Below are 72,089 nucleotides of genomic sequence, written 5' to 3'. Positions count from 1 at the left end.
ACTGAGCCATGGCTAAAAGAAACTGTTTGATCCTGATAACAGGAAATGAAAAAAAAATCACAGGGAACTACTCATACATTCAAGGTATAATCGATCACTCGGATTGGGGTCTTTTTATGTTCCCACTGGCGGATTGTAAGAAGAAAAAGCTTGTCCATTCGTTCCAGAGATTTGGCCAGGGCTTCTGTGGAGAACAGAGCACTGAGGTGTTGTCTCAGATTGTCATGGCTTTGTTGTTTAACGCAGAGCAGACTTTGATCCCCTACCGCATCGTGCATAGATTTAATATAACTCTTAGCAAACTGTGAGAATTCTCCCCGGAAAATGGCCTTGGCCACCTCTGTGCCTGGTATAAATACATGAGTTTTTCCAAAAATTCTTGTCTTAAACACCTCTCCAAACCTGCAACCGAGACCCACATGAAATTTTTCATTAATCCACAGATACCCATATATTTTGGTAGCAAAAGAAGGTTACATACTGACCTTTGATGGCGTTCCGTTACGAATTCATAGACCCCTTTCGAGCTTTTATTCGCAGCAATGAAGGCCAGAGTCTCCCCAATTAAGGGCCAACCATAGCTTCCTGGAGGCTCAGGATGGCGTGGGTTGCAGCAGAGTGGGTGAGAGAAGACGAAGTGAGCGACAAGGAGTGCCAGGAAAATCCCTCCAATGATATAATAGTGAGGCTGGCTAAGCATCTGCCAAAAACACAACCATCCTCCTGCCATTCTGCAAAGAGGATTTAGCAGAACCAAAGTTGTTTTCTCCATGACTGTCCCTTCATTGCAACCATGGTCTCAATGACTCTGGATTTTATGATTGATGAGTTTCTTTGGAGCCAAATTGATTTATAGAGGTGTAGTCATGTTTTTCTTAATTTGATTTTATGATTGATGAGTTTCTTGGGAGCCAAATTGATTTGTAGAAGTGTAGTTAATTTTTATTTTATTTTTTTGGAATTTGATGATATAATTTTTTTGTTTAAATTGTTCAAAATGCATTTTTGAGTATATAAATGAATTCTGCCCTCTGAAAATTTCTAAGATATTTTATTTCAACAGTAAAACTTAAGATTTCAAAAATTCTTTATTAAATTTTAGCTAAAATTGCTCTGAACAATTGTCTAGGAAAAAAAAAATTGTAATTTTTAAACTACATATATTTATATAAAAGATGTATGTGTTATATATATATATATATATATATAAGGTTGATATTGTGTTTATTTTGAAATAATGATTATGAAATTTTAATTTAATTATCAATAATTATTAGGTGGATAAATAGGGATTTAATTTTCATACAATATTTCTAATAATAATTAGAATACAAGGTTGAGATTTATATTAAAAATAGTTATACCCTTTTACTTTTCACTTTTCACTTTAATTTTAAAAATGTTATATCTACAAGTGTCATTGAACTTTTATTGCTTATTGTTACTTTGTTATGTTTTTCATATATATGTGTGTGTGTGTGTGTGTGTGAATTTGAGCGTGCATATTTTCAAAGTTAAAATTTGAGTGTGCAGATTTTCAAAATTAGAATTTATAGTGTTTATGTGTTTTTTCTTAGGGAGAAAATAATGATATTTTAGGTAGACGCTCCACTCATATATATCTTTTTAACTAATATTTTAAATTTTTTCAAATAATAATAATAATAGTAATAATAATTAAAAATTAAAAATTAAAAATATAATTTAGTTAATTTTTATGAAAATTTTAAATTTTAATAATATAAGATGTATCATAAAATAAATATTTTGATACTTATTATAACTATATAATTTAATAAATTAAATGATAATTAAGAAAATATTTAATTTTATACCTGTAATTTTAAGATTACAAATTAAATACTATTATAAAAATAACGATTTTAAATTATTTTTATAAATATTATTTAAACTCAAATATTTTTAAATTTTAATCAAATTTAAATTTTTTATTTTTTATTCAAAATCAAATTTAAAAATATTACTAAAATCACAAATTTGAATGGTTAAAATAAACCATCTTAATTCAACAAAAGATTTTGAAAACATTGATATTATATAACTCTAACAAGTTCATTTTTTGTATTCCATAAATAATGATGTAGTAAAGCTTTCAATAGGTGTCTTGTGCCGATGATACTTTTGCATTTATGGGGTTAGTTTTGACTCCTTTTATCCGTTTATGTCCCTTGTTTCAATTTGAATTTATTTTCCAAATGTGTTAGGATAGTGGATATTTTTCATAATATTATCATATAAATAATAATAATAAATTTAATTTATAAATTAATTACTTTATTAATTAATTACTTTATTAATTAAATTAATAAAAGAATTAATCATAGTTTTTATTTTTTATTTTGATAAAAATTAGAATAAAATTTACAATAAAATTACATAAAAATAGTACAATATAAACTTTCTCATATGAAAGTGATGAAAGAGAAGATTTCATCTTTGATAAATTGTTTTTATAAGATAATGGATAATGTAAAAATATATTTTTCCTAAAGTTTTTTCTTATTAGATATAGTGAAATCTAGAGTTCACTAGTTAATCAATTAAGTTTCCTTGTTAGAGGGGCAGAGGGATGCAAGTCTTTCTTCAAAACTTCTATGAAGGAGAGGGAACATAAGACTTCATATTCACCCATTTATTCATCCTTTTTCTTTGTTTCTTCTTCCAACTCCTCTTCATTAAATTCTAAATCCTTATATTGGGGGATTACCAATCTTTACCTAAATGGGATCCTATTGATATTATTTGGTGTTATGTTCTTTTTTTCCTCTTAAACTTTAACTATTGATCTAGTTTTAAGATCGAAGTGGGTCTTATGAATATCTCTCTCTACCCTTTCCTCTTCCACTTCCTCCTATTCAAGAACTTCAAATATGTTGTTGGATGGGATTGACGGGCCTAACCAAGGCCTTTTTGCAAGTTGTGATCCCTTGGATTGCTACTTTTTATGTCTTTTGGAAACTTGTTTGAATACTTCCTACTCATTATCGTTCTCGGAAGCTAAAGCCTACTTTGAAAGGGGTTGTGTTCCTTGAGTTCTTGGGCAACTTTTTACAAAGTGTCCATACTTGTGGCGGGAGTTACACTTAAAGTGAGTCTTCTTCTAATTAAGGGCTTGTAAATGAATCTAACCCTCCATGTTTAGTTTAATCACCTCTGTAAGGCCCTTCTATAACCCTATTTCCACACAAATTCTGGCACAAGAAAAGATATTCCCTTTTAGCTCACTCAATCAATATAGCAACACAAGTTCTCTCTAGTAAATTTATGAGAAGCTCCATCCCAAAATATGATGGGGATGTGCAACAACTTGATCCATATAAGGGCAACACAATTTCCATGTCTAATTCAAAATCTAAAGTCCCTTCCATAAGGAACATTCTTGGAACCCATGAAATAGGGACCCAATCTGAATATCTAGTCCCTCTCCTTTTTGTTGCTAAACAAAAAATAATAATAACCTCTTCCAAAATAAAAATGAGAGACATGGTATAGAACAAAATCTCAATGTTTTATGATTCATACTTAGACTACTTGAAGGTTGGGTCAAAGACTTGCGAACTTTCCAATTAAGGCATCCTCACAATAAAATGGCTTACTTTTTTTCCTTGGGAGACAAAATGTCCAACTTGGAAATGGCTTCAACCCTTTTAAAAAATCTTCTCTTCACCACCATTTCTCTCTAGAAATATTTGAAAATCAAATTATAGAAACAAAAGTTTCATCTTTGTGATTGATGATTGTATCCATGATAAAATAATGACAAAAACAATCTCTGGACCTCATCCAAGGTCATTCAATTTCAAATGTGACAGGCTTCAATAGATTTAATGCACTAAAATTTCACACCCTTGAATATAGGACTCTCAGCTTGCTTTGCTCTATATTGGTCAACTTCTATTTAACAACTCATTGCTCCCTTAAACGCACAACTTTTGCTAGTGGTTTTGATGGAAACGATCTATTTCACGACTTATTCTTCAAGCAATAGCAATCTAATTATTATATGTGGATGGAGATTTCATATATCAATGATAAGAATATTTTTATAGCAAATGTTATTTTGTGTTAAAGAACATTTTTCCTCGCATTTGGCTTCACAAGAAACAATATTTCAATTAATACTTATAGTTGGAGATTCCATGTTAATGATAAGAAGACCTATATAACAATATGTCATTTTCCCCCTATTGGTTCTACCTTTTGTAAGAAAAACAATATAGATAGAAATTGTCCTTACAATGGCTTAGAATGAGATATTTACATTCTAAGAAATGAAGGCATTGCCTCTTGCTAGGAGCCTTTACTGTTAGAATAGAAATTAATCAAGTTATTATTTTAAACAATGATTCCAACCCTAATCCTCTACAGCTAAATGATGACCTATTTTTAGCTAACATATACAAAAGAAAGCCTTGATTAAAAAAAAAAAAAATTGGTACCAAGCTAATCAAGGTCTACAATTTTCAAGATCTATAATTTGCAATGGTCTAATGAAGTGGCCAAACTCTGACTAGATGACCTGTATTCGTGGCCTTAGTAGTAGTGTTGTAGAATGACAATGAGCCCAACTTTGATTATAGACCTTTTGATCCAAATTGGATCACTATATTGTTTTTCATCCATCTTGATGCATTTGGGGTGGAAAAAGTGGAGGAATCATTTCACGGGACCATTTTTACTAGCAGGACCTAGTTTGGCAAAACGGGGTTTGAAACCTTTCAGGAGCGTTTTGAGGCATCAAATGATGTTTTTTGGGGGTAAAACTTTTTCGCAAAAGAGAAACACTTTTTCATGTTATTCTACACATAGAGAGCTTTCCTACGACGCAAGAATCGCATCAATCAGAGTCCGTATGTAAAAGTTATCCCATTCAGAAGTTGACCTTCCTGTTTTCACACCTATAGTTTGGGAGGATGTTGCGCCAACCCCCATCATTCATGGAAAATGGGCTAGCCATGTGTTTATGATGTAAAATACTCTACAAGATTCTATTTTGTAACTCTAGTTAAGAGTTGATGTAGTCAAACTTAACCCCTAGTAGGCTATCGGGTTGTGTTATGACCGGGCCACTAGGAGGAAGAGGCATTCTATTCTTTCGAGAGAATTTTGTTCCATAGTTGAGAAAATATATCTAGGAGAGATAGGAGGTAGAGCACACAGAGAGGATTTGTGCACTATAGCAGCCCACGGGCCACATGCATTACTTCTTTGTATCTGCAACCATATTTCCAGACAAAGAAAGAGAGCGAAGCAGCCTCACCTTCTAGCTGGGTTTTCTCCCGAAAGGGTTTCCCAGAGAGCATATCTTGTGTATTATGTCTATGTGAGTTTATTTTGTCATTCTCTACTTCTCTGCTTGATTTACTTTTACATGCATGCTCTAATTACAGTTAATTTTACAGATCTGGAAATTAAATAAAATTGTAATAGTGTAGAATCTCAGATTTTTAATATAATATTATCAGATATGTTGTGACGAACTATCCAGTGGAAAAATCCACAGCAGTTTACGGATCACCTTTAACTTAAATCTAAATTTTTCATGCACAAAATCCTCATTAAAGATATTCTAATAACCAAATGTACTTGATCTTTAAAAATAATAAAGTTGATATTTCTTAAAAGTTTTAAATACTATGTTAAATGTCTTATTAAATAAGAACAATATTAAAACCTTCTATCATAATTTTACTACAACCTTCATTACTTCCATTAAAAAGTTCTATATTGAGGTGTTCTATAAAAAGAAAAATAGAACAACCAACTCTTGGTATGATAAAGATTGTAAGATTGCTAGAAAAATCATTAGGGATGCTTCTAACGAGTCCTTAAAATCCAACGGGATAAATAGGTACAATTCCCTAATTAAAAGGAAAAAAAAATGCCATATAGATAGAAAGCATGAGAATCTTTTGCACCTATCTAAGTTAGATCCTAACTTTCAAGGTAATTTCTTAGCCATAAAACCAAAGAAAACAATATGATTCCCTTTAGGGACTAGAGTTCCCACCTTAAATGTCTTTATAAATCCCTTTATGTCATGGACAATATCTAAACCCTTTCTACAAAGGAAAAAATATTTTCTATAGAGGACATAGAATTTGTGGTAGGTAGCTTGCAAAAAGAGAAACTAAGGACATCAAAGGATACCAAGTAGAATCTTAAAATTTCAAGGGCCTATTGTTATCCCTCACATCCACAAGTTGTTTAGGCTCCCCTAAACATTAGACTCAAAGCCTCATTCTACCCAATTTTAAAAGTGGGTAAAATATTATCCCTCTAATTATATGACTATTATGATTAACCCCTTTTTAGCGAAGTTATATGCAATTATTTTTTAAAAGAAGCTTAGTGTATGGAAAAAAAGTTATGGAAACAGAGTGAAATGACCTAGGTTAGATTTAGGAGCCATCATTCAATTGTGGAACACTTTACTACACTTACATTGTATAGGAGTGTCACAATAATAAAACCAATCTCTTGTATTGTTTCATTGATTTTAGAAAAAAAATTGACATAGTACCTAAGACTAACCTTTGAAATAAATTAGAAGAACTAAAAGTTCATTTCTAGTTGAGAGTTATTGTGATAAGGTTGTATAAGAATGTTATTGTCAAGTTTAAGAATATTGAGGACTAGTCAGAAGGAAATAATTGTAATATAAGAGTTAAGTAAGGTTAACCCTTTCCCCCTACCATTTTTGGCATGTGCATTAACAAGTTAGAGCGTTTAAAAAAAAACCAGATTTTATCAACTTACTCTAGCTAGTAAAGTCATCATCCTTCTTCTTTATGTTGATGATATTGTTCTTATGGCAAGGATTCCCTACAATATCAATAAGAAAATAAAAATTCTCAATGGTTTTTCCTCTAATATGGATATGACTAATAACATTGACACAACAAATGTTATGATATAAAATCCAAAAAGGCCACTTACATTAATTTCCTGTATGACAACAACTTATAGGAAGTGACTTCATACAAGTATATTGAAATCAATCTTCATAATAAGCTTAAAAGTTAACTAGAACTATAGCGCTGAAAAAATTATAAATGGAGGGAAAAAAACTTATTTTGAACTTGAAAACGGTCGTAAATCACTGGACCATTGGTTACGCATTAAGAAAAAACTTCTCTTTGATACTCTCATCATTGTATGATTGTGAAGTTTGGGGTTGTGGCGTCTACAGATAATCATGGAGAAAGATAGACCAAATCCAAAAGCAATTTATAACTATAATCTCAAAATAAATGCAATACACATTATCTTATCATCCTTGTAGAAGTGATTCTTTGGGCCATTGAGAGCACAAATATGACTAGGTACCTAATGTACAAGAAAAAGATTAACAACATGGAAGATAAAAGGCTTTGAAAGGTTGCTTCAAACTCCAACCAAAACCACCTACAACCAAGTGGGGTTGGCATGAAGATGCCAAATCTGGGCTAAATTATTAGCTAATAAAGGAAGAGGTCACTCTATAGAATAACAATAATATTAAAAATATCATTAGATCTAAATTTAAAGAGAAAGTGTGGTGTGATAAAGAATTATATGATAAAAAAATTAAACTAATATAAAATCGTGATCTAGAAGATCAAAAATATATCTATATTTTGATCAACATAAAAAAGAAAATTAATATTATCAAAATAATAACAAACTCTCACAAACTCCATAGTAAACTAAAATGTTAAAAAAATCTTAAAATATCAGAAATTATCTTTATTACACTAAAAATCTTGAAAATTAAACACATTTTTTTTCATAAAATATTTTACATACACCAATATTAAATCACAATTTGAAAATATTAATTATTTTATTAATCTTCATTTTATTAATAATTTAAAAATGCTTATCTTAAAACTTTTTAGTGAATATTAAACTTACTTCCAAATTCCCACTATCATCATTATGATTTAAAAATATTAATTTAATATTAAAATATAATATAAAACTTTTTATTAAAAAGTAAAAAGAAAAAGAAATGAGCATACCAAAATTTTATATTTAGACCTTATATTATAATTTATAAAAGATCAAACCCACGTTACATTTTATATTATACAAACCAATCCGAAATCCGAAATGTTTTCTATAAATTCATCCACTTTAGGTTGGCACATTATCTTTTACATCGAATTATAATGTCCATATTTTATGTTATGATGAGAAGCATATATTTTTAAAAGGTAAAGTATATTAATATACGTGACATCTTATGGTTATCATAATATATTATTATATAGGAGTTTAAATACGTCACTGTTTTTAAGGTTTTTGAGTTTTATTTTTTTAATAGTTAAGAACATGGTTTTTTATTAAAATTATATATTAAATTTTTTAAAAATATAGTATATATATTTTTAGAAAGTGGTTAATTATGTTTATTTGGGTGATTTGGGGATTGAGTGAATTTTTTTTTATCTAAAATTAATTTATTCATGTGATACGATGAGTTTTAATGTAATGGCTTTAAGTCTCGTTGTTTAGAATGAATAGTCCTTTCACAACCAATGGGTTTATGTTCATCATACAATATTTCCAAGTCCTATCTATCATTCTTTCTAAGTGAATCTATCTCCTCATCCATGGCGAATTTCTAGGACTCGTTATCTTCCATCTCCAATGCCTCTTTCACAATTATAGGCTCGTTGGCATTCACGAATAAAGCAAATATACATTTGAAATAAAAAATAATATAATCATATATGTCTAGTTGCCTTCTTTGCTAAGCAAACCTCCTTAAGGTTTTAGGTGGATTTTCTTCCTCGACTCCCAAACTCTTTGAACCCTCCTCCTCACTAGGTCCATCGTCAACTTCTTGTTCATTTTCTAGTTCATCTTTCTTGATCTTGGGTGGTAATTGAACACCTAATTTCTTCTCATCCTCTTCTGGTTTCACCATTGTGGAAGAAGACAAATTCTTTGAAAATAACAATTTTGATATAGAAAAATTTCCCAACCACAAGATTCCAAAAATTGTACCCTTTCACAATAGTGCCATAGGTAGTGAAGATACATTTTCACTGCCTTGTTATCGAACTTTGACCATTTCTTCTTAGGCACATGAGCATACACTTCACAACCAAAAACATAAAGATGTTGAAGTGAGGGTTTCTTGCCCATCTAAACCTCTGTAAGGGTATTATCCACAAGAGTTGATGTGGGAAAATTGTCCATCACGTAACACACATCAACATCCACTTCTACCCAAAAATTCTTCTCAATGTCAACCCCATCAAGTGTACTCCTATCTCTTTCCATTTCTATCCATTTTTTCTGCAAATCCATTTTGTTGTGGGGTTTATGGAGTTTTTTAATGCCTTTTAATCATTCAATTCATCAACAAGAATTTTATTTTCCAATGCCCATAGGCCTTTGTCACCTATATGGCCCAATCTCTAGTGCCATATCATTCTCTTTTCTATAGGTAATTGGCTTTCTGAAACAAAATCTCATTTAGGTACCAAAAAAACATGAACATTAGAAGTAGATACAAGTTGTAATTGTGAAAGTCTATATTCTACATATCCCTTTGTTGTAGAATTTGATAAATATTATACTAAATAGTGGATGCATCAAGTTGTAAAAAAGTTCCCATGTGAACACCCTAAGTGTGCATGATAGCTCCTTAGACCATGTTACACCCTTTGTTAGAGGAAACAAATTACATATCCACATCATAAAGTTTTCTTACCCATAGTCGTTGTTGGCGACAAAATAATGGAAGAGTTGAGACCCCAAGTTCGAGCATAGGGGCCAACAAAGGCTCTATTGTAGTCTAGCACAATGTTGACATTTTCACCTTATTCAGGATGAATAAGGCGTCTAACCTGAGACGTGTTGTGACCTTAGTTAGTTAACGGGTTGGAATTCGGAGTCGAAATGAACTACATGAAGGCTATCGATACCCAATAAACCCCAAACTATAGTATTTAGAGACCCAATCATAATAGATCAAGCACACATAGAGAAGTAATATCACACAGGTACAAGCATATTAAAATTTTGAAAAAGCCACATAAGACCATACACAAAGGTACTCATGCATCCCTGTAATATCTTCTTCTATTAACTCTTGCAACATTACAACATTTCATCTAGCTCGAAGGCCTCATAGACATAATAGGAAAACTAACATGATAGAGCAATACATAAACAAGATAATAAGGAACAAAGCAGGCTCGAACGGCTCCACAACAACATTTCAATATACTCCCCATCTCCCTCCTCCTTGGATTTCCCCCTTGACCTTCTTGAACTTAGAACTCGCTTAGACTGCTACTTCTCCCTTAGATGCTCCACCTTTTTCCTCTTCTGGCTGCCTTTATTGCTTGGTTTCGTCTACTTCCTTAGCTATCAGTGTTCCTCTCATCTCATCTGTGACTGCCTATGTCTAGGTTTCTCTATCCTTCCTTCCGCAACTACTGGCCATTGGCGTGTTCCTTCTTCTTCTCCAGTTGTCTCCTCCACGACTTCCCAATGGTTACCTCTGGTCAAAATGTGGTTAACCTACAAAATGTGTCACAACACAAAACAAAGGATCCAACAGGCCCCGACCACAGTCCATTGACTCATCCCCCGAGTCAATCATTTTTCAGTGCTGGTGGTTTAGTCGGTGTTGCTAGTGCTTCTTCCTATGATGTTAATTCTTGAATGGTTCCTTCCAACGAAGGACCTATTATCACTCCAAGAAACTCTCCTAGGTTTTAGATCGGAGATGCCTGGTAACATATAATCTTCAATATTGTTCTATGAACTATTGGAATAAATGATGGTTGGATCAAGTTAGATAACCATTTCAGCTCTGTTTTCACTCAAGTCATGCATGAATGCTCTCACCAATACAAGGCTTTAGACCACTAATGCTCAATAATTTATCAATTCAATGGATAGATGGAGAATACTGACTATACCAGTAGATTGCATACATAAACATAAATGAATGGCTAGCTACAGGCAGCAAAAAAGAATACTGACTGTACTGGAAGATGCATATATAACCACATATAGAGGGCTGGCTATAGGCAACAAAGAAGCTTGCAAATCTAATTTATCAAAACAGAGATAAGATGACAATTATTTGGCCTTAGACACAAAGAAAACATGAACAAATTGTTCAAGTGCAAGCATAGAATAGCAAAGATAATGGACATTGAACATATAATGGAAAAATAAGCTTATATTGCTAGAGTGAAGATGAGAAGCTTGAAGGAACAGAGGAGGAATAATCTCCAGAAGTTGAACCTCTATTACATCTTACTTTCAGCTATTTATAACCTGTTTACAATGCTCCTGAGCTCTAAGAGGCTCGGAGCCTAATCTCTCTGATCTGAATTGTTAATTGATTTGATGCCCTCTAGGCAAGCATGGGATCAAAGTTTTCTGCTTCTGACAGCAGAGTAACCGTTTTCAAGGAGGGCCAACAAAAGAAAGAAAAAATAAATTGCAAAAAAAAAAACACAATACATGGATAGCAAGTGAAACTAACAACAAATTAAACCAACCTTATTAAATTATATTACCTACAAACTATTGCAAATGAACAAGAACTAGAATCCGGATTCCTGTAAGCAAAAATTTACATAATACACAACCCTCTCTGCCATGGCGGTAGGGAGGCTATGCTCCCTTCCAAGCTCTTCTCCCACACTCAAACTAACAACAAATAAAACCAGCACTATTAAATTATATTACATACAAACTGTTGCAAATGAACAAGAACTAGAATCCGGATTCCTGTAACCAAAAATTTACATAAGAGACAACCCTCCTTACCATGGGGGCAGGGAGGTTGTACACTCTAGAATCAAACCACAGACACACCCTCCAAAAAAAACCCTAACTCTAAATTTTGTTTTCATAAAAAGGGAATATTTTAAGGAAAATATCTTCAATTGTTTTTCCCTCCATTAGAAATTCACATCCCATGGAATTTACATTTCATTTCATTTATATCTCATTTTACATTTACATTTTGCATTTAATCTTCTAATTAAAACTCCCCTTATGTACCCTAAAGCACACTTGGGCTCCAATAATCATAGACAATGCAGGGTCAAGATCTCCATCAACTATAGAATGGGCTCTTCAAATAGCCTCTCATACCATGTTTGAAAAAGGGTATTCCACATAGAAACACCTTCAATAATCACTCACACAAATAGATGAGAGATCATAACACCAGTGTTTTTATGTGGTTAAAACCCTAGTCCATGACCCTAGCCAACTTAGTCACTTGCGGTAAATTTATCAATGCAAAACAAAAATATTTACATAAGAGGGCTCTCACAATCAATCTTCAATCATGACCCTCCATGCTCTTTAAATAGAGATAGATATCCATTGGATTGAGCTTCACATGAAACTACATTCACTGAGCCTCATTGAATTTAAAATAACGATGTGATGGGTCAATCAAAAAGACAAATTTCAAAATAACTCTACTCACAAAAACCTCTATTCAAAAACTTAAAACTTAAAATATTATAAAAATAACCTCATAAAACTATACTTAAAATATTATAAAAGGTAACCTCATAAAACTATAATATGTGTCATAATACTATAATATGTGTCATAATAGTGTCATTTAAATATTAATGGTAATGGCAGATTTTGCATTTGATCTTACATTTCATCAAATGGGATTCACTGTGATAGGGCAGCCACTTTTAAGCCTGGCAAAATGTGACCATGGTTCCAAACTGAGATCGTGGTCTTCAACTTTCCACCTGCAAGACATACCGAAATCAGCAGTCACATTTTCCTCCTTTATCTAACACTTCAATCCTATATGGTGATTCTGATGAGAGAATTTTTGGACATTTGGATTCTGGGATAACAATTTTCAATGGAAATAGAATCATACAGCAAATCCAAGTTCTGTATATTCTATCTTTAGAGTAAAAAATCGTAGAAGTGGCAACTTACCTGTAACTAGTAACAAGGTGATGCAGAAACAATATCATCATAAGTTTGGCAAAATTCATTCCCAGACATGTTCTTGCACCTGCTCCGAAAGCTAAGAAACTATAAGGCTTTGGGTTTTCCTGCAACCACGGATTCATAGAAATTGAATCGACTTTCATAGAAATTGAATCGACTAAGCGTGCTTTTACTGATAGTTAATGTATTAGTACAGTTAGAAGAATCCAAAAATTTTAGCTATGTTTTTTTTAGTGCAATTTATTGTAAGTTTATTGGGGCAATTTAAACTGCAATAGTCTTGTTATGAAGTGTCAGGTAAATTATATTATTTAAGATTGAAATCACCGTAATTGAAACCATAAAAATCTCGGGAAACCAAATATTTTTGGTATAAAAAAATTGAGAGAGGAATAACTTGTTTACTAAAACTCATTTTGCTTTTTAGCGAAACATTCTTGTGAACAATAACCATACCAGGTCCCTGTCCACTGTGAAATAGTAAAGACTATAGATTATGATTACGAGGTCCCTATTCACTGAAATTGTGAGCATTAGTGTTGATTATAAAAAATAGAAATCTATCTTTTATGGATCACAATTAAAAAAAAATTGTTTGTTGCTGAATAAATTTATATCATATGGTCTCAAAGTCTATAAATAGTTTTAGTCTTACATGAATTTATTTAATATTTGAGAGATAAATTTTTGGATATATGTAGATTACTTTAAACATATTCTCTATATCTAGATCTTTGAGATTTTGTTATTGTAAATAACAAATTTTATATTATATTTTTGTCTTTATGTAATACCAGCTTAGATCCATTTTAACCTGGATTTGTCAAGCTCAAAGAGATATCCAATCTCACAAGTTGAGCCCCCATAGGGATCGCTCCAAGACGGATCCAATCTCACAAGTTGAGCCCCCATAGGGATCCAATCTCACAAGGTGCAAACTTCTTTTTTGAGTGTAAAACTTAAGTAAAAGTTTGCACCTCGAGAGATTTGATCTCTCTCGGTGCTTGATAGATGGTTAAGATGGATCTAGGTTGGTTATATATTACTATATAATATCTATATTCGTATATATGTGTCTCTTTCTTATTCCCTCTCTTTATCTCACCACCCAAACATACACACTCTCTCCATATCTATCTCTCTCTCTCTCCCTCCCTCTTCCTCTCTACCTCTCTCTCTTCCCCTTCTCTCCCTCTCTCTCTCTTATCCAACCTCCCCCCTCACTCTCTCTCCATCACCCCCTTGTCACCCATTTTCTCTCTCTACCTTTTTCCCTCTATGCCTTTCTTCTTCCTTCCCTCTCCCGCCCCCTCCAACTCAATCTCTCTCTGCTTCTCTATCTTGAGTCCTATCTCTCCCTTCCTCTCTCACCTCCCTTTATCTCTCTCCCCATCACTCTCTCTCTCTCTCTCTTCCTTCCAACTCTATCACTATCCCCCTCCCTCTCCCCTTCTCTCTCTCCCCTCCATCTATGTGCCTCCCTCTCTCTCTCTCTCTCTCTTCCCTCCAACTCTATCACTATCTCCCTCCCTCTCCCCTTCTCTCTCTCCCCTCCATCTATGTGCCTCCCTCTCTCTCTCTTGCTCTTATCTCTCTCCCCTCCTCTTCTCTCTCTTCCCTCCTCTCCTCTCTCCCTCACTCTCTCTCCATATCTCAGTTGTCACTCCCTCTCTCTCCACCTCTACCTCTCTATGTTTTTGTTCTTTCCTCCCTCTCTCTCTCTACTTCTACCTCTCTATGTCTTTGTTCTTTCCTCCCTCTCTCTCCCCTCCAACTCCATCTCTCTCTCTCTCCCGTCCCATCCCTCTATCTCCCACCTCCCTCTCTCCATCTCCCTGATCACTCTCTCTCCCTCTCTTTCTCTCTCTCTCTCTGCGCCCTCCAGCTTTGTCACTATCTCCCTCCTTCTCTCCCCCTCCCCTTCTCTTCCCTTCACCTTGCTTGTTGTCATCGCTTGGATCATTGGTTAAGATGGATCTATGTTAGTTCTTATTAATACTATTTGTATTATATAAATTTCACATCTTTAAGTATAAAAGTAATCTCATTTTTTATTTTATTAAAACCTTAAATTAATTTCTATGGGAATATTTTTAGTAGCCATGAGGATAGAGGGTTTAGATGGGAATATTTTTAGCTTCAATTAGAAAAATGTTATAAAATTAAATTAAAATAATATATTTTTATTGTGAAATAATTTATGGTTTTTGGGCATGTGGTATGGATAAACCATGGTATTGGCCTATGGTATTGTAAAAAATCCTATTTACAAGTTAATAATATCCATGGTAAAGGGGGATGGATTCTCATGGTTAAGAATCTTGTCATATTATTATAAAATATTTTGATTGTGAAATAAGTTATGCTTTTTGGTATGTGTTATTGTTTAGCCATGGTATTAGCCCATGTTATTGTAATAAATCTTGTTCACATTGAGTTCATAATATCAATGACAAAGTGGGGTGAATATTTTGGTTGTCATGAAATAAGTTATAGTTTTTTTGGCATACGTTATTGATAAACCATGTTATTGGCCCATCTTATTGTAACAAAGTTTAGTCACAAGTTAATAACGAAATCAAAATATAACAAATTGCATTTTACTATTTTTATTACTTTAACTTTTTATTATTAGTTAATTCAACATTTAAAAATTTGCACGCATCCCTGATCACTTTTAACTTTTTTATTTATTTATTTATTAAATCGACATTTAGAGTTGTTTACATACTTACATTACACCTTCACATCTACTCTATACTAGATTATAGAGCCTCTCCCGACAATTAACAAATTTAATACATTTTATTTTTCAACATTGTTAGACCATTTTAAATTAAAAATGTCTATAGCATTTTAAGCCCTATAAATCAATATTGGAGAATTCATGTTGATGTGTTTTCTTTATTGATTCTTAAAGGGGCAATTTTTTTGATACCTAATCGAATCGTAATTCAAGCTTAGTAATTATGATTGAAACTACCAACAACAATAATAACAAACAAAAAATGCAACTTACTGTAAACCTAGCAGGATTGAATTCCCTGGGCTGGTTGTATAAAGAAGGATCCAAGTGCATGAAGCGATCGATATTCACTGTCCAGCCCTTCTTGACGTTGAAACCTAATTGACAAATTCATAAATTGAACGGTTCAACAATTGGGAATATTTTCTGTAATTTTCTATATAAAAAATTCATATGGGAGCTCTTTATTAATTTTGGGATTTTATTTTATTTTGTTTATTTTGGGATTTTAACCATAACCTTTTTACACTCTTACAAAGAATAAGCTTATTTAATGGTAAAATACTTTTCACTATTAAATTCAGTCTTTTTAAACCACCATTTGAATGTTACGCTCTATATATATATATATAACAACTCCCCTTATTCAATGTGCTTTTTAATATTAAAAATACTGTCTTTTTTGTGTTAAAGATCTAATATTTAGAATGAGAAATGATAACGATACCTCATGTGGAAAATTTTAGGGATGAACATTTATCTGAAAGTGCATAAATCTTAGTGAATTTTATTAGTTTTTAATGTGTAAAATGTAAAATATTTGGAAATATTTTTGTTAATATATTAAAATTGTTTTGCAATATTTTTAAAGATATTTTAAGTTTCCAATGATTTTATATCATTTTCATAATTTTTTTTGTAATTTTCAAGCTAAAATAATTTTATTTTAAAAATTAGGCAAATCATTTTCAGATAAAAACAAAATGCAGTAGTTTAACTAAATTGCTTTTTTTCCCTGAATATCATGGAAATTCAGGAATTTTTCTAAATCATAGTTATAATTCGAATTCAAACTTTTGTGATCCATATCATAATGTATAATGTATAAAGAGTTTTTTCGGAAGAAGTCACATTGAAGATTTCAGTCGACCGGATGAACCACACTTGTTGGTTCGAAACCGGTCGACCCAAATCTTCAATGTGACTTCTTCCGAAAAACTCTTTATACATAGTTATAATTGTTAATCTTCAATATTTTGGGTGCCCTAGTGGTTTTTGATGGTGCTGAATCCATTTCCACCATCAAAAACATGATTCAAACACTGCTACTGCATGATTTTTTGAAATTTTTTTCCCTGGATTCTGATCACTTTTAACCGTCCAAACAATTCCAAAAAAAATAATTAACAAATCAATTATTTTCTTAAAACATGGAAAATCAACCCATTTACAAAATTTAATAATTCAAAATTTCCTACCCTATATTAAATTTTAAAACCCTCATAATTTTCAATAAAATAACTTCTTAAATTTTTTAATAAAAAAAAATTAATGGAAAACAAATACATTTTAGTAATAAAAATATTTTGGCATAAATGAGATGAGCATTGAACAAAGTTTTGTAATCTTCATTTTGCAAAGTGGTTGTGAAGCTATTCTATTGTACTCTGAGGTTTCTTTCGATAATGAAATTATGTTTTTCCATAACTTACCTGTGAGACATATGTCATTTTTTTTCACATCTTCCAGTGTTAGTGAACTGCCTGCTGTTTTCCTCTGCATGATCCTCAGTTGCTCCAGCTGTCTCAAAAAAATAATGGAAAATTTCACTGCTGCTTTAAATTTCATCTGTTCAAATATACCACACTTTCAACTTACCCTCAGTTTCTCCTGAACATCTGGATTTTCGTCCAGATATTTGACCGCCCACATCATACCAGCTGCGGTGGTGGTCTGCCCTGCTAGAATGAGAGTGAGAAGATTATCCTTGAGTTGGGTGTCAGTCACTCTTTCATTCTCTGGGCACTCATCATCTCTCAACATGGACTGAAGAAAGTCATCATGCCATTCCTCTTTGTTCCTCCTTCTGGTTATTGCTTCGTCAAAAAACTGCATGACTTTTTCCCTGGCCTGCACGAAAAAAAAAATCTAATATAATAGATTTATCTAAATCTTGCATTTGGGATTCTTCTGGAGCAGAGGAATGGATTGGAATTCTTCTAAAGTAGAGGAATGAAAAAAAAAAAAAAAAATCATACAATATCAAGATAATGCATTTAGATACAAAGTTACAATTGGATGTGCATGTATCAAAATGAAAGTTCAGATACAAAGTTATAAATTATGATTATAAATTCATAAGTTTTTTACATGGTATGTATTAAAATAAAAATTTGGAAACAAATTTATTAGGATAATGTATTTTTGTGGGATTTAAAATTAGATGGAGGAAATAATATCCAATCATTAGAAAATATATTTTTTTGATGATGTTAAGAGTAGATGAATTTAAATTCAGAAGAGTAAAATAGGTATATCTCTATAAGCTTTAACAATGTTTCTTATTTTATAAACAAAACAATTTTACATACCAATTTGATGTTTGGCTTTACCAATGAAATTCGTGATCCTAAAAAAATATTTGTGCCACAAACAAAAAAATAAAAAAATCTTAGACACCAACTTGATATTTAACTTAATCATGATCTTAAAATTAGATTAATGTGAAATCAAATTATTAATTTATTATTATAACATGCCAATAATAACAAGCAGATTCAAACTACAATTACCAAGTTCCACCTATTCAGTTACAGAGATTAGAAAATTTGATTCGTCTGGCTCATTATTGAGTGGGCCTAATGGTTAAGAGCATGTGTTTCTTCCTAAAAGGTCACAGGTTCAAAACTAGAGGGGTAGAATATGTATGCCTTAGTAGACTTAGCAGTCAAATAGCTGCACGGAGGTGGGTTCTTTGTCCCACAAACAAGGGTGTCTCATACACCAATTTGGTCCCTTGTTCTTTGTCCCACAAACAAGGGTGTCTCATACACCAATTTGGTCCCTTGTGCCACAAACAGGGGGTCTCATACACCAATTTGGTGTCTTGCTTGGCTTTGGATACTAATAATAACAATTCTCCCTTGTCCCTCAAATAAGAAGATCTCATACACCAATTTGGTATCATAATAATTTTATTTAACTGATTTGAATTTGTAACTTCTTTACAATTAAACCTAGTCAATATGTTGATTGCAAATTTAGACCTCCACTAAAATAAAGATACTAGGAAAACTATTATTCCCAATAAGACACTTATTTTACAAGTCTTATTTAATAGCTCTAAAGTGCAACCATTTTATTAGTTAATTGATTTAAAATAGGTATTACTTTGATTGTCTATTTTTGAAATATTCTGAAATTTAGTAGACATACACCAAAAAAAAAAATTATTTCAAAATATTCCCAAAATCCACCATCTAAATAAAAATAATTAATTCATAATATTTCCTAAATCTTTAATTATCTATTTTGGAAATATTCTGAAATTTGATCAAATAGAAAAAACGAGATAAAATATTACTTCAAAATGTTCCCAAAATCCACCAACTAAATAGAAATAATTAATTTCATAATATTTCCGAAACTTAATCTGACAGCTGCGGAGTGTAATCATCTCAGATCTAAAGTTCAGATGGATATGTAACAGTTATACCTATACCTTCATGCCTCTGTAGAAGCGAGTGCCTGGAAGCTTGATTGGAAGGGACAGCATTGCATCTGAGACGCAGTCAACATTCTTCCTAAGATGATGGAGCCTCTCATCTCCCTGCACGCTCATAAGCATATCGCATATTATCTTGAAGGTAATCTGCAAATCATATAATACTATCACACTCAGCCATGGCTAAAAGAAATTGTTTGATCCTGATAACAGGAAATGAAAAAAATAAAAATCACAGAAAACTACTCATACATTCAAGGTATAATCGATCACTCGGATTGGGGTCTTTTTATGTTCCCACTGGCTGATTGTAAGAAGAAAAAGCTTGTCCATTCGTTCCAGAGATTTGGCCAGGGCTTCTGTGGAGAACAGAGCACTAAGGTGTTGTCTCAGACTGCCATGGCTTTGTTGTTTAACGCAGAGCAGACTTTGATCCCCTACCGCATCGTGCATGGATTTAATATAACTCTTAGCAAACTGTGAAAATTCTCCCCGGAAAATGACCTTGGCCACCTCTATGCCTGGTATAAATACATGAGTTTTTCCAAAAATTCTTGTCTTAAACACCTCTCCAAACCTGCAACCGAGACCCACATGAAATTTTTCATTAATCCACAGATACCCATATGTTTTAATAGCAAAGGAAGGTTACATACTGAACTTTGGTGGCGTTCCCTTACGAATTCATAGACCCCTTTCGAGCTTTTATTCGCAGCAATGAAGGCCAGAGTCTCCCCAATTAAAGGCCAACCATGGCTTCCTGGAGGCTCAGGATGGCGTGGGTTGCAGCAGAGTGGGTGAGAGAAGACGAAGTGAGCGACAAAAAGTGCCAGGAAAATCCCTCCAATGATATAATAGTGAGGCTGGCTAAGCATCTGCCAAAAACACAACCATCCTCCTGCCATTCTGCAAAGAGGATTTAGCAGAACCAAAGCTGTTTTCTCAATGACCATCCCTTCATTGCAACCATGGTCTCAATGACTGGATTTTATGATTGACGAGTTTCTTTGGAGCCAAATTGATCTATAGAGGTGTAGTCATGTTTTTATTTATTTGATTTTATGATTGATGAGTTTCTGTGGGAGCCAAATTGATTTATAGAAGTGTAGGTTTGTTTTTGGTTTTTTGGAATTCGATGATATAATTTTTTTTTGTTAAGTTGTTCAAAATGTATTTTTGAGTATATAAATGAATTTCGTGTTTTGAAAATTTCTAAGGTATTTTATTTCAATAGATTACAACAGTAAAATTTAAGATTTTAAAAATTCCCTATTAAATTTCATCCAAAATTACCTTGAACAATTGTCCAAAAAAAAAAACTTGTGACTTTTAAACTACATATATTTATATATAATGATGTATGTGTTATATATATATATATATATATATATATAATGTTGATACTGTGTTTATTTTGAAATAATGATTAAGAAATTTTAATTTAATTATCAATAATTATTAGGTGGATAAATAGGGATTTAACTTTCATGCAATATTTTTAATAATAATTAGAATACAAGATTAAGATTTATATTAAAATTAGTTATACCTTTTTACTTTTCACTTTAATTTTAAAAATGTTATATCTATGAGTGCCATTCATTGAACTTTTATTGCTTATTGTTACTTTATTATGTTTTTCATATATATATGAGTGTGCAGATTTTCAAATTTAAAATTTATGGGGTTAATGTGTTTTTTCTTAGAGAGAAAATAACTAATATTTCAGGTGGAAACTCCACTCATATATATCTCTTTAACTTATATTAATTTTTTTAATCTTAATAATAATTTAAAATTTAAAATATAATTTAGTTAATTTTTATGAAAATTTTAAATTTTAGTAATGTGAGATATATCATAAAATAATTTTTTGATGTTTATTATGATTATATAATTTAATAAATTAAATGATAATTAAAAGAATATTTAATTTTATATATGTAGTTTTAAGTTTACAAATTAAATACTATTAAAAAACAACTATTTAAAAAAAAAAAAAAAAATTGTAAATATTATTTAAGCTCAAATATTTTTAGATTTTAATAAAATTTAAAATTTTTAATTTTTTATTCAAAATCAAATTTAAAAATATTACTAAAATCACAAATTTGAAGGGTTAAAATAAACAATCTTAATGCAACAAAAGATTTTGAAAACATTGATATTATATAACTCTAACAAGTTCATTTTTTGTATTCCATAAATAATGATGGAGTAAAGCTTTCAATAGGCATCTTGTTCCGATGATACATTTGCATTTATGGTGTTAGTTTTGACTTTTTTTATCCGGTTATGTCCCTTGTTTCAATTTGAATTTCTTTTCAAAATGTGTTAGGATAGTGGATATTTTTCATAATATTATTATATAAATAATAATAATAAATTTAATTTATAAATTAATTATTTTATTAATTAAATTAATAAAAAAATTAATCATAGTTTTTAGTTTTTATTTTGATAAAAATTATAATAAAATTTACAACAACATTACATCAAAGAGTTTAAATATTACAATACAAACTTTTTCTTATGAAAGTGATGAAAGAGAAGATCTAATTTTTAATAAATTGTTTTTATAATATAATGTAAAAATATATATTTTTTGAAAGTTTTTTCTTATTAGATATAGTGAAGTTTAGAGTTCATTAGTTAACTAATTAATGTTTGATTGTGCTTTTTTTTTTTAAGCTTGATTTTCTTTTCCTTGTTAGAGGGGGAAAGGGATGCAAGTCTTCCTTCAAAACTTCTATAAAGGAGATGGAACATAAGACTTCATATTCACCCATTTATTCATCCTTTTTCTTTGTTTCTTCTTCCAACTCCTCCTTATTCAATTCTAAATCCTTATGTTGGGGGATACCAATCTTTACCTAAATGGGATCCTATTGATATTATTTGGTGTTATGTTCTTTTTTTCCTCTTAAACTTTAATTATTGATCTAGTTTTAAGATCGAAGTGGGTCTTATGAATATCTCTCTCTACCCTTTCCTCTTCCACTTCCTCCTATTCAAGAACTTCAAATATGTTGTTGGATGGGATTGACAGGCCTAACCAAGGCCTTTTTTCAAGTTGTGATCTCTTGGATTACTACTTTTTATGTCTTTTGGAAACTTGTTTGAATAGTTCCTACTCATTATCGTTCTCGGAAGCTAAAAACTACTTTGAAAGGGGTTGTGTTCCTTGAGTTCTTGGGCAACTTTTTACGAAGTGTCCATACTTGTGGCAGGAGTTACACTTAAAGTGGATATACTTCTAATTAAGGGCTTGTAAATGAATCTAACCCTCCATGTTTAGTTGAATCACCTTTGGAAGGCCCTTCTATAACTCTATTTCCTCACAAATTTTGGCACAAGAAAATATATTCCCTTTCAGCTCACTCAGTCAATATAGCAGCAAAAGTTATCTCTAGTAAATTTATGAGAAGCTCCATCCCAAAATATGATGGGGATGTGCAACAACTTGATCCATATAAGGGCAACACAATTTCCATGTCTAAATCAAAATCTAAAGTCCCTTCCATAAGGAACATTCTTGGAACCCATGAAATAGGGACCCAATTTGAAGATCTAGTCCCTCTCCTTTTTGTTGCTAAACAAAAACAAATAATAACCTCTTCCAAAATAAAAATGAGAGACATGGTATGGAACAAAATCTCAATGTTTTATGTTTCATACTTAGTCTACTTGAGGGTTGGGTCAAAGACTTGCGAACTTTCCAATTAAGGCATCCTCACAATAAAATGGCTTACTTTTTTTCCTTGGGAGACAAAATGTCCAACTTGGAAATGGCTTCAGCCCTTTTAAAAAATCTTCTCTTCACTACCATTTCTCTCTAGAAATATTTGAAAATCAAATTATAGAAACTAAAGTTTCATCTTTATGATTGATCATTGTATCCATGATAAAATAATGACAAAAACAATCTCAGGACCTCATCCAAGGTCATTCAATTTCAAATGTGACAGGCTTCAATAGATCTAATGCACTAAAATTTCACACCCTTGAATATAGGACTCTCAGCTTGCTTTGCTCTATATTGGTCAGCTTCTATTCAACAACTCATTGCTCCCTTAAACGCACAACTTTTGCTAGTGTTTTTGATGGAAACGATCTACTTCACAACTTATTCTTCAAGCAATAGCAATCTAATTATTATGTGGATAGAGATTTCATATATCAATGATAAGAATGTTTTTATAGCAAATGTTATTTTGTGTTAAAGAACATTTTTCCTCGCATTTGGCTTCACAAGAAACAGTCTTTCAACTAATACTTATAATTGGAGATTCCATGTTAATGATAAGAAGACTTATATAACAATATGTCATTTTCCCCCTATTGGTTCTACCTTTTGTAAGAAAAACAATGTAGATAGAAATTGTCCTTACACTATCTTAGAATGAGATATTTACATTCTAAGAAATGAAGGCATTGCCTCTTGCTAGGAGCCTTTACTTTAGAACAGGAATTAATCAAGTTATCATTTTAAACAATGATTCGAACCATAATCCTCGACAACTAAATGATGACCTATTTTTAGCTAACATATACAAAAGAAAACCTTGATTAAAAAAAATTTGGTACCAAGCTAATCAAGGTCTACAATTTTCAAGATCTATAATTTGCAATGGTCTAATGAAGTGGCCAAAATCTGACTAGATGACTTGTATTCGTGGCCTTAGTAGTAGTGTTGTAGAATGACAATGAGCCCAACTTTGATTATAGACCTTTTGACCCGAATTGTATCATTATATTATTTTACATCCATATTGATGCATTTGGAGTGGAAAAAGTGGAGGAATAAGCTCACGGGACCGTTTGTACTAGCAGGACCTAGTTTGGCAAAATGGGGTTTGAAACCTTCTGACAGCGTTTTGAGGCATCAAACTATGTTTTGTGGGTGTAAAAATTTTCCGCAAAAGTGCAAAACCTTTTCATGTTATTATACACATAAAGAGCTTTCCTACGATGCAAGAATCGCATCAAACGGAGTTCGTATGCTAAAGTTATCCCACTCAGAAATTGACCTTCCTGTTTTCACACCTATAGTTTGGGAGGATATCATGCTAGCCCCCATTATTCATGGAAAAGGGGCTATCCATGTGTTTATGATGTAAAAGACTCTAGGAGAGTCTATTTTGTAACTCTAGTTAAGAGTTGATGTAATCAAACTTAACCCCTAGTAGGCTATGGCATTCCATTATTTCAAGAGCATTTTGTTCCATAGTTGAGAAAAGATAGCCAGGAGTGATAGGAGGTAGAGCACACAGAGAAGATTTGTGCACTATAGTAGCCCATGGGCCACAGACATTACTTCTTTGTATCTGCAACCATATTTCCAAACAAAGAAAGAGAGCGAAGTGGCTTCACCTTCTAGTTGGGTTTTCTCCCGAAAGGGTTTCCCAGAGAGCATATCTTGTGTATTATGTGTGTGTGAGCTTATTTTGTCATTCTCTACTTTTCTGCTTGATTTACTTTTACATGCATGCACTAATTACAGTTAATTTTACAGATCTAGAAATTAAATAAAATTGTAATAGTGTAGAATCTCAGATTTTTAATATAATATTATCATATCTGTTGTGACGAACTGTCCAGTGGAATATCCATGGCTGTTTACAGATCACCTTTAACTTAAATCTAAATTTTTCATGCACAAAATCCTCATTAAAGATATTCTAATAACCAAAAGTACTTGATCTTTAATAATAATAAAGTCGATATTTCTTTAAAAATTTTAAATACTATGTTAAATCTCTTATTAAATAAGAACAATATTAAAACCCTCTATCATAATTTTACTACAACCTTCACTACTTCCATTAAAAGGTTCTCTATTGAGGTGTTCTGTAAAAAGAAAAATAGAACAACCAACTCTAGCTATGATAAAGATTGTAAGATTGCTAGAAAAATCATTAGGGATGCTTCTAATGAGTCCTTCAAATCCAACAGGATAAATAGGTACAATTCCCTAATTAAAAGGGAAAAAAATGTCATATAGATAGAAAACATGAGAAGCTTTTGCACCTATCTAAGTTAGATACTAATTCTCAAGGTAATTTCTTAGTCATAAAACCAAAGAAAACAATATGATTCCCTTTAGGGACTATAGTTCCCACCTTAAATGTCTTTATAAATCCCTTTATGTCATGGACAATATCTAAACCCTTTCTACAAAGGAAAAAATATTTTCTATATAGGACATAGAGTTTGTGGTAAGTAGCTTGCAAAAAGAGAAACTAAGGACATCAAAGGCTACCAAGTAGAATCTTAAAATTTCAAGGGCCTATTGTTATCCCTCACATCCACAAGTTGTTTAGGCTCCCCTAAACATTAGACTCAAAGCCCCATTCTACCCAATTTTAAAAGTGGGTAAAATATGATCTCTAATTATATGACTATTATGATTAGTCCCTTTTTAGCGAAGTTATATGCAATTATTTTTTAAAAGAAGCTTAGTGTATGGAAAAAAAGTTATGGAAAAAGAGTGAAATGACCTAGGTTAGATTTAAGAGCCATCATTCAATTGTGGAACACTTTACTACACTTAGGATCATTGTATAGGAGTGTCACAATAATAAAACCAATCTCTTGTATTGTTTCATTGATTTTAGAAAAAAAAAAAATTGACATGGTACCTAAGACTAACCTTTGAAATAAATTAGAAGAACTAAAAGTTCATTTCTAGTTGAGAGTTATTGTGATAAGGTTGTATAAGAATGTTATTGTCAAGTTTAAGAATATTGAAGACTGGTCAAAAGAAAATAATTGTAATATAAGAGTTAAGTAAGGTTAACCCTTTCCCCCTACCATTTTTGGCATGTGCATTAACAAGTTAGAGTGTTTAAAAAAAAAACAAATTTTATCAACTTTACTCTAGCTAGTAAAGTCATCATCCTTCTTCTTTATGTTGAAGATATTGTTCTTATGGCAAGGAGTCCCTACAATATCAATAAGAAAATAAAAATTCTCAATGGTTTTTCCTCTAATATGGATATGACTAATAACATTGACACAACAAATGTTATGATATTAAATTCAAAAAGGTCACTTACATTAGTTTCATGTATGACAACAACAACTTATAAGAAGTGACTTCATACAAGTATATTGAAATCAATCTTCATAATAAGCTTAAAATTTAACCAGAACTATAGCACTGAAAAAATTATAAATGGAGGGAAAAAACTTATTTTGAACTTGAAAACAGTTGTAAATCACTGGACCATTGGTTACACATTAAGAAAAAACTTCTCTTTGATACTCTCATCATTGTATAATTGTGAAGTTTGGGGTTGTGGCATCTACAGATAATCATGGAGAAAGATAGATCAAATCCAAAAGCAATTTATAACTATAATCTCAAAATAAATGCAATACACATTATCCTATCATCTTTGTAGAAGTGATTCTTTGGGCCATTGAGAGCACAACTATGACTAGGTACCTAATGTACAAGAAAAAGATTAACAACATGGAAGATAAAAGGCTTTTAAAGGTTGCTTCAAACTCCAACCAAAACCACCTACAACCAAGTGGGGTCAGCATGAAGATGCCAAATCTTGGCTAAATGATTAGGTAATAAAGGAAGAGGTCACTCTATAGAATAACAATAATATTAAAAATATTATTAGATCTAAAAATAAAGAGAAAGTGTGGTCTGATAAAGAATTATATGATAAAAAAATTAAACTAATATAAAATCGTGATCTAGAAGATCAAAAATATATCTATATTTTAATCAACATAAAGAAGAAAATCAACATTACCAAAATAATAGCAAACTCTCACAAACTCCATAATGAACTAAGATGTTAAAAAAATCTTAAGACATCACGAATTATCTTTGTGACACTAAAAACCTTGAAAATTAAACACATTTTGTTCATAAAATGTTTTACATACTCCAATATTAAATCACAATTTCAAAATATTAATTATTTTATTAAACTTCATTTTATTAATAATTTAAAAATGCTTATCTTAAAACTTTTTAGTGAATATTAAACTTACTTCCAAATTCCCACTATCATCATTATGATTTAATCATATTAATTTAATATTAAAATATAATATAAAACTTTTTATTAAAAAGTAAAAAGAAAAAGAAATGAGCATACCAAAATTTTATATCTAAACCTTATATTATAATTTATAAAAGATAAAACCCACGTTACATTTTACATTATAGAAACCAATCCTAAATCCGAAATGCTTTCTATAAATTCATCCACTTTAGGTTGGCACATTATCTTTTACATCGAATAATAATGTCCATATTTTATGTTATGATGAGAAGCATATATTTTTAAAAGGTAAAGTATATCTATATACATGACATCTTGTGGTTATCATAACATATTATCATATAGGAGTTTAAATACGTCACTGTTGTTAAGGTTTTTGAGTTTTATTTTTTTAATAATTAAGAATATGGTTTTTTATTAAAATTATATATTAAATTTTTAAAAAATATAGTATATATATTTTTAAAAAGTTGTTAATTGTGTTTATTTGGGTGATTTGTGGAAGAAGTGAAATCTTTCCTATTCAAAATTAATTTACTCACATGATATGATGAGTTTTAATGTAATGGCTTTAAGTCTAGTTGTTTAGAATGAATAGTCCCTTTATAACCAATGGGTTTATGTTCATCATACAATGTTTCCAAGTCCTATCTATCATTCTTTCTAAGTGAATCTATCTCATCATCCATGGCCAATCTCTAGGACTCCTTATCTTCCATCTTCAATGCCTCTTTCACAATTATAGGCTCGTTGGCATTCACAAATAAAGCAAATATACATTTGAAATTAAAAAAAAAAATAAAAAAAAAAAAAAAAAAAAAAATATATATATATATATATATATAATCATATATGTCTAGTTGTCTTCTTTGCCAAGCAAACCTTCTTAAAGTTTGAGGTGGATTTTCTTCCTCGACTCCCAAACTCTTTGAACCCTCCTCCTCACTAGGTCCATCGTCAACTTCTTGTTCATTTTCTAGTTCATCTTTCTTGATCTTCGGTGGTAGTTGAACAACTAATTTCTTCTCGTCCTCTTATGGTTTCACCATTGTGGAAGAAGACAAATTCTTTGAAAATAACAATTTTGCTATAGAAAAATTTCCCATCCACAAGATTCCAAAAATTCTACCCTTTCACATTAGTGCCATAGCTAGTGAAGATACATTTTCACTGCCTTGTTATCCAACTTTGACCATTTCTTCTTAGGCGCATGAGCATACGCTTCACAATCAAAAATATAAAGATGTTGAAGTGAGAGTTTCTTGCCCATCTAAAGCTCTGTAAGGGTATTATCCATAAGAGTTGATGTGGGAAAATTGTCCATCAAGTAACACACATCAACATCCACTTCTACCCAAAAATTCTTCTCAATGTCAACCCCATTAAGTATACTCCTATCTCTTTCCATTTCTATCCATTTTTTCTGCAAATCCATTTTGTTGTGGGGTTTATGGAGTTTTCTAATGTCTTTTAATCATTCAATTCATCAACAAGAATTTTATTTTCCAATGCCCATAGGCCTTTGTCACCTATATGGCCCAATCTCTAGTGCCATATCATTCTCTTTTATGTAGGTAATTGGTTTTCTAAAACAAAAGCTCATATAGGTACCAAAAAAACATGAACATTAGAAGTAGATACAAGTTGTAATTGTGAAAGTCTATATTCTACATATCTCTTTGTTGTAGAATTTGATAAACTATTATACTAAATAGTGGATGCATCAAGCTGTAAAAAAGTTCCCACATGAACACCCTAAGTGTGCATGATAGCTCCTTAGACCATGTTACACCCTTTGTTAGAGGAAACAAATTACATACCCACATCATAAAGTTTTCTTACCCATAGTCGTTGTTATCGACAAAATAATGAAAGGGTTGAGACCCCAAGTTCGAGCATAGGGGCCAACAAAGGCTCTATCATAGTCTATCACAACGTTGACATTTTCACCTTATTCAGGATGAATAAGGCATCTCACCCGAGACGTGTCGTGACCTTAGTTAGTTAATGGGTTGGAATTCGGAGTCGAAATGAACCACATGAAGGCTGTCAATACCCAGTAAACCCCAAACTATAGTAGTTAGAGACCCGATCATAATAGATCAAGTGCACATAGAGAAGTAATATCACACAGGTACAAGCATATTAAATTTTGAAAAAGCCACATAAGACCATACACAAAGGTACTCATGCATCCCTGTAATATCTTCTTCTATTAAATCTTGCAACATTACAACATTTCATCTAGCTCGAAGGCCTCATAGACATAATAGGAAAACTAACATGATAGAGAAATACATAAACAAGATAATAAGGAACAAAGCAGGCTCGAACAGCTCCGCAACAACATTTCAGTATACTCCCCATCTCCCTCCTCCTCAGATTTCCCCCCTGACCTTCTTAAACTTTGCACTCACTTGGACTGCTACTTCTCCCTCAGATGCTCCACCTTTTTCCTCTTTCGGCTGCCTTTATTGCTTGGTTTCGTCTACTTCCTTAGCTATCATCATTCCTCTCATCTCATTTGTGACTGCCTAAGTCTAGGTTTCTCTATCCTTCCTTCCGCAACTACTGGCCTTTGGTGTGTTCCTTCTTCTTCTCCATTTGTATCCTCCACGACTTCCCAATGGTTACCTTTGGTCAAAATGTGGTCAACCTACAAAATGTGTCACAACCCAAAACAAAGGATCCAATAGGCCTCGACCACAGTCCATTGACTCGTCCCCCGAGTCAATCATTTTTCATTGTTGGTGGTTCAGTCGATGCTGCTGGTGCTTCTTCCTATGATGTTACTTCTTGAATGGTTCCTTCCAACGAAGGACCCAAATTTGGGACGAACTCAATGGTTGCATTTTTGAACTGCATGTATGCATCGAGGGTTGTCTTCCATGAGCCTGTAAGGGTATGTGCTTGGTCGAGGAATTGCGTCGTGAGTTCAACAGTAGGATTAGCAGGGCGTGTCCTCAGGAGAGTATTCCACTATGTTTTTGTTTCCTTGTTGATCTGTTGCAGTGTCTCCAAGTGAGCTTGTGTTGACGACTTAAGGTCATGAAGGATATGCTCAACCTTTCTCGACTCATCTTTGATTTGCTAGATCTAGGCCTCGAGGGTACCCACCTATGCTAGAATCTCCTTATGCCGCGTCTTATCTTTGGTACCCATAACTTGGTTAAATAAATGATTAGCATGGTGGTGTAAAGGGTAAACAGGTTGATTTTTCCTGGCTAGGAAGATGACCAATCATGCACTTTCTCCAAGAGTCCTTGAGCTTCCTCCGTAGCCTATATGATAGAGGCTTTCAGACCAACCACTTCTATTATTTTCTACTCAATCTCACTAGCATACTGGGTCACAGGATTCGGTAGTGCCTTCTGAGTGGTAGTAATACTTCTCTTAAGCTCTCAGTTGGTCGAAACAAGGTCAACGCAAACTGATTTTATGTGTTCACAACATTTAAGAAGAGTGTAGGTGGAGGAATATTCCGGATCATCTGTGACTATATCTGCGACTGAGGGCCATAGATCCTAGAATTTTTCAGTAATTTGGTTGAGTTGACCCTAGAGAGTCTGCTTCTCCTAGAGGAGATGCTCTTTTTTCGTTGTAAGGGAAAGAATCTATTATTGTTTTTGCTCATGTTCAGTAGTCAGAACGTTGTGCAACGCCTCTGCTTGGTGTGCATCCAGTTGAATGAAAATAAACAATTAGGCTGAGGACTAGCCCTAGAGTTTATCAGGGTTCATTGTGGAACATCCAAGGAACTGACTCTACAACAGTTGTCCACTGGCAACTGATCTCTCAAATTGCGCTTGGGGAAATGTCTCACTCTATATGTTGGGTTGTGTTATATTCTTTCCACGACTAACCTACGTAGTGAATCGAGGGGTTAGAGGGGGGGCGAAGCCCCCCCTTCGTTGCACCGATTGTGTAGCAGCGGGGTCACAGGGAGGTTTGAGGGGGGTGGGTAGCCCCCATCTATGGGGTCTGGGGCAACGCCCCAGGAAAATTTTTTTTGGACCCTATATTAGGTTGGGCGAACCTACCTATGGTTTTCAGTCCATGGTTTTGGACACGATGGTTTTCGGTCCATGATATTGGATGCTTCAGCATGTACATATATGTGTATTGTAACATTGAAAGGAATATAATGAAAAATCAAGCTGGTAGTCTCGATTTTGGGATCCAAGGGAAAATCTTTGTGTATATGTGTTTTATGTGTTATGCTCTCTCATTGTTTATTTTATGTGTTCTAGAATTCATATGCAGGTAATTTCTGTACGGGGTTAAAACCTACATTTGGTATCAGAGATATTTTGGCTTCAAGGGGACGCCTTTGTTGCTGAGGGGTTTCGCTCGGGCCTGTGGTAGACCCTGTTCAGTGGGAGATCTGCGAAATCGATTCTGGTGGTGAAAGAAGATGGCGAGTAGTGGAAAGATAGAGATTGAGAAATTTATTGGTCAAAGTTTTGAGTTTTGGAAACTCAAGATGGAGTATCTATTGGTCGATAAAGATCAGTGGATTGTGGTAGATCCGGGTACTAAACCAATGGGAGTGTCAGATGAAGAATAGAAGAAGTTGGATCAGAAGGCAAAGAGCACACTACGATTGTGTGTCTCAGATTCAGTAATGTTGAATGTATCAGGGGAAGCTACAGCGAAGGCTTTGTGGGACAAGTTAGGGACCTTGTACCAATCTAAGTCTCTGGTGAATAAACTGTTCCTACGGAAAAAGTTGTATAACCTGAGGATGAAAGATGGAGACTCAGTGACAGAGCATCTGAACGTATTTAATACTGTGGTAAGTCAGTTAGCATCTGTTGATACTAAAATTTCAGATGAAGATAAGTGCATCAGTTTGTTGTGTTCTCTACCAGATTTGTGGGATAGTCTGGTTATTGCAATAGGTAGCAACGCAACTGCCTTGCAGTTTGATGAAATAGTCTCATCCTCGTTGATGGAGGAGATGAGACGGAAAAATATGGAGAGCCAAAATGGTGATGTCTTGTCTGTATGAGGACGGTCCCAGAACATAAACAAAAATAAGTCATCGAGTGGGAGATCTAAATCTAGAGGGAGATCTAAATCTCTAGGAAAACCTGTAAAGGTTGTGTGTTGGAAATGCGAAAAAGAAGGGCACTACAAAAGGGACTATAAATATAAACCTCCTGATAAAGGAAAGGGATATGATGATGCTCCTTTTGCAGAGGCAAAAACCACCTCAGATGAAGGTGGGGATGTGTACTTGGCTTCTTCAAGTACACATGTAGATCATGAGGCATGGTTGATTGACTCAGGTGCATCCTTTCACTTCACTCCCCATAGAGAGTGGTTCTGTGAGTATGATAAATAAAATGGTGGTGATGTCTTCTTAGGGGATGATAGGAAGGCTAGAATCATTAGTCGTGGGAAAGTAAAGTTGAAGTTGCAAGGTGGAAGGGTTAGAACACTTCCGGGCGTTCTACATATTCCTGCATTAGCCAGAAATCTGATTTTTGTAAGCAAGCTAGATGATGCAGGTGTAAAAACAGTGTTCGAGAAGGATACCTGCAAGATGGTTCAAGGAGCACTAGTATTGATGCGAGGAGTTTGGACTGGAACTCTGTACAAGCTGCAAGGTAGCACTGTTGTTGATGGGTGCAACAGTTCTGTGGTTCCTGAAAGTGGAGTAGAAAATCTAATGGTCTCTAGAGAGAAGACCATGCTATGGCATCAAAGGCTTGGACATATTGGAGAGAAGGACCTTCGAATACTTCATGGTAAAGGTATAGTAGAAGGTATGAATAATAGCTCTCTGGATTTTGATTTCTGTGAAAATTGTGTATATGGGAAGCAGAATCGGGTGAGTTTCCCCTCTAGTGGTAAGAGGTTGAAACAGATATTAGAGCTTATGCACAATGATGTGTTTGGACCTGTGAAGGTTCCATCACTAGGTAAGTCTGTGTACTATGTATCATTTATAGATGACTTCTCAAGGAATACATGGATATATTTCCTTAAGAAGAAATCTAAAGTCTTTGATAGGTTTAAAAAATTTAAGGCTCTGGTGGAAAACCAAATAGAGAAGAAGATAAAGGTGCTAAGGACAGATAACGGTGTAGAGTTTTGTAGCAATGAATTTGAAGAATTCTGTAAGAAGTGTGGTATAGCACGGCAGAATACTACTCCATATACACCTCAGCAAAATGGAGTTGTAGAAAGAATGAACAAGACGTTGATGGAAAGGGCAAGAAGCATGCTCAGTGGTGCCGGGTTAGGACAGGAATTCTGGGCAGAGGCAGTGGAGACAGCATGTTACCTAGTCAACAGATCACCTTCATCAGTGTTGGAGGATAAGACTCCACAAGAGGTATGGACTGGTAAGAAACCCTCTCTTTCACATCTGAGGGTATTTGGATGTGATGCATATGTACATATTCCAAATGAGAAACGAACCAAGTTGGATAATAAATCTGAAAAGTGCATCTTTATTGGGTATAAAGATGGTTTAAAGGGTTATAAGCTTTGGAACCTAGTAACAAGGAAGGTTGTGTACAGTTGAGATGTGGTGTTCAGAGAGGTGAAAGATGTTATTAAACATGAAGTCCAACCAAAGGAACCTGAGAAGATAGAGTTTGAGCTAAAGGAGGAAGAATCGGACTCTACAGAAAAGGAGGAATCAAAAGATGAAGAGCCAGAAACTCTGGGTGTGAGAAGATCAGTTCGAGAAAGAAGGCAGCCAGAAAGGTATAGTCCATCTGCTTTCTGTTCAAATTTTGCTTTATCTATTACTAATGATGATCCCAGAACTGTGAAGGAAGCAGTAGATTCAGAGGATGGAAAACTCTAGAAAGAGGCCATGGTTGATGAAATGGCATCTTTGCACAAAAATGAGGCTTGGGATCTAGTGGAGTTGCCGGCTGGAAGGAAACCCATTGGTAGCAAATGGGTGTTCAAGGAGAAGACAAATGCAGAAGGAAAGGTGGAGAAATACAAAGCTCGATTGGTAGCAAAAGGTTATTCCCAAGTGTCGGGAATTGATTTTGGTGATATTTTTTCTCCTGTTACCAAGGTAATTTCTATTAGATTACTTTTATTTGTTGCTACTGCTTTTGATTTTGAGGTAGAACAGATGGAAGTGAAGACAAAATTTCTTCATGGGGATCTGGAAGAGGAGATCCACATGAAGTAACCTGAAGGCTTTGCAGTGAAGGGTAAGAAAGAACTGGTATGCAAGTTAAAGAAGTCTTTGTATGAGTTAAAATAGTCAGCAAGGATGTGGTATCAGAAATTTGATACATTTATACAGGGACTTGGCTTCACCAGAAGCAAAGCAGATCACTGTGTGTATATTAAATTAATTGGTGATCGTGTTATTTATTTGGTCTTGTATGTGGATGATATGTTGCTGGTTGGAAATGACAAAGAAATTATCCACGATTTGAAGACCCAATTGTCCTCCAAATTCGACATGAAAGATCTTGGTGCTGCAAACTATATTTTGGGCATGGAAATTAAAAGAGATCGGGCAAAGAGGAAGCTCTGGTTAAACCAGAGGAAGTATGTCGAGACAATACTGCAGAGGTTTAATATGCAGGATAGTAAACCGGTGAAGGTTCCTATTCCTATAGGTGTAAAGTTATCTGCTGAACAGTGCCCCAAGACACAAGAAGAGGAAGAGGATATGTCCCGTGTTCCATATGCAAGTGTAGTCAGTAGCCTGATGTATGCAATGTTCTGTACTAGACCAAACATTGCACATGTAGTGGGAGTATTGAGCAGGTTTATGTCAAAACTAGGGAAGGAGCACTGGACAGTAGTGAAGCGGGTTTTTAGGTATTTTCATGGAACTAGTGATTATGGTTTGTGCTACCAAGTAAGACCAGGATTGGACAGAGTGTTGGATATTCGTGGCTTTGTTGATGCAGACTGGGCTGGAGATCTAGATCAGAGAAGATCTACAAGTGGGTATGTGTTTAACCTATTTGGAGGTGCAGTCAGTCGGATGAGTAAGAAACAATATGTAGTGGCACTATCAACTACAGAGGCATAATACATGGCAGCCACTCATGCAAGCAAGGAAGCAGTTTGGTTGCAGAGATTGTGTTCAAGTATGGGGTTAGTATAGGTAGCTATAAGGATAGACTGTGACAGCCAAAGTGCAATTTTCTTGGCAAAGAACCCTGCTTACCATTCAAAGACAAAGCACATTGATGTTCAGTATCACTTTGTGAGGGATATGATAGAAGACAAAAAGGTGTTGCTGGTAAAGGTGGACACTTTGAAGAATACTGTAGATGCATTAACAAAATATGTGAGCTCTGAGAAGTTCTCTTGGTGTAGAGAAACAATGGGCGTTTCAGGGCTAGAAAAAATGACTAAGCTTTCCTGTGGCCCCCTATGGAAAGAAAACAACAAGTGGGAGAATGTTGGGTTGTGTTATATTCTTTCCACGACTAACCTACGTAGTGAACCAGGGGTTAGAGGGGGGGCGGAGTCCCCCTTCGTTGTACCGATTGCGTAGCGGGGGGGTCACAGGGGGGTTTGAGGGGGGCAGGTATCCCCCCTCTACGGGGTCTGGGGCAGCGCCTCGAGAAATTTCTTTTTTGGACCCTATATTAGGTTGGGCGAACCTACCTATGGTTTTCGGTCCATGGTTTTGGACGCGATGGTTTTCGGTCCATGGTATTGGATGCTTCGGCATGTATATATATGTGTATTGTAACATTGAAAGTAATATAATGAAAAATCAAGCTGGTAGTCCCGGTTTTGGGATCCAGGGGAAAATTTTTGTGTATATATGTTTTATGTGTTATGCTCTCGCATTGTTTATTTTACGTGTTCTAGAATTCATATGCAAGTAATTTTTGTATGGGGTTAAAACCTACACTACAAGGGTTCGATTGTATGTGGATCAGTGCAAATCAAGGTGGGGTGTGGTGGTGATGACAAGATGGGATCAAAGGGCAAGGGAAATGCATGGAATGTGGTTGGAAGGGGAGGGGCAGTAATCTGCCCAGTGACCGTGAGCAGACCTGATTCAAGTAACAAAGACAACATAGATGTTTGAATGGTCTTCGTTCTTGTAATGTGGGTTGTAAGTGTCCCATTCGTATTTGCAGTAATTGATTAGATAACAGAGTCAACCTCCATTTCCATTACTATACCAGGAAAAGTTCTAGATGACAGGATCTCTGAAACAGTGGTGGATGTGGAGGAGTTTGAGGTGATGAATTGCACGACTATGGTGATGCAGTGGAAGTGGAAGGGAGATTTTCCTCGATGATGGGTGTGGTGGTGTGCAAATGGGGTTCCTCATCTATGAGATAAACAACTGGGGTGGAGGTGGTATTGGTTTTTTTTCTTGGGCCCAGATGGTGGCTTGGTGGTAATAGGTTGAGGATTCATAATTGTAGGTTCTGACTGAGAGTGGGGGCCCACTATAGGAATCGAAGCAACAAGAGGGCTACAAGTCAAAGAAACAAGCAGCCTTGAACTATGAAATTTAGAAAAAGTGGGAAATGGACATACTACGTGATCTGAAATGGAGCAAATTAGTAATGATGTGCTAATTCCCCATTCAAAATTAAACCCAAGATGTTTGTCATTTTTTTTCAAGTACTCAAGGATTCAAAACTTTTGCTTAATTAACATATTTTCATGTTAGTTTCTTATGTAAATGTTATGAACAATTTAACATGAAAACATATGCTAAACAACAACAATATAGCAGCAATGAACATCAAAATACAACACACAACAAACACATGATAAAGGAGTTCACCCCTCCTGGGCTATGTCTCCTTGGTTCAGCTTCCAATGGCTTATGCCTCTCTATTATGCTCAAATTACATCAAAAATGTGCTTACAGTGCTCAAATGTCTCTACAACCTATCTCAATGAGTTCAGAATACACCAAAATGGCTAGCCTCTTTTTACATCCAATTTGGATAAGAACTGAAGAAGTTATGACTTCTCTGAGTTCCTCCACTAATTTCTCCACAAATTGTTCTAAAACCGACCAAAAACCATTTTTTCACTCCAAAATGCGCTAAGGAAGTGTGAAATTAATTGTTTGGTGGGCTATATTTTGTTGTCCTTATCGCAATTGACAATCGACAATGTTGTGGGCTCTTTAACATAACAAACATTACGATACGGTATTGCGGACCCGATGGGATAATGAACTATAACGCATAATATTCTCGCTTCTGGAACCTCCCGCTCATCGCAATCAGCAAGTTTGGGTGGGCGGAAGGTCTTGTTTACCTGGCAAAACATCACAATTGCGATTTTGCCGAACCGCCGGTATTTTGAACTGCAACATAAAAATTATCGTGTTCGGGTCTATCACGTTCGAAACTCAACAACGTCGAGGCTGATTCCCATTGTCGCTTCTTTTCTGCGATCGCATTGCATCGTGACTCAAAAACTTGCCGGGGTCGGGGCCAATAAGCGAGAATATTTTAATTTATGATTACGATTGCAATTTGTGTTTGCCTCATTGCATCGCAACCTTGAACCTGTCGGGGGATGATTTGTAACACCATAACACTTACCATTGTGATATGCGATATGCAAAGGCCAATGGCGGGCTACCACTTGGCGCCTCCTCATTCGCTGAAGACCTTGCCTCGGATTTGAGTGTCGTTCACACCATTGGATTCAGAATGGTGGCCTTGTCAATCTGAAGCTAAGTTTGACAAGATTCTAACACTTTGATTTTTGAGCATAATTCTAAGCACCTAATCACTCCCCACTGGAAGCCTTTTGGGCCCCAAAAGGATCACTTTTAGTTATTGAACAGATGAGGGTATTGTTCCCTCACCTTCCCCACTTCAATCCATTTGGCCTTTGATGGATGTGTGACCCACACGAAGATAATCAATACTTCCCCTTTTAGTTGTCCTTGTCCTTCTGTCAAGTATAGTGTCTTGCTGAAGTACATCAAGGAATTCTGGAGAAAAGTCTTCAATAGATGGAATTTGAACATTCTCTCCTTGATCTTCAACCAAAGGAGGTTCATACAATCTCAAATTTTCAACATGTACATTGGAATAGATTTGCATATATGAAGGCAAATCAAGCTTGAAAGCATTATTACCAATATTTTCCAAAATTTTAAATGGACCATAACGAATTGGTTTCAGCTTTTTACCTTCACCTTCTAGCCTTTCCTTGCTAATGTATAGCCAAAATTCATCACCTACTTGAAATTGATGATCCACACAATGCTTATCATGCCTTGCCTTATACTTTCCTTGACTCTTTTCTAATTGTTCTTGAACTATTTGATGAATCAACTGCATGTTCTCTATGAATTTCTTTGCTTTGTCTATGTTGCTATGTCCATCTACAGCTACATCTTTCTCAAAGATGAAATCCAAAGGAGATTTAGGCAAATAACCAAGACATGCTTCAAAAGGTGAAGCTATATTAGAAGAGTGTTTTGTTCGATCGTAAGCATGTTGAATATAATGCAACTGTTCATCCCACAACTTAGGATATGTTTTCTGCAATATCCTCTTAGAAAACGAATGACTAACCTGTTAACCACTTCAGTTTGACCATCTATTTGCGGATGGAAGGATGTACTTTTCTTCAATTTGGTGTCCATTAAGTTCCATAAACTTGACCAAAAATTCCCAACAAATCAAGAATCACGATCACTTACAATAGAAGTAGGCAATCCAAAATGAACCCATACATTTTGAAAGAAAAGTTGAGCTATTTGTTCAGCTGTAATTTGCTTTTCACGGGGCATTAATATGCACATCTTATTGAACCTATCCACAACTACATACAAATAATCATGACTTTTCCTTGATAAAGGAAGACCTCCTACAAAATCCATAGAAACACTTTCCCATGGTCGTGAAGGCACTGGAAGTGGTATGTACAATCCAAGTTTCTTGTTACTAGGCTTATTGTCTACAAACAATGAACAACCTCTGATAAAATGTGACACACTTTCAAGCATTCAAGGCCAATAAAAATACCTCTGAAATTTCCAGCAATAAGAGAAGTGTGTGCTTCCCTTGTGACATTTACTCTCTCTTCATGTGGAACACAAAGTTTTCCCAAATGATACAACAGATTATCATGAACATGGTAGTATAATTCCTCAACTTGGTGGCCTTGACTCAAGTTTAAATATACCTCTTGAAAATCAACATATTGTACGTATTGTTCAACATAACTTTCAAGCATAACAAAATTATTCTTCAGTAAAATGGCTACATTTACAATCGGTCTAGAAAGAATATCAACAACTCTATTATACATACCTTTCTTGTACCTGATTACAAAGTGGAATTGTTGTAAAAATCCCATCCAACAAAAGTGCCTTGACTGCTACAATTTAGTTTGAGATTGCAGATATTGCAGAGGTTGATGATCAGTGCAAATAATTGTTTCTTTTCCTATCAAATAATGCTTCCATTGCTTCACACTTTGTACCAATGTGTAAATCTCTTTATCATACGTGGGATAGTTTATAATAGCACCATTAAAAATCCCAGAATGAAATGAAATGCGCTTACCATGCTGTAAAAGAAATGCACCCATGGCATAGTCACTTACATCTGTCTGTATTTCAAAGGGTTGTTTCAAATCCAACAATGCTAAAATTGGGGTTGAACTGATCTTTTGTTTCAAAGCATCAAATGCTTTTCGTTGTTTACCTCCCCATTGGAAGACAACCTTCACACTGGTCAACCCATGTAGTGGAGTTTCTATGGAGGAGAAATTGGAGATGAACTTCCTCAAGTACTGCGCAGCTCCTAAAAAACTCCTTACTTTTGTGACTGATTTGGGTATTGGCCAATTCACAATGACTGAAAATTTAGAGGGATCAATCTTCAGCTCGCCTCCTTCAACTCTGTGGCCCAAATACACTAAGGAAGTTTTCCTGAATTCACATTTATACATCTTTAGAAATAACTATTCTTTTCTCAAGACATATAATACTTTCCTAACATGCTTGACATGATCTTCTCATGATTTGCTGAATATGAAAATATCATCTAAATAGACAATTACAAATTCATCAAGAAATTATCTTAAAACATCATTCATAACTCGTATGAATGTAGCTGGAGCATTGCAAAGACCGAAAGGCATAACTAGCCACTCAAACAATCCATGTTTGGTTTTAAAAGTAGTCTTCAAATGTCCTCCTCAGCTATTCTTACTTGATGATATCCACTTCTCAAGTCTAATTTAGTGAAATACTTTGCATTTTTCAACTGATCTAGCAAATAATCTATTCTAGGCAGTGGGTATCAATTCTTTATTGTAATCTTATTCAAAGCTTGATAATATACACACATGTGCCAGGGTCCATCTTTCTTGGGTACCAATACAATTGGTGAACCACATGGTGAAGTAGAAGGACGAATTACTCCTTTATCTAACAATTCCTAGACTTGTTTCTTAATTTCTAATCTTTCCAGAATTGACATTCGATACATACCGATTTTTGGGAGTGGACAGTCTTGTTGTAGCTGAATTCCTCTTTTTGGTGGTCATCCCTTTGGTTCTTGAAACATGTCTCCATATTGATTGACCACATCAACCAATTCATCTTTCAGATTCACATCACAACCTACAAATCATTCCTACTTTGTGTCATTCTTCTACTTGATCATGAGGAGCATGAGACTCTTGCTGGAATTAACTAGTCGCTTCATTTCACCTGCGCTTTCCAAAGACAGATTAAGTAACCTGTGATGGGCTATCACAATGTACTCCACTCCGTATTTGAACAAATGGTATTTTTTCTCAAATATATGGATAACAACTCTCTTGTCATACAGATACGGGCTTCCCAGTACAATCCCTGAGATATCCAATGGCACAACATCTAATTCAACTTCATCAATGAAATTGGTGGTGATTGCAAATATGAAAACACATTTACTTGTGACCTGCAAATTGGCATCCTTGGTTATCCAACTCAAGGGATACGATTTATGATGAGGCACGATTTCCAAATTCATTTTCTTAACCAAATCCATAGAAATCAAGTTGGCCCGAGATCCATTGCCAAACAGCATATCGATTTTCATATGTTTGTAAATAACTCGGATGTGGAACATCTCGATTCGGTTTTCGTCATTTGAAACATTGTGAGAGTTATTTGTTGTGCTAGTACTTGCTACGGCTGCCTCTTTGCTTGTTTTTTCCATGACTTTTCCCTTGGTGATTGTGGCTGTGACTTTTTTTCATCTCTTGAGTCTGAACCCAAGTCTTGTTGTGCAGAAACGTTAGTCTTTTGTTTCCCTTTATTGTTAAATTTCTTCAGTGGTAATTCTAGATGAAGCTTCCAACAATCTGCTTCATCATGTCCTTCCTTAGAACAATTCTTGCACACAGGTTTCTCCCCTTCTTTCTTAACAGAAGCATTTTTCTTTTGCTTTCCTTTAAACTTCTTCCCTTTTTCACCACTTTGAAATGGATTCTTCTTACCTTCTCCCTGTATATTTTTCCCTCTTGCTTCGAGGTGTGTAGCTTGAACAAAGACCATTTCAAGATTCGTGGGACTGAACATAAGAATAATATGTCAAAGATAGCTATGCAACCCTCCTATGTATTTCAGCAAGGTATCTTGTGACTGTAACTCTACTCCTAGCATAAGAGCTCTTTTCCTAAACTCTTGAGTATACTCTTGCCCATTTTGACCTTTCAACTGTCTAAAATTTTGCCAATTCATGATAGCTTTTTTCATATGAGCTAAAGGGTAGAACTGTCTTTTTATAGAAGCAATGAAATTAGACCAAGTAATGGAGATCTTACCATGTTTCTTGATCTCGTCTTGAGTCATTGCTTCCCACCATACAAGTATTGCACCCTCCATTCTCAATGAAGCCAACTGAATTTTGATATCATCCTCTTGAAGGTGTTGAATTCTACAATACACCTCCAACTGATGAATCCATTTATCCAGCTTCTCTGCATTAACTTCACCATTGTACACAGGCAACTCAAATTTAACATCAAGCTTCAGAAAAGGTGATTTACCAACCCCTTTTGAAGAATGATGATGAGTATGAGTAACGGTGGTATTTGTGGAAGAGTGTGAATATGCTTTCGAAGAAGAAGATGAAGAAGATGGTGGATATGGTGGAGGTTTGTCTCCATTCCCATTAGCTCCTTTCCTTTATCTTATTTTCCATTACCTCCTTCTAAAGAGTCTTCTCCATTGGGAGGCTTGGAACTTTCTCCTTGAAATTTTCTATTCCTCTCTTCATAGAGGACCTTAACCATCTATGTCATATCAAAGAAAGCCTTTCTGAACATTTTCTCATCTTCTGTCGTGATAGGTTCTCCTTCATGAGACATAGTCTCTGAAGACTCAACTACAACTTGAGGCTTTACTCGTGTTGGAATCTCAGCTACAACTTCTGCAACTTGAGGATGTACTGGTGTAGAAGCAACCTTTCTCTTCTTCCACTTGACCCAATTTCAGGGCTTTCAACCATCTCTCCTTCACCTTTTTTGAGCTTTAACCTTATAAGCATGACATAAACTTGCAAACAATTAAATCATTATTTCACAAAGAAAATCTAGTAAGCAAAACCAGAGCTTTGATACCAACTTGATCTAAAATGGAGCAGATTAGTAATGTTGTGCTAATTTCCCATTTAGAATTAAACCCAATATGCTTATCATTTTCTTTTCAATTGCTTAATGATTCTAAACTTTTTCTTAATTAATAGATTTTCATGAGAGTTTCTTATGTAAATGTTATGAACAATTTAACATAAAAACATATGTTGAATAGCAGCAATATAACAAAAATGAACATCAAAATACAACACACAACAAGCACATGATAAAGGAGTTCACTCGTCCTGGGCTATGTCTCCTTGGTCCAGCTTCCAATGGCTTGGGCCTCTCTATTATTCTCAAATTACATCAAAAATGTGTTTACAATGCTCAAATGTCTCTGCAACCTATCTCAATGAGTTTAGAATACTCCAAAATGGCTATCTAGCCTCTTTTTGCATCCAATTTGGATAAGAATTGAAGAAGTTATGACTTCTCCCAGTTCCTCCACTAATTGTTCCACAAATTGCTCTAAAACCGACCAAAAACCCCTTTTCTACTTCAAAATCTGCTAAGGAAGTGTGAAATTCGGTGTTTGGCGGGCTATATTTTGTCGACTTTATTGCAATCGGCAATCGACAGTGCTACAGGCTCTTTAACACAGCAAACGTTGTGATGCAGTATTGTGAACCCGACGGGATAATGAACTGTAACACATAATATTCCCACATCTGGAACCTCCCTCTCATCGCAATTGGCGAGTTTGGGCAGGCGGAAGGTCTTGTTTACCTGGCCGAACACCGCGATTGTGATTTCACGGACCCACCGGTATTTTAAACTGCAGCATAAAAATTATCACGTCCGGGTCTATCGCATTCAGAACTCAACAACGCCAAGGCCAATTCTTATTGCCGCTTCTTTCCTGAAATTGCGATATGCAATCGCATCACATCACGACTCCAAACCTTGCTGGGGCTGGGGTCGATAAGCTGTTATGTTCTCCCCTTCATCGATTACGATTGTGATTGGAAATTGTCTCATTGCGTTGCAACCCTGAACCTGCCCGGGGCAGATTTGTAACACCGAAACACTTACCGCTCCGATATGTGATATGCGAGGGCCAATGGTAGGTTTCCACTTGGTGCCTCGTCATACGCTGAAGACCTTGCCACATCATCCCAATCCTGCCATGTAGGCAAGTCAAACCTGAACTTTGACTTTCTCTAACTTTTGCATACGAACTCAAATTTGAGTGTCATTCGCACCATTGGATTCAGAATGATGAGATCTTCAATCTGAAGAAAAGTTTGACAAGATTCTAACACTTTGATTTTTTGGGCATAATTCTGAGCACCTGATCACTAAGGCACCGAGATTCAACATAGTTTCCTGAAAGGACTGCAACTGTGTCTTGAGCCTCTTTATGATCAGTTTCAGTGTATCCTTGTCCAGCCACTTCCTTGATTCTGCGGAGGTTTCTCCCAGTAACGACTAAGGCAACATTCCTCCAAACAAGTATATATGCCTCCCCTCCCGAAATTCACTAGAAATCCATGGCCAGGAAGAGACTTCAATATGAAAGGCTTCTTCAGTTAACATAAAATTTTTGGTACGCATCTAAAATGTGTCAGGATGGATGCACTTAGGTCATATCCAGGTATTTCCATGGCTGATGCCGAACTAGATATCCTGTGAGTAGTCATCAAGGAGTGACTTCAGGATTCTTGGTGTGGCCTTGGTGACTTCCAACATCTTCTTATACCATTCGGCAAAGGAGGCCTCATTGATTTCTTTGTTGCTAGGATCCCCGGAGGTCCACCATGGTACATACCTGAGAGAAAGTGGCTGGTCTTCAGTAACCATTGCCATCTCTCGGCCCTCTAGTGGGCACCATTTCCACATGGCCAATGTGACAATGAGATATCCATAAATAAAGTGAGTATCCCTTTTATACACATCAAAAAGTTCTTGTAGCAGAAAGCTACACCAATTCAACTGCATTCCTTGCACACAAGCCTCCGCAACTGAAATGGTGTCCAACGTGCACTCACCTTTTGAAAAATGACACATGAGTTTCCGAGCAATTGTGTAACATGCGAATTTGATGTTGGGTTTATTAATTTTCTCTATCACAACACCCTTGACTCCTCGTTGGGTACCATACATGTTATACTAGTTGTCATCACCTGTTTTATTCCTTCGCTTGGAAGAATTTTTAAAAGAAGTTTATACAGCGGCTCAATCAACAGGCAAGATTGTTAGTCTCTAAACGTCAAAAACATGAAACAGGTATTGCTTGTCTAGCCATAATGACCCTCCATGCATCCTGTTGATGAGGAATTTCGTGCATTGCATAGCTTCTCCTATCATGCCGAATATTGGAAGACTCCTTAAATTCAACAATGTTGACCTCTGTATTCCCCTAAAGTCTTCTGTAACTTTTATTGGCTGGCTTTCATTAGTTTTTATTATAAGTTTTATGTAGACCTCTCGCTTGAGTGTTGGAAACTGGAATGAATCTGAGAGGTCATTGTCTACAAGCATAACTTTATCATACTTGCCATAGAGATGCTCTTTCTTCATAATTCTTGAATCTGGTTCAACTTCTGGAATAGAAATTACAGTCTTCATCATTGTTGTAGAGCAACGGTGATAGAAAAAGAACATGGGGGGCTTGAACTTGGGCTGGGAACAAGGAAAATTAGATACAAACTCTAGACTTGGCAATTCGACCACCTTGGATTTTGGTTCTAATAAACTTGTCGTTTCCATGAAAATTAAATAGAAAAGCTCGACATGACGTTTTTTATTAGACCACTTAACTAATTAATATGGTAACTTTCCCCACTTCATCCCAACCATGGAAGAAATGAATATGGCTGAGTCGGACCTGACTCAGATGACACAAAAATGTACAAGGAGGGTGGAATTGATGGGTAATTATGGCGCTATGACAACAGATGCCTAGAAGTTGATGACATACCACATTAGGGATATTACGAGAAATATTTAGCCCAAATTCAAACTAACATAGGGAATTATTGCTTAATTATTATGGATATGACTATTGACACGTGTCACTCCCTGACCACAAGAAATTGTGACAGGGTGGAAATAATTCCACAACTAAAAGAAATGACGGAACTTTATTCTTGACCGAATTCGACTAGAACAATTGACCAACAAAATTAACTGACACAACTAATATACTACAAAGTACTGACTGACTCTACCTAATCCTACCTATGATCCCCTTTCGAAGATCCCATCAATTTGGTGCATAATTGTTCGAGCTATGGAAAGGTTTTAGGTGTGCACCATTCACCCATCCCAACAGTAAGACACGATCCAATTGTGCAAGCTTGAAAACTCCTAATTCTTTCACTTTTGCAACAATGAATGGTCTCAACCAATGCATTTGTAGCTTCCCAAGAAACTTTAAGAATTTATTGTCATATAGCAAAGCATGTACTCCAACTGTAAAGGATTTCCACTTGATATGCATGTCGTGCCATGCCTTTTGCCTCTACTTCTCGACAATTTGGTGGAAATCAGCCAGAAACCTAGCCTCATCTAGTTCCTAGAGCTCTTCCAACCACTTTGGAATTGAATCCTCCTCCATCATGTGAGTGGCTTGCGCAATGAAGAGGTTGGAAATGGTAAACTCGACAGGTACCACAACTTCTCATCCATACACTAACTGGAAGGGAGTATACTTGTGTAAGCACTTGACAATTGTATGATACGCTCATAGTGTAGTTGGCACCTGCTCATCCCAATCATGTCTATTGGCCGAGCATATCTTAGTGAGTCGCCTCTCTAAGGTTTTGTTAAAAGCTTCCACATTACCATTTTCTTGAGGGTGATACATGCTGCTCTTATGGTGCTATATCATAAAGTTCTGTAGTAATGAGGTGACTGTTTCATTAATGAAATGGTTCCACCGGTCATTGGTGAGACTTTGAGGGAACCCAAATCAGGTGACGATATTCTCAAAAATGAATATGGCGGTAGTGTCTGCAATGCAATATTTGACTGGGGTAGCTTCAGCCCATCTGGTAAGGTACTTTGTGGCAATGATAATATATCTGGTGTGGGAGTGGTATGCTGGTGGGTTAATAGGTTCTTCAAATTCAATTACCCATTTCTCAAAAGCCTATAGTGCTCATACTAGTTGTGAAGACAGTTCATCCCAGTGCAAGGGCTTTCCAACCCTTTGGCAAACGTCACACCTATTGGTGTATTTTTTTGCGTCTCAGAAAACTATGGGCCCCCAGAGTCTCACCTGCAACTCCCGAGTGGCACTCCCGTAACACATCCTATCTCTCATGATCTAGAACACATCTTCGCAATATATGATCAAGGACCAACTTGTATAGTCGTCCTACAATCAACTGGTAATCTGCAGTACAAACCACCATGTTACTTCACTATGTCGTTGTGTACCCCTATGGGAATTTACCTATGGCTAGAAATACTGCAATATCCTCCAAGTAGTATGGTATGGCTTCGACTCGAAACAGGTCAACATCTAGTAGTTAATCATCTATTGACCCTCCATTTTCGCTTGAATCTAATCGAGAAAGGTGATTAGGCCCCACGTCCAGTCTACCTGGCTTGAAAATTACTTCAAGTATGAACTCCTGGAACAAAAAAATGCATCTATAAATCATTCCTTCAAGTACAGGCTTATTGACCGAGTATTTCAAGGCAAAATGGTCTGTGAAAAATTTGAATGGACTTCCCAAGAGATAGTGCCAAAACTTTTGTATTGAATATACCATCTCAAGAACTTCGCGCTTAGTTGTGGTATAATTATTTTATGTTGTGTATAATTTTCTACTATCAAAGTAAATGGGGTGATCAAGATTTCTCTCTCTAAGTTGAGCCAAGACAACCCCCAAGGCAATACCCGATGTGTCGATGTGGACATGTAATTTCTTGTTCCAATATGTACAAACTAGGATTGGTGCACTTACTATTTTTTCCTTTGGCACATTAAAAGAAGCTTCACATTCATTTTACCAAACAAACCTTTCGACTTTCTTCAATATCTTCTCTAGTGGCGCAATGATAAAAACATAGTTGTGGATGAACCTCGTGTAATATCGTGTGTGACCAAGGGTGGATCTCAGTTGTTTAACGGTTGTTAACGAATCCATATTCAGAATCACTGCGAACTTAGCGAGATCAACACATACTCCACCTTTGCAGACTATACGGCCCAGAAGTGTCGAGAAAGGGACAGTGAATATGCACTTTTTCAGGTTTAGGGAAATATGCAGCTGTCTACAATGGTCAAAGATCACTCAGAGAAAAATAGAATTCTTCTTTAACAAATTGTAGATGATTCACTCATCTATGTAGACTTCTAGAAACATGTGAATATAATCCCCGAAAGAAACAATTACAATTATTGAGAATATTTTTGGCGCATTCTTGAGTCAAAAACGCATAACATGGTATGCATTGGATCCCCATTCAGTGGTGAATGTGGTCTTCTTCTTGTATTCCTCCCAATTCACAATTGATGGTAACCATAGAATCCATCTGTAAATGAGTAAGATTCATTTCCTGCCACATTGTATAGAAATTTGTTTCTGAACGAGGTAAGGAATGGGTCATGAACATAGGAATTATTCAGACTACGGAAATCCACATAGACCCAAATTTCTTCAGTGTCCTTATTTTTCTGTATAACAATTGGATTGACCCACTCAGCCTTATCGAATGGGAATATAAGCCATGCCACCAACACTTTATCTATATCCTTCTTCACTTTCTCCTTCACTCTTTGATTTAGCCTATACAGTCGATGTTTCACTATTTTTGCATCAGTTTTAAGCACAATCTTCATCTCCCTTAACTCTCCCTTGATCCCCTTAAGCTCTACAATAGACACAAGGAACAAATCTTTATACTCTCTTAGGAGATTGAATATTTCTTTGGTATTTTTCTCATCCCAGTAATCTCTGATTGAGGCTAGCTTCAGCTTCTCATCAATGCTGATATTATGTTTCCACAACTTTAATGGTAATAGCTATGGACCATTAATTATAGGCCCGTCTTCAATACATTTTTCCCCCTCAGTTTCCTTAAACGTCAAATGTCTCAATTCCTCCAAGTCATCCTCATCCAGCTCATGTTCGATCTTTCCATAAGCTACGACTTCTTGGAATCTGGATTCATATAGATGCTCAAGGGTGTCCTAGTCTATACATCCCTCTATCAATTATTGTGTCGTGAGCAGACCCTGATTAATGACTTGCAAAGTAGTCGTGATTCGTTCATCACTATTAGTAAAGGAAAAATCTTTAATAAATTGAGCTTCCATACAGTCTCAATCACTATTTTGTTTCCTTATCTCATCCTTTACATACCATGCCTTTGGAAATGTCCCCAGGGTGTGTATAAATTTGTGCACCCATAAGTCCTCTGGAATCCCTTCCCTAATTCAACTAGCCTTACAATCTTGCCGATGTTGCCAAGGGTCATAGCTCCCCCTGTACTTCATGAAGATATGTGGGTAAACCTATAAATTCCCAAATATGACTCTCATCTATGTATTAATCTCTTGTCATTCCCTAATATGGTTGCAGTGAGATCCCCACCACCTTGCTGGTGTCACTTGTAAGGTGACATCTAGTAAGGGCACTTTGTGTTCTTCAGAGACAATTGCATCAACTCTTTTAAATAAAATGATTAACGGAGTCCATGCCATTAAAAATAGGGAATTCTCATACCTTAGTACCAACCTAGTCGATATGATGGATCGTGGCGCAATGCCTAGTGTTGATATCATACCTGCCTTGCTGCCATTCATCCCAAGCAGCCTCGGAGCCGACCTCCAAGCTCTGAATACTCCTCCAATTGATCAATCCCTCTGCCATCATATTGATATAGTCTTCTCTTCTTCCCGTTGTCAGTTGGTACAACTAATCCAACAACTCAGGTTCTTCCCTGTTATCTATCGGCTCGATGAACCTTGGTCCTTGGTATGGATCTAGGGGCTAGATCACTCTAACTCCCTCCACTTCAAATGTCATCAACTCCTTTATATCAATTATCATGTAATTCTCAAAGGCCCAATCTATTCCGAGAAATGTTGGATAAGGGTCTTTTTCCCCCATAATGTCTATTACTTCAAAGTCAGCATAACTTTTCACCCCTGCTATTTCAACTTCTACGTCCTCCAACCTTCCAACTGGAAGGATACAATATTTATTTTCATTACATATCTGAATTGAGAAAATGCCAACTTTAGCCTTCCTAGGGTTTCCCAGGTTTTTCTCGGTAGGATATTCACATTTGATCCCATATCCAACATTGTATCCTTGATATGGAAGCCTGCAATCTCAGCATCAATTTGAAACTCCCTTTTTGTTTTCTTCTTGTTCCTTTGCACCCTGCGAAAGTGTCTCTCGGGTAAGTTGGCAGAAATTATTCCTTCCTCAATCACTCCATCCTTGACAATAGATTTATGACTTTCCCACAATTTTCAAAACATCTTATCATCATTCACAATTTACAGAAATATCCTGAACCATTTTTCTATGGGTCAAACATTGGTTGAAGTAGGTCTGGGCTCCTATATTTTGAAAATCCTAGCAGTTCTCCTTGGGGTTCACCACTTAAAGTCAATTTTCTAAAAGTATTTGAGGTTTCTTTGTAGTACCACTTTTGTTATTTAGAGTCATATGAGAATTTTGGGGAGGTCATTTTAATGATTCTAGGTTGTTTAATGGCTCCAACGTCAGCTCCAGTCTTCTTTCCTCCTCGGGTGACTATGTTGATCTTCGAGAGGGGAGTTCTCTCCAAAAACCTTGGTTCAACATTGATTAAATTTGCTCCCTTTTGGCAGTTGTGCTCTTCCCATCTAGTGATCAGCTTTGGACAGTCTTCCATTGCATGTGTGTTAACCTTGCACTGAGAGCACCAAGGTCTTCTGGGTATCGAGCAGTCTCTTGTGACATGCCCCTGCCGATCATAGTTGTAACAATAGACCATAGCTATACCTCTTGTTCTTTCCCCCCTTGTTCCTCCACCTCCTCGTCCTCGAGGAGTCTCATTGATTTGATAAGTCTATCAAGCCAATCAGTTAGATAAAACACCCAACGCTCTAAATTGATCAGTATGGTGAGTTGACGAAATATGAAATTCACAAAAAATGTTGTTTGGAATGTTGAAATATTTTTGTAGAATTAGACAGAGGCGAGGGAGATGTCCATATGTTCTGCATATTTCACAGTACTCTGATGGTGTTGTACTTTGCTGGTTTGGAAATGCATGAAACTAGGTTCGTCCTATATATAGACCTTGTGTACCAATTTGCGCAACTCTTGCAACAACTAAAGCTGTGGATGGCCCCTCCGGTGTAGAAGGAGTGCTCGGGCCCTACAACCTTGGGCACTCTGTAGCATGATGCCCCTCAACAAGGTAGTTGGTATACCTTACATGCAGTTACCCTGGTCGTGCCAACTGCAAGTCCCTCAGCTTCTCTATTAAATCTGCAATTTGATGATGTAGACCTAATAGAGAGGAGTTGTGTGAGGTTGTCCCCCTTGGTATTCATGTGGGTATCCAGCCATAGCCTCGATTCAATTCGCCTACTCCAGAGTGTCTTGGAGAGTATCAATTTTCTATTGAGTCAATGACGTACAAGTAGGGGGTAATAATGCTTTAATGAACCAATCCAGTTGATGATCGGGGTCAATTGAGTAAGTCAACTTGCCAATCACATCCTTAAACCCCTGCATGAGCTCCTAGGAAGTTACCCCTTCCCTCCACTTGATTTCCCATAATTCAGACAACCCTTGTTGGTTGGTCTGGGGAAGCTTAAATTCTTGAACAAATTCCCGTTCGACTTCATATATCATTGGATTCTAGTGTAATTCATACCATTTGACGAACCATATCAATGCCCTCTCCTAAAGAGTGGTTTTAAATTCAATTAGATTTGTAGTGTTTGGGGTGTGGCGATCCCTCCAGATGGCTTTGCATAAGTACCAATGTTGCTCTACATCCTCATTCCCTCTTCCAAATAATTCGAGATATTGAGTAAAGGATCCCTCTATGCTTGATTTATTTTGTGGGAGGAGTATAAATCCTTGATAACTAGGTTGCAATGAACCTTTGAGACTTGCACTACCATTACTATTTTTACTACTAGTGGTACCAACCTTTTAGGTAGCGTGCACAATGTGAATCTTAATGGATTTGATTAACTTAGAAAAAAATTGATCAGGGTTGTGATAAAGTACCAAGAGAAGTTTGGGGAAGATACTACTTGAGCTGCGGGGAGGCGAATCATTACTCATGGGGTACACATCATTCTCAACAAACAATCTTCTCATGGTGAAGTGCATGTTATCATTCGGGCCTTCCTCAGGACTTATGAAGCCCCTTCCATCTGACGTTCCCATCATTGTCGGCGGGGTGGAGTCCTTATCACTTCTCTAACCCACGGTTTCTACAACCATCTCTGCTCTTCCTAAGGCCAACTTCCACTCTCTCTCTATTCCCACCACTCCACAACTTCAATCGACTTCCTTCTCTTTCTTTCTCTCCAATATGTCCTAACACTTCTATTGCTTGGTGTAGCTTTTCATACCTTCTATCAATCTCTCGTAGAGCTTGTTCCCACCATTTTTTAGCTATCCACACTCTCCTTTGTGCCCTCAAATATTTGGCCTTTTGTAAGTCATTCACGTTCATTTCCTCAATATTTCCAAAGCTCCCCGCTAGGTAGCATCCCTCCCTTTAGGTCCTTCCCCTAGTACCAAGATTTTAAGCTACCATGGGTGGGTTCTGGAACACCAATAAGTTTCCTTCCACCATCAAAACCTTAAACCATAGTGGGATTTACGTTAGTAGTCTTTCCCACATCCCTGACTTGAACACAACCTCAGCCTTAGAGAAGGACTGATGACCCTCTGCAATAAATTCAATAATGTATCCCTCTAATGTGGTTAGCACCCATAAATCTACAACTCACATCATATTTGTGTCAAGTCAATGTAGCTCAACAAAAACTGCTTGAGTCTAGCTATGAAGAGATCAGTTATGTCCGTTGGTCTTCCCTTTTACTTGCAATCTCTGCAACCAATTGTAGAGATCCTCTAGGAACTTGCACCAGAAGATCTCATATTTATCACTTGCAAGTTCCTCATACAAGACTTATTCCTTCAACTGCTTCACACTTCATTGATGGAGTTGAGATTTTTGAGAGGTGAATCATTCTACTTATTCATGCCACCAATCTTGTAGTTCCTTCTTAAAGATCCTTGACACCATATTCCAAACCCCTTTGGAAATTTTTAGGTCCTGACAATGGAACCATTTGTTGGCAAAAAAATAATGGAAGGTTTGAGACCCCAGGTTTGGGCACAGGGGACAACAAAGGCTTCGTCATATTCTAGCACAATGTCGACATTTTCACCTTATTCAGGATGAATAAGGCATCTCACTGAGTAACCGGCCAACCAAGGTAAAAGTGTGATGAGAGGCTACTATGATTGGATTCAACCTCCTATGTGAACTTAAGGAAGTGGAATCGATGAAAACACAACATACATACCTTCCACATCAACTACAGGACTCCCAAGAACCATCCCAACCACTCAGGTAGCTAGTCCCTGGTTCCAACTAAGGTTTTAGACCACTTTACCCCTGGATGCTCCCATGATATGGACCTAACAACATCCAGGAGGCTCTGGATGCTATCATGCCAAGGCATGCCAACATCCAAGTACTAATTTTCCCAGTGTTGTGCCACTGTCCCCAGGATTTGAGCCACTTTTTTAGGCCCAGAGCCCAAGTCACTGCCCAAGATTGAATGACACCTTCAGAACAAAAAAAATAACAGGGAAATAATGATGTAAATGTAAATACTTGAAAAAGCCCTTAACCGAATCGCTACTAACCATGACAGGAATTCTGTCAAACATATCACAAATAAGTAATCTACAGGTGTAAACAACATATTTAAGCATAGGGGTCTCATACTTATCTAAGAATCTCTATGAAGCATTGTTCCCTTATGTCATTTTTTGCATTATCATCTATTAGGCCATAGATACATTGTTCATTCATACACAAGTAAAACCATGATGAGATCCATACATATCCACTATCATAAAACATATACATAACCAACATAATAGCAACAGAAATCTGCGATTATCGACTAAAGCCTAATTGTAGAAGTATCTCTATACAAAACAACACGTGATCTTCTTTGCGACATTTTCTAATGAACTATATGAATGGGTATCAAATTTGACTGAGCATAAGACTTGTTTCAAAAATGATGAGCCTACTGCATGGAGCCCTAAATTGATATAGAAACTCAGGAATACTAACAATAGTATATCAAGAGCGGTTGATTTTTGGATTGACAGTATCCTGGGAATATTTATTATTGAGTTTGCAATAGACACAATTGTATCTTACAATGAATTTGAGCGCAAATTTTTCGATGGTCTGTGGGGTAAGTACCTAAATTCTTTAAAGTTGTGGATTAAAATGATTTTGTGTGAAAAGGGCGTACTACAAATGCAGTCAGATTAATGTTTGGATGAAGAGGGAATAAGTTTAAACCAGGACCAGGGTCTACGTGAAGTGGGAAGCGATATAGAGTAGATCACGGACCAAAGAAATTTATTGAGATTGAATATAGTCCCTTGTTAGGTGTGTCCGAGAGTGAAGAAGAAGGAATTAACCCCATGGTATTCCCCCTCCCATCCTGAAGGTGTGTTGAAGTTAGGAGTTGAGAAAAATCAGGGCATCTTTGGGATTCCCCATCCAACTATTCCCCTTTCCACCCATTCCCCTCCCCATAATTCCCCTACACCCCTTCCCTCTCTCCCTAATCACCCCCCTCCCCCTCCCTCTAACACCCCAAGAAGAAAAATGGGCGATGACATTAAGCTGCCTATATTTAGAGGCCTTAGATCAGAGGATCCTGACTAGTTCTGGTTTACAGCTGATACAATATGGAAAGCAAGACAGATCATTGGCGAAGATGCAAAGAAGGAACAACTCATCATGACGTTGCGAGAAATATCACTGACATGTTACATGAAGTATTCTATGACTAATCAGGATGCTTCATTGGATGATATTAAGAAAGCATTAGTATCAGAATTCAAGAATCCGAAATCAGAATCACAGTGCATTACAGAGCTGAAGGAAATCAAGCAGGCAGCTACAGAGTCTGTGTGGGAATTGGATCAACAATTCAAGGTGTTAATGGGACAAGTAAGCTTTAACATACCCCTAGAATAGCATAAAGAATGGTTTATAGCTAAGCTGCAACCACATATTAGGTTACCCTTGATGCAACAGAAGATAGTGACTCAAGGCGAGGTATTGGATATCACAATGAAGCTAGAAGCCTCGCCAATTGGAGATACCCATGCAGGAGTATAGAAAATTTAGAGTCAGCCAGCAAATTTGACCTTGGAATTTCAAGATCTCAAGAAAGGTAAAGAAACTATATCATAAGTGTGGTGTACAAAATGCAAAGAAGAGGGCCATTATAGGGATCAATGCACTATGTTCAGAGATTACTTTGCAAGCATATCACCTAATCTAATAAACCCAGGATCAAGTTTGTGGTGCAATATTTGTAGAACAAGAGGCCAACATCACTCCGAAGATTACTATTTATTACAAAAGTATGTGCAGACCCCGAAGAAGTTGTTTTGCAACTTTTGTAAGTTAGTGTGCCATGATGAGAAAAATTATCAAAGTTATGACTTGATGATGGAGCACACTGTTGATGCTTATAGATTGCAAGTTGAAGGACATAGACGCAAGGAGACAGACGGCATGCTAGTCGAGGAGGCTTCCAAGGACGAGGACGAGGAGTTGGTCGAGGACGCAGCTAGATTATTTTTTATAACTATAGACAGACAGGACACTTTGTAAGAGATTGTCAGAACCCTACTACAACTTGCAGCTACCACAAATATTTTGATCACGTGATAAAAGAATGTCACGTCCTTATCGTGAAGATGCAGGAGAAACAGAACCAATAGCCCAAAGTAAATGTTCAAATGATGATTGTTGAGCCAAGGGAGGATGAACTGTGCATCAACATCGTATCAAGGAGTGGAGATGAAATGAGATATGATAAAGGTAAGAAGAAAGTAGAAGAGACATGGGTAAGAAAGACCACAGAAAATTCCCCTAGGTTTAGTATCCAAAAGGAAAAAGAAACGTTCATCAGAGAAAAGTGAAGCCTCATGGATGTTGGGGCTTCAACATCTAATATGCAACTAAAGTTAATTCTAAAGAAGGACTGCGACAAAGTGTCTACACCGATGCAAGAATTAGATCCAAGTATTTTGAAGTTGTTTTTATAGACTTGCATGAAGTTGTTAAGGAATCATAGGGTTTTCGAATGACTCTAGGAGTTAATAGACTCTTGCGCTAATAAATAGGTACCACGAAGTGGTCTACGTGTAGTAAACAATTTACATCGACACAAGAAGAGAATGGAGAAGGAAATGAGATTAATTGCGTAGATCGGGGAATATGATATGGATTAGGTAATCCTGGATTTAGGATCTGATGCCAACGTGTTACCTAAGAAAACTTGGGAGTCAATGGGAAGACCGAAGTTGCAATGGTCACCAATACAGTTGAGGATGGCTAACCAACAGAAGATCGTCCCTATGGGAAGGTTACCTCATGTCATAGTAGACATCGAAGGAGTCTGAACCGTTGCATACTTCGAAGTGATGGAAATTGCAGATGATAGCAACCCTTATCCGGCACTGCTTGGACTAGATTGGGATTTCAGTAAGTTGGAAATAATCAATTTTAAGAAGAGACAAATGGTGTTCGAAAGAGACGATATGAGGGTCATTATCCCTCTAGATCCCTCAAAAGGAGTGTGCTATACAGAGTCTGTCCAAGATCAATACTGCGACATAGATGTCGACAACATTTATCAGATAACAACTAAGGATGAATATTGGATTAATCCTAATGCATATGGAAAATTGGGCTGGGAACATGATAGTTCTTGTACTTTAGATTCCAAGGAAGAACTGGAAAATTGGCAGAACAGGTTATATGAAGTTTCTACCACAAAATCACTTCATTGCATAACTTCTGAGGTATGTAATCTACCTTATTATGATGGGATCAAAGAAGTAAGCATTTTTCTTAAAGAATACGAAAGATAAATACTAGAAGAATAGAGGTTGCAAGCTTTGGATGTTGCCCTGAGTTCTACACCTGCTAGATGGTGGGGTACTCATAAAAGAAATATAGCAGATTGGCAGCAATGTTGAAGATTAATGTCGATTAGGTTTTGCTCAATCGACACAAAAATTGAAGTAAAGTATGATGGTAAGGTTGATCCTCAAGAGCATATTCATCTTTGCACTTCAGTTTGGAATGAAATTCCAGAACAAGAGTGGGTACATGGATCTATCCACACACTAGAAATGATAATTATGAATCAGTATCTTGAAACAGGACTGCAACATGGAACTGCAAACTAGGCAGATTTGGTTGAAGGGTTCGTACTAACATTCAGTTTTGATGATGATTTCCCATATATAGACTCGGCTCTTTAGGAAATTAGAGTAAATATTTTTGAGAATGAAGCTTAATTATCATGGCAACATGATTAGGCTGCACAGTTATATAATGCATTGGAATGTTATAATATCACTGCCGAAGAAGATGAAGATCCATGAAATATTGATATACCAGAATCGAAAGGATATCACGAAGTTGTTGGACCAAAACCAGAAATATATGATATAACGCAGCTAATTAAAACACAGAAAGTGAATATTGGGACAGAGGAAGGCCTGAAGTTCACAACAATTCGAGACAATTGGGACACAGATACAGTTAGTAAAATTATAGAGCTGCTACATGAATATCGAGATATTTTCCCTACGAAGTTTTTAGAAATGAAGGGCATATTAGAGAACCTAGGAGTTATGAGGATCCCTCTGAAACCTGACATGAAGCCTATGAAGCAAATACCCTATAGGTTGAACCCAAAATACAAGGAAAAAGTGAAGGAAGAACTAGACAAAATGCTAGCAGCAGGGATCATCGAACATGTCGAAGAGTCTGAATGGGTAAGTCCCATGATAGTTCAGGAAAATAAGACTAAAGGAGAGATCATAATTTGTGTTGACTTGAGGAAACTAAAAGATGCGTGTGCATTACCCCTTCCATACACCATTTACAAATGAATTATTGGACAATGTAGGACGTCATGAGGCCTATTATTTCATAGATGACTTTTCGGCTTACCATCAGATCAAAATTGCACCAAAAGATAGACATAAGACAACTTTTGCAATAGAGTGGGGCTCATTTCAGTACACGGTGATGCCTTTTGGCTTGAAGAATGTGCCTGCCATATTTTCTAGAGTTGTAGTCATAGCATTTAAGGAGTACATACACAAATTCTTGGAAGTTTACTTTGATGATTGGACAGTCTTTGGGCTATTAAAGAAGCATATTGTGAGCTTAAGGCTTATGCTGGATACATGTAGGTAGCATCAAATTTCACTTAACTTGAAGAAGTGTATATTTTGTGTGCCTTGTGGCATACTCTTGGGGCATATTGTGTGAAAACAGGGTTTGTTGGTGGACCCCGCAAAGATAGCAGTCATTGTGAACTTGCCAGCACCGAAAACAGTGAGACAACTACGCATGATGCTTGGACACACTGGCTATTACAGGAAGTTTATAAAGGGGTATGCATAGATAACTGCACCAATGGAGAAGTTATTGAAGAAAGATGTCACTTTTAAATGGGACAAAGAATGTTATAAGAGTCTGGATATATTGAAGGAGAAAATGGTAACTGTGTTGATATTAGTTTTTCTGAACTGGAATAAGGAATTTAGTGTACATGCCGATACATCTTGCATAGTGTTGGGTATAGTGTTGGCACAATCAAGAGAAAGCGAAGTTTATCACCAATAGCTTTTGCAAGAAGAAAATTGTCCAAGGTAGCAAAGAACTATACTACAACAAAAAGAGAAGGGTTGGCTATGGTTTATGCATTACAGAAGTTCAAGCACTACTTGTTGGGAGAACATTTTAAGATGTTCACTAATCACTTAGCACTGAAATATTTGGCGAATAAGCCTGTTTTAGGAGGAAAAAATTGTCAATGGTTGTTGTTTCTCCAGGAGTATGATTTTGAAGTTGTAGTCAAGCTAGGAAGAATGAATGTCGAGCTTGATCATCTGTCGAAATTGGAGACAGGATAAGAACCCACCAGTATCGAAGATAACCTACCTGACACACAGTTGTTCGCAATCAGGATTGCAGATGATCAGTTCACGATATTATTTAGTTTCTGGCCATATGAATGGCGCCTATGGAGTACACTACATAGTAGAAGAAGGAGTTGGTGATAAAAGCAGTTGATTTCATGTTGATTGCAGGGCACTTGTACAAAATGGGACCGGATGAAATACTGCAAAGATATATCCTAGCACATGAAAGGCAGATTATTCTAGCATAAGCTCATGGAGGAGTCGCGGGTGCACATTATGCAGGAAAGGCCACTGCACAGAAAATATTGAGAGTTGGGTTATGGTGGCCCACTATACATAAGGATGCAAAAGAATTTTTTCGAGCATGTGATATATGTCAAAGGAGAAAAAGGCCATCTAGAAGAGATGAAATTCCATTAAATCTATAGGTAACGTTGCAAGAATTTGACAAGTGGACTATTGACTTTGTTGGACCTATTAACCCACCAATAAAGAAGACCAGCACAAGATACATAATCACTACAACTAATTATTTGACGAGATGGGCCGAGGCATAGCTAGTGAAGGATTGTAGTGCAGATACCACTGCAAACTTCATTTTTCAATACATTCTATCGAGATTTGGGTGTCCAAGGATATTGATGAGTGACCAAGGGTCACATTTCTTGAATAAGACCATTGAAGCATTATCTGAGGAATTCCAAGTAAACCATCAGAAAAGTACCCCATATCACCCTCAAGTGAATGGGACAATCGAAGCTTTCAATAAAATTTTGGACAACGCACTCAAAAAGGTGTGCAATGTGAACAGGAATGACTGGGATTTGAGAATTACAGCAGTGTTGTGGGAATATAGGAAAACATGTAAGAAATTGACAGGTCAGACACATTTTAGGTGGGTATATGGAAAAGAAGCAATCATGCCTATGGAGTACATTGTGCCTAGTTTAAGAATTGTAGCCTTCACAGACACGATAGATTCCAATATAACGAAGGAGAGGATGGCGCAATTGCTTTCTTTCGAAGAGGATAGGTTTATAGCAGGGTTTCATCAACAAGTACAAAAATCGAGGGGGAAAGCCTGGGATGATAGAAACATCAAGAAAAAGACATTTCGGGAAGGAAATCTTGTACTCTTATATGATAAAAAATTTGTGAAGTTCCCAAGAAAATTTAAGACACATTGGCTAAGACTATATATCATCAAACATGTCTCTAATGGTGGTGCAATTCAAATCGCGAAGTTAAATAGCCAAATGATTCCATGACAAGTGAATGGTAGCAGATTGAAGATATACAGGGATGAATTTGTCCGTAAAGCTTCATGTTGAAAGACGAAAGGAGAATATTCTTTGTGCCACCTACAGTTGAAAGTGGGAACTAGACTATAAACTACTCTGAAGAAGGGGACTTAGCCGAAGAAGGCTACGGTGTAATATTCAGGGGTATGGTAAAGTCCAAAAGAACCATGCCAAAGGAGGATTACTTCGCAATATTCATAATTATGTAGAAGTTCAGTAGAACTATGATGAAGGGTAGATTACTGTGTGATTTTTGAAGATAACCAGAAAAATATGACTGTTGCAAGGAAAAAGATACCGTTAAAAGAAAGTTGTCATCAAAAGGCGAGGGAGAAATGCATTTATGAGGAATACCTAGCCGAATATAGCGCCATACTTTCATTAAATGAAAAAAATATAAGCTAATTATAGGGTTCGAAATTCAAATTCACTATAAAAGCCATGTCCCGTGCCACATTTTACACTTTGTTGTTTGGAGAATTCAGTTTGAGAATTTGCAACTAAGTGTGAGAGAAGTGAGTTGTTGTATGTCTGAGAGAAGCTTTGAGGAAATTGCTAGAGAATTTGCAAAGAAAGGGCTAATAGGAGTCATGGAAGCCTAGGCTGGTTGAACCGGAGTGGTGAATGTACCCATGTCCCCAAGGTGTGTGAGGTCATCGTGGAAACATGTAGTTCCAAGAGAACAACCCAAGAAAAAAAACCTGAAAAGAGGCCAGATGAAGGAGTAGATCTCAAAACTTCCTCAAGAAAGAACACAGCAAAAGAGTAGTAGATGAAGCCCAGGCAAGATAAGAAACCTAAGGAGAAGGCAAAGAAGAAAGTACAATAGGAAGAACTAGAGGAAATCCATGACAGTGAGGAGGAAGCCAAGATGCCTCAGATAGAGACAGAGGGCGCAAAAATTCCCTCTGTACTGCCACCATATTTTCCACTGAGAAAATTGAGCGCCAAAATGGTCAAGGATCCAAAAGATGTGAAGTTTGGTACGTTCACATTGTTTCTACTGAAGAAAGTGCCATTTGAAGGCAAAGTGTTGGGGAAAATCTCGCAATTGAAAATGGAGGATTGGGACTTTAATGACAGAAGTAAATATCTACAGTTCAAACCAAGCAAGTACCTACACCAGGTCTATTATCCAAAGAGAGGAGTTACGAGGTTGGAGCTGCACCAGTGGGCTGCAGGATTACAAAGATCATGCTTGTTAAACATGTTATATGTGCCACACTTCGGTAGAAGCACATCCAACACAGCATGTGTGTGATAGTTACTAGCATTGGTGCATGATGGATGCCTCTGGCTGGGGACGAGGATCCCAATCGATGAAATGTTGATAAGAAGGATTACTGGGCTACCTCACCAAGGAAAGGACCCCGTTGAAGATTTCATTGGTAAAAACCAAGACAAGGCAATGGCATAGACCATGAAGGAGAAGTTCAGGATTATCAAGAAGTCACACGGTTATGATATCAACTCTATCAGTGACCAAGGGGTGCGCTTCACCACACATATTTTAGTAGGAAAAATAATGAGGAAGTGCAGAGCGAATGAAGTTCTAGCAGTTGTGGTTTCTTTGGTTGTGCAGTGCAGTGATGGGGTTTTGTTCAACTAATTTGGGTACTTATGCAGGGAGTTTTTGGAGGATTTTCAGGAAGCGCAGGAGGAAGGAAAAAAAATTCATTACGCGTGGTTGATATTGATCATTGTGCTAATCACATGGAAGGAGTCAGAGGACTCACAGTTTCCTCCTATTGAAAAAAATGTAAGTGAAGTTGTGCATTTGCCTCACTGTGGCATACTAAGGAGTTGTGTGTGCAAGAGAACATAAATTTTTTTGTGCTATTGAGCATGGATTTTTACATGGTGGTGAACCAGTATCCCAGGTTATCACCTATTTTGTATGTGAATTATCGCAACATCATAGCGTTCAAGGTTGATTTTCACAGAGTCTACATCAAGGCAAAGAAGGATCCAACAAAGACATGACACCCTCTGCCATACTTGGTCACTGAAGATGACCCACTTGCAGTAATACAACAATGTTCAGATGCATGAATGATTCCAACCATAGACGACATTGAAGCAACATGGGGCACTGCACAACACACGGGTCCAAGTGGGATAGAAAAAGGAAAAGAAGCAGAGGAACCAAAACCAGAGACATAACAAGATATTCAGGACCCTCTCAGCGACGTAGATCCAACATAGGAATCACCATTCATCATAAAAAAGAGGGTACCTACAGTAACTACATCGGGCCAAAGGAAGAAACATAAGGTGAGCAAATCTAAGGGCACGATATCGCTTTTCCTCATTGATGGGGACATCGATGAGATTGGGGAGAAGGTCCAAGAAGTAACGACTGAGCCCTAGGCCAAGTTCAATGATTGTTACAAAATGATTTTGATAAAGTTGTAGCAAGGCATCACAGAGTTAAAGGTGCTAGTACAGATAGCTAGACAACTAGCACAGATAGGTCAGCTACCGCAGCCAGAGCGACGAATAGAAACAACATTCAAAGTAAGGATTTTGCACGTACCAGCTGGAGAATGAGCAAAATATTGGGATAGCATCATCATGAACATTTATGCGCTGCTGAATCAAGTATTACATGAACTCCTTCAAAATACTACAGATGAACTAAAGGAGTGAGAACAGCGCACTTCATTCTTAAGCATTCAGGTGGAGAAGGATAGAGCTTCGCTAAATAATGATCTCGATAAATTGATAAAGGAAATGTATGGAGCATGCCAACAACAACAGTAGCTGGAAAAATGCATTGTAGATATTGTAGCACAGTTCCAGATGTGAAGTTTTGAGTAGAGGAGTCACCAGCAGTGAAGGTCGCGAAGCTTTCCCTCATGATAAGAGACTCAAAGAATAAGCTCGCGGAGATGAATTTTTAGCATGAAGTCAATATTACTGAGATGCAAATGAGGTTGTATCCAGTCATGCCACTAGAAGGATGGGATCATAGGGAGAAGTATTTGAAATCTGCATTGAAAGGCATCGGCGACACAATAGCAGACTGTGCCAGACTACTAGATGAAACCATGCAGATTTGGACTGCACTACAGGAGGATCCAAAGATTTAAAGGATTGAAGAGGAGTTGCAAGTAAAGCAGAAGCAGCAGGAAGAGATCCTAGCAATTGTGAAAACTCTACCAGTCTCATAAAGGCTCGCCAGTATCACTAAAGGGAAGATTCTCCATAAACAAATTGAAGATCTTCGGAGGAAAGCATAGATTTTGACAGAGAGGACTCATCCATGGTAGGATGAGGCCCTCCATATTTCGAAAGTAGTACATGGAAGGCTTAGTGAGCTACAACATATGGAGAAATAAATGCTACAGAATACTATCGGACCAACCATAGAGGCATTGCTGGAAGAAGTGCGTCGAGAGGAAAAATAGGTAGCAGAAATAGTCCAACAATGCAATGTCATCTAAAATGGCATTGTAGCAAAGATAAATGGCACCACAGCTAAGTGACTCGAGATGAATCACATGTGAGTGTTAGGGGCCTATTGGGCGTGACCCAACTTTGTCCAATTTTGGTCAAAGACTCTGCATTTTGAGGAGCGGAGTGCGCAGAATCCACGAAGTTGTATTTACCGCGCAAGTGTCTAGGAGCTTTGGGGTGGGTCAAAGCCCCTAATTTTGTAACGGGTGTTGAGGTTTTAGCTCATTTTTTTGTTGAAACCAAGTATGTGGACCATGGTTTTCTAGTAATGAAATATATATAAGGATATGTAATGCTTTGTCGAAGGACGTGAGATATGGATGAATTGATCTTACTTTCTATCTTTAGTTTGTATTTTGGGCCTTAAAGAAAGGCTTCATAGCTAAGTGCACGAAGGCCTTGGAAGAGTCTGCAGTTGAGTGTGTAGACCACCTACAGTTGGGTACGCAAGTTGAAGAAGTTCTATGTACTAAAGGATCCATCTTATAATATAAAAAAAAAAATGACGAAGTCTTGTGTATCTGTATTCTTAATATGTGTCCATATGTACCAATATCCATGATTTTTACTTATTTATGCGAATAATACATGTTATACTGTTCTATGGTATCTTTATGTAATAAGTTTAAATATGTGAAGTAAAGCATCAGTGAAAATTATTTTATGTATGAAAAGTTGTAGATCAGTATAAAATATAAGAAAACACATGGGCGTCACAGCGCAATATCCCTCTGGATGAAGAAACCTGGTTTTGCAACCTCCCATAACGCTTCGGGTGAGACTACAATCTGCTTGCAAGTCATTTCTGAAAGGGCCAGTGGTTGAGGGTTTTGTTGGTGCACAGTGCTCTTTGAACCTAGGTCCAAGCCCCTTAAGCCAACAAAGGTAAATATGGAGCATCCAAGTTCAATACAAGGATTGGATGGGCTCAAAGGAAAAGGTTTTGTGATGGACCTTTGGGAGCATAAGATTGTATTTATTGGTTATACAACATGTATGTGTAACACCCTCCTCCCACATCTACCCAAGTAACTGGACAATCGAGATAAACATGTGACGAGAGGCTACTATGATTGGATCCAACCTCCTATGTGACCTTAAGTAAGTTGAATCAACAGAAACACAACACACAAACCTTCCACGTTAGCTACATGACTCCCAAGAACCATCCCAACCACTTAGGTAGCTAGCCCCTAGGTCCCACTAAGGTTTTAGACCACTTGACCCCCAGACTCTCCCATGATATGGACCTAGCAGTGTCCAGGAGGCTTTGGACGCTCTCGTGCCAGCGTCCAAGGACTACTTTTCCCGGTGTTGTGCCATCGTCCCCGGGATTTGAGACATGTTTTTATGCCCAGAGCCTAGGTCACTGCCCAGAATTGAATGACACCTTCAAAACATAAATATAATAGGGAAACAATGATGCAAATGTAAATAATTGAACAAGCCCTTAGCCAGACCCCCACTAGCCATGACAGACATTTCGTCAAACATATCACAAATATGTAATATATAGGTGTAAACAACATATTTAAGCATATGTCTCTCATACTTATATAAGAATCGCTATGACGCATTGTTCCCTTATGTCATTTGCTGCATTATCATCTATTAGGTCATAGATACATTGTCCATTCATACATAAGTAAAACCATGATGAGAGCCATACATAGCCATTGTCATAAAACATATACATAACCAGCATAATAGTAATAGAAATACCAAGGAAATCACAACCATATGATCCACATATAAACCAGTATAATACTCATAGAAATACAAGGAGAAATAGCCTCATATTGATGATGCAAAATCAAAACCTAGGATGGGACTACCACATTCCACCCAACAATAGAATGGTTGAGCCAAATATCTCTTTAGCCATTCACCCTCATGCCATATTCCAAGCACGAATGTGGGACTCAAACCAAAAGAACCAACCAGGGTATCACGAGGCTAAACTACCTCACCCTCATCAATAGAAAGCAAGATTTACCGTAATCCATCTCGGGTCACTAGGCCAACACAATAAACATGTAATAATAGGCTTTGCCATGATCTCCACCTGATCACTAGTCCAAACACGCATGGATTCCGTCGGATCTCTCCACCTACACCGTGAGGAATTTTCATGTCTCCTAGTCTCTTAGGCTTTACTGCAATCCACACTGGATCAATAGGCCCTAAACCAAGATCTACTCTCCAGGATTTATCACATATCCAAACCCAGGATTACCCAACGGAGAGAAATTCATTTCTTGGCTTTACTGTATATCCTGCCATTCACCGGCAAGGATTCCTAGGCCCACCGAGGCAACACAATCTTGGATTTACCACAACCCACAGTCTGACTCAGGGGTTACTAGTCCAGTGGCTTTATCATGCTCCATAGTTCAGTTTAGGGACCACTAGGCCATGTGCTCTATCATTTGGAGATCCACCTCACTTAGCTTCGAATCCATCTGGAAATCCAACTCAACCAAAACATGATAACACCATCACACCATGGCTATCTGGAAATGGAGAGGCTAGGTTAAAAATATTGTCACACCTAGAAAAACTCATGCCATAACAGCAAAAGAACCACATGCAATACCATGCATGCCAAATCTAGAAAGGAAAATACACATGCAAATTGATACCTACAAAGAATCTTGTTGTAGTTTCTTGATCCTACTCTTCCTTGCTTGCTCCTTCCTTCCTCTTGCCTTCTTTGTTATACCAAAGTGCTCCATGAAAACTCTAAGTGTCCAAGAGTGAGAGAGAGAGAGAGAGAATAATGAGAGAGCTCCAAAACTAAAATGAAAAAAGGTTACAAATTGATCCTCAGAAGCCTTTTTATCAGTTAGGCCTCTATTTTCTTTATTTTCCATTATTTTACTTCATTTTCCTCCTCAGATGAAACCTGTGATATTTCACCTTCCTTTTCTCCTAATTTCCCTTATTTTCATAAATAAATGTGCCAAAAATACTATTTTTCCTTTCCAAAACCTTAGCCATTTCCTTTTCCAGATTCCTTAGCAAATAATAAAATAAATGAACACCCACTAGGATGTCTTTCCCTACATTTAGCTTGGAATAAGTGTCCCATCAATCGTGGTTATTATTTTTTCCTTTATTAACTTTTATTACATGGAATTTACATCAGGGTTGTTATAGAACCCTCCCGCATTGGGGGACACTGTCCTCCGTGTTCAACCACACCTATACCTCAGAAAACCTACTAAAAAACAAACATGTCTCCCATGGAGCTTTATAACATAGCTCGATGCAGTATTTGCAATGATCACCCTACTGAAAAGAAAACCAACATGATAGCATAACAACATGACATCATAACCACTTATTGGAGCTTTATAACATATCTCATGGCCATATTTACATCCATATACATATGTACATATACCAAAACATCATTAAACATGTGCCAAAACATATACCAAAAATCGTACCAAAATTTCTTTGCCTCAACTGTAAAACAATGAAGGATACATAGCTCGTATATGATCTTCCATCTCCCATGTGGCTTCATCGGGCCCAAAGTAATTCCATTGCACTTTAACTTGCTCGATTGCTCGGTTCTGGAGCATGAGAACATTTTTCTGCAATATACACTAAGGACCTGGCTGGAATTCTCCATCTGGTTCCACTTGCAATATAGACCAGTCAATCACATGATCATCATCTTTAACATACTTCTTAAGAAATGACACATGGAAAACATCATGGAATTTCATTGTCGGAGGCAGTGCAAGTCGATAGGCTATTGGACCAATCCTCTCAAAAATACTGAAGGGTCCAAAAAACCATGGTGCAGGATTGGCACATGATCCAATCCGTAAGGAGCTCTTCTTTGGTTTGATGCACAAGGACACTTGTTTCCCAATTTGGAACTCCTTGAACAACTTGTTCCGATTTGCATATCTCTTCTACCTATCATGTGATGCCTTTAGATTCTTCTTTATAACCTGCATTTCCTATTCCATGTCTGCCAACATGTTCAATCCAATCAACACCCTATTAATTGGATCACTCCAACTGATGGGAGTATTGCAACTCCGCCCATACAATGCCTCAAATAGACTCATCTTCAAAGATTCTTGATACCCATTGTTATAAGCGAACTCTACCAGTGGAAGATACTCTTCCCACTTTCACTACTGATGCATCACATACATCCTCAACATGTCCTCCAATATCTTGTTAACCCTCTCAATTTGTCCATCTGTCTATAGATGATAATTTGTACTGAAGGCCAACTTTGTGCCCAAAGTTGCAAACAACTCCTTCCAAAAATTGGAAGTGAAATTTTCATCCATTTTTGACACAATCTTCTTTGGAACACCTTTCAATCTAACCACATCTCTAATGAATACCTATGTTGCATCACTAGCTGAGAATGTAGACTTCACTGGAATGAAGTGCGCAACCTTCGTCAACCTGTCCACAACAACCATGATGGAATCATGTTGTCTCACTGTCCTCAGCAAGCTTGTGATAACTTCCATGGAAATGACCTCCCATTTCCACTCTGGAATCACAATCGGTTGTAGCATTCCACTTGGATTCTTTTACTTTGCCTTCACCCACTAACAATCAAAACACCTAGCCACAAAATCTGCTACATCCTTCTTCATATTCGACCAATAATAAAATTTCTTTACTATGGTCATTGTCTTCTACTAGCCTAGGTCACCTGAATATGGTTTCACATGAAACTCCCTCAAGATCACCTTCTTGAGCTCACTACTATCTGGCACATATATATTGTCCCTAAATCTAGCTAGTCCATCTATTGTGAAACAATAGTCTACATCTTATGCACCTACACCTGTACTTTTACATGTACCACTACCTGTACTTGTCCTTGTAATACTACATGTACATGTACCTATACTCTGATGCAACCTGTGCATAATCTCCATATACCTGACATCCTGCTAACTTTCTTGAAAGATCTTATCTTGTAAGTCTGTCCCATAGGAGCTCATAGTTGCTAAGTGGTTTACCTGTACCTGCCTGCTAAAAGCATCTGCCACCCTATTCTTTTTTGCTTTCATGTACTTGATATCAAAGTAAAATTCATTGGTCATGGCTAACCATCTAGCCTTTCGGGCATTTAGATTTGGTTTGTCAAACAAATACCTCAATCCAATGGGATCACTCATCAGCACAAACCTCTGTGAAAATTCCTTCAACCGGAATTCCTACTATAGCAACTGATGATATTTCTCCTACTTGTTAGATTTACATGAACAAGTTATTTGCAGTTTCCTATGGAAAACGTCGAAATACATACACTGTAACCTACACCATTTAAAATAATATGTAGAAACAAGAAACTAAACAATAGAGAAATATACAACACAAATGACATAGTTGTTTTTGGACAAACATCTAGTTGTTTTTGGACAAACGTCCCTGGAAAAACCCAATGTGGAAAAACTGATGCAACAAATCTTACGAAAAACCCAATGTGGGAAAACTGGTGTAGCAAATCTGATGTTTTTTATTATTAAGAAGAATATCACTCAGCAGAATAAATTAGTGAGATTACCTCACTCTACACTGCAATTTATAGCTGATCTAGTAACTGAACCAACGAGTTCCCCAACTACTTTTGCATTACCCCTACGTGGGCCTGTATCAGCCTCTAAGGCATTGCATCACCTCTGTTGGGAATCGATTTTCTCTCAAGGGCTGATTCCAGCCCTGCCAGCTCAAAAATGTCAGCCTCCTCAACAAATTTAGACTTCTGCATGAAAGTTCTACGTTGCTCTACGTGGGCCTTGCATGAGCCCTTCCTGGCTCTGGGTCACCCTCTCTGCCAACTGCATTGCCTCTTCTGTGTGTTTCTTTGCCTCTCTGTTGAGTATTCTTGGCTCCCGGGAAGATCATCTAGCCAAAACTCTCTCTGCCCCTATCTACATGATCACTACAAAATCACTGCGTTGCCTCTAGCTTTAGCAATTCGATTTGACTTATTAACTCTCTGTGTGTTTTCCAAATGACCCTCAAGCCTCCTTAAATAATCTTCTCGCTCACATTCAACAACCCAGATTAGAATGTAATCAATGGCTACGATCATTTCTTCTTGGTCCTTGTCTTCTTCTAGAAATTACACAAACAGTTAGATTAACACCCATTAATTATTTTAATTTCCTAAGTTTAGACTTAGGGACCCATTAAAAATAATTAATTATTTTAATAAAACTGTCTCCGGGTGGAATTTCCCAAAACTCTTTCTGGGTTCTTTGAAATACATGCGCCAAATCCTCCTTGCAAAATTTGAGACTTAGAGCACATTCGATGTTACCAAAAATCAATACTCCCTCTTAGCGAGGAATGTTCTCTAGCAATGCCTCCCACTGAAGCATCACCTTGACTTCATAACATCGTCCTCTGCAATGCTGATTTCTGACATGTTGTCCACCAACTACTGCGTTGCTACTACAACTATACTGGTGCTGACACTGCCACTGTCAACACTGCAACCATACTATAGCTCATTCTGAATTTCTGCATCTGTGATGTTGTTGGCATTACCATAGCCAACTGCCCCTACACTACAAACTACTGCTTCTACTACATAAGCAATGGAAAAACATCCCAAATTACTGAACAAGTGTTCAACATAGATGCATCTTGATACTAAATATCTGGCTACTGCTAGTCCTACGATATTCGTCTGAGGCCACTGCGTTGTCGCTACTATTGCAATGTGCCTCCTTACACTATTGCAACTCTGCACTACGCTACTTAGACTTGGCATTCTAGCCATTGCATCTGTCGCTCCAACACTCCTATGCACCATCTCACACTTTTTCCATCCTACTACTACTTATCTGGTCTCTGATAGCAAGGTATTGATCTGAGGGATGGACTCCTCAAGGATCTTGCCCATATGTATCTCTTTCGAACTACGGTTCTAAATTAGCCCACCTTCCTCCTGGAGGTATCTAGGCTATCATGTCAAACTAATCCTCCTCGATCTTCATGGGAGCAGCCTTTAGATCATGCTTCTCATCTTTGCCCTTCTTTTTGAGAGGACATGGTGTTGTGTAGTGACCGATCTCACCACACCTGAATCATTTGATCTTCGAGACATCCTTCTTCCACCTCCACTACTCCTTTTGCCCCTCGGATGCAAGGGATGCATTATCTTCCTCCTCCCTGGGCTTCAACCCACTACTACTACTTCCATCAAACTTACACTTGACTATATCTCTCCTCATCTCCTCTTTCTTGAGAGCTTCCCACATCTCATCCCAATTTGGGAATGTTGCCCTACCCAAGATACTTTGGACAAAGACTTGCCACTCCTTTGATATAGAATTGAGGGCCAATCTAACCAACTTAGACCCTTGAGGTGTAGACCCCATAGCTGCTAACTCATCATGAGTCTCCTGAAGCTTCGTGAGGAACATATATATGCACTCCCCCTTCTACATCTACGCAGATCTCAGTTTCTACTCTAAGTACATCTTTTTTTCCTTAGAAGATCCTTGATATAGCATTACCAAGTTATCCCACATCTCCTTAGCAGTCCCTCTATTAGCAACGTGCAAAACTACATCATCCTTTACTCCATCCAGGATCATCCTCTTGGCCTTCGTCATTTATGTTCGGTACTTCTTCAGTGGATATGGATTTACAGGTACAACCACCACGCTATCAACATAGGTCTTGAGAGAATTCTCATCTAGAAGGAATGACATCCTTGCATTCCATATGACATAGTTGGATGCTCCATCCAAGCTGTCTTGATCTCTCATCCCACTGGTTTCCATCTCTGCCACGAAAAAATTTCGAACTACTCCTCTCTGTTTGTTACTATTGTTGCTCCGCGAATAAGAAAACAGACTTCTTGGTAGGAAGTCTATTGAGGAAAAATTCCCTCACTATGCTTCTCCTCTCTCTTCTTATGTCTTTCAGCCCAGCAATCTACCTACTAAAAAAATTGTGTCCCACAAGCTCTTCCTCATGCTGAGGCTCAACGCTACTCCCTTTGCCACATCAATATTTCGATCTGGAAGCCCTTCCTCTCTGTCGACTCTCTCA

General features: G+C 36.5%; 2 protein-coding genes across 2 annotated transcripts in view; both read right to left on the bottom strand.

The window, feature by feature from the left end:
- Positions 1 to 859, bottom strand: part of LOC149263973 (abscisic acid 8'-hydroxylase 1-like) — a 10,518-nt gene extending 9,659 nt beyond the window's left edge. The window contains exons 1-2 of the mRNA XM_089388702.1: positions 486 to 859; positions 78 to 402 (exon numbers count right to left, since the gene is read on the bottom strand). Of these exons, the coding sequence (XP_089244828.1) occupies positions 78 to 402; positions 486 to 772 (612 nt within the window). The 5' untranslated portion in view covers positions 773 to 859. The remainder of the gene's footprint in view (positions 1 to 77; positions 403 to 485) is intronic.
- Positions 860 to 12,594: 11,735 nt separating this feature from the next.
- Positions 12,595 to 45,166, bottom strand: LOC149263972 (abscisic acid 8'-hydroxylase 1-like). The gene is made up of 9 exons (XM_089393159.1): positions 44,832 to 45,166; positions 20,115 to 20,354; positions 19,701 to 20,031; positions 19,446 to 19,595; positions 17,603 to 17,854; positions 17,437 to 17,500; positions 15,998 to 16,101; positions 12,964 to 13,082; positions 12,595 to 12,764 (listed from the first exon to the last, which is right to left on the bottom strand). The coding sequence occupies exons 1-9, from the start codon at positions 45,164 to 45,166 to the stop codon at positions 12,671 to 12,673; spliced, it is 1,689 nt and encodes a 562-aa protein (XP_089249285.1). The 3' UTR covers positions 12,595 to 12,670.
- Positions 45,167 to 72,089: the final 26,923 nt, after the last annotated feature.

This window comes from Pinus tabuliformis, chromosome 6 (assembly GCF_031772625.1).
Source record: "Pinus tabuliformis cultivar Carrire ecotype Pingquan chromosome 6, CPIR1, whole genome shotgun sequence".
Lineage (NCBI taxonomy): Eukaryota > Viridiplantae > Streptophyta > Pinopsida > Pinales > Pinaceae > Pinus > Pinus tabuliformis.
This window is presented reverse-complemented; position numbering and strand designations above follow the sequence as displayed.

Excerpts from the sequence above, each read along its gene's own strand:
- LOC149263972 (XM_089393159.1), bottom strand. The coding sequence starts at position 45,166 with ATGTATGGTACCCAACGAGGAGTCAAGGGTGTTGTGATAGAGAAAATT. Across the intron at positions 20,355-44,831 it reads GACCAGCCACTTTCTCTCAG|AATGGCAGGAGGATGGTTGT; the intron begins GTATGTACCATG and ends TCCTCTTTGCAG. Across the intron at positions 19,596-19,700 it reads TGATCGATTATACCTTGAAT|ATTACCTTCAAGATAATATG; the intron begins GTATGAGTAGTT and ends TATGATTTGCAG.